Genomic DNA, 70,997 nt, shown 5'->3' on the forward strand with positions numbered 1-70,997 from the left:
TCTTCTTTGTCATAAGTTCGAGGTCTGCACATTAAAAATGACCACATATTTCACAAAATGTAACATGCTGGGTTAAACACATAGAAATAAAACTTTATGCAAGAATAAACAGAAACAGCATTTCAAATAAAAGCTCTCTGCCGGAAACGTATTGTACTTCAAAATAAAGTGTGTTATTTTACAAACTTGTCAGAACCAGAGACCAGAGACCACTGGTCTAATGTATATACCAGTTGTAATTTCTGTATACGTTTTATATTTTAGCAGTCTATTTGTAGTGTAGTACATTCTTTATATTTTGTAGAATGTGGTAAAAGAAGTATTCATACCTTTTGTTTTAGAAGTATTCATAGCTTCCTTTTTTCAACATTTTAACCATACCTTTTTTATTTTATTTTATTTAACTAAAAACAGCAACATAATTCTTTTGACTTATTCAGAAGTATGAGCATCAGATGAACTTAACATATCCAGTGTGATATTCATAATGCAGCAAAATTGGCCTCTTTCAGTGTTATTATATTTATGCATTCACTTAATAGTTTAGCATGCTAATGCTGATGCAGGTTGAAGGACAGCTCACTTTAACTGTATTAGTTAATGCTGTAAAAAATGTATTTTAAATTATAAGCTCATCATAGTTTTTTTTATGCAGTCTTAACCTGCAAAGCATGAAATCTCTTGTATGTCTTTTTTTATGTTTTATTGCATCTTTTTTGAAGTATATTACATCTGTTTCTGCTATAAAAATTATTTTCATTACTAGAATTGTCCAATAAATACATTGTGATTATACATATATATATTTGATCTCTGTCTGATTTTGTGTGTTTTTAAAAGAAAAAAGGCCAATATGCTAACTGTGAATCTTTGTTCTCCGAATAACAATTAATTATTAAAAGTACAATATTTGACTTTTTGTCCTTATATGTATCCTGGTGAATGACATGCAGAGAAACTTTCCTCACAGCTTTTAGTTTAATAAAAGGTTGTATTTGAAGAACAGAAACAGTCTCTGCCTAGCACTCAGCCTCCATCTCACTGAAATATTTAATATGAGAGTCTCGGAGGGAGTCACAGGCCCATTATGTAAATCCGGGCATCACTTGTGGGCCGTCCACACTTTGGCACAACAGGAACACAGAGTCTGCCCTAATGGCCCATACTCAGTAAACACAAGCCCTCTCCCATGTGGATTTGAGACAACAAAAGATTAGCACTATTTGCAAATATACAACTGAGTTCAAAGGCACGGCTCAGTGCGCTCCTTCCCTTCTTTTGTTTGAGCGCGCGGCTTTGAATGTGACGCGCATCAGCTGCAACGGACTGTAATAGATTTTAGTTACAAAGTTATAATACCCCAAAGTTCACTCCAACAGAATTTTCCACAGCCAAGTCATTGTTTGAGCTTCTAAAAAAGCTGGGAAATTAATTTTTTTTGAATGAGGTTTGGTTGCGGGAAGCAAACTTCAATTTTAAAGATAAAAATTGATCTCACAATTTAAAAAAAATCTCTTAAAACTGTGGCTAAAGGTTCAAGCTGGCGTGTGGGCGGCGTCTGGAGACGTAGAACTCGGTCAGAGAGGCAAAATGTGAGCGCACAGACCACGCCCCGCATCCCCATGAGGTCCCGGGGGGCCCTTAAATGACGAGGCCTCGGGATTTAGAAGGCAGTTATCAGCCGGGCCTTACCTCTGTCAGCGTCTGAACCAGAATCAGTGAGCCCGTGCATTCTTGGAATTTAGCTTCATCAACACTGCTTGGAAATATGACTTCTTCTAACACTGACCAGCGCCTGGAGCATCTCCTGAGCGCCGTGGAGAGCGAGTTCCAGAAGGGCAGCGAGAAGGGAGATGCGTCCGAGCGGGATATTAAACTGACTCTGGATGATGCAGACTTATGGAACAAGTTCAAAGAGTTAACCAATGAGATGATTGTCACCAAAACTGGAAGGTAGGTCAAAAGAAGCAGCAACAGCGGCCTGTGGGGAGGCCGCAGTGGTGGCTTTTGCGCATAGGACGAGGGCATTTTTACGCACGGGGTTTTCCGAGAGAACAATTTAGTTCGCGGATTTAGGGCTAGTACCAAACAGGGTCACACATACACAAGTGCTCTGTCACATGCGTCCTTAGGCCACAGAGGCCTTTAGGTTTTAAAAAAACGTTGATGAAAATTGGTTGTGTGATTGAGCTCAAATAAAACGCTATGTTTCCTAAAATGCACTCACAAACGCCTTCTTGTTGTTTTCCAGGAGGATGTTCCCGGTGCTCCGGGCCAGCGTCAGCGGCCTCGACCCCAACGCCATGTACTCGGTGCTGCTGGATTTCGTGGCCGCGGACAATAACAGATGGAAATACGTGAACGGGGAATGGGTCCCCGGTGGCAAACCGGAGCCTCAGAGCCCCAGCTGCGTCTACATCCACCCGGACTCCCCAAACTTCGGAGCGCACTGGATGAAAGCGCCCGTCTCCTTCAGCAAAGTCAAACTCTCCAATAAACTCAACGGGGGCGGACAGGTGAGGCAGGAGTCACGCGCAAAGAATATCATTAGTAATGGTCATATGATGAACCTTTCAGACAATTTCATACTATTTCCCACAAAGTATTTGATCTTTAAATATTTTTTTGACTTACCACTGACTTATACTCTCAATGTAAAAAAAGGAGTCGCTCACTTTAGGAACTGTTGCATTCCTGCAGCATTTTGATACTTTTTTGATACAAATTAATATGAATTATTAGTATCTAGAGAAAGACACTCAATTAAGGAAACACTGGATTTGTATCATTTTTAAGTTTACCCTTGTTTATCTGAGAGCAGTAATAAAACAGCAGTCCTTGCTTTTATTTTTATAGATAATAGATGATAATAGATTTTTTTTTTTGGGGAATTTCTCCACAGATCATGCTGAATTCTCTGCACAAATACGAGCCGAGGATACACATTGTGAAGGTTGGAGGCATCCAGAAGATGATCAGCAGCCAGTCTTTCCCCGAAACACAGTTCATCGCCGTCACTGCTTACCAGAATGAAGAGGTCAGTTGAGCATGGAGCATGAAATCTAATAAACACTCTAAAATATTGTTTCAAGTCCTAACAGCTGTCATGTCCTCACAGATCACTGCTCTGAAGATAAAGCACAATCCTTTTGCCAAAGCCTTCTTGGATGCCAAAGAAAGGTATATTTCAAAATGTCACATTATTCCTTAAATTGTTCAGCAAATGTACTGACAGTTTGATATCTAATCTTATTGTTTTTGTTTGCAGGAGTGACCATAAAGACGTCCCTGATCACAGTGGAGACAGCCAACAGTCTGGCTACTCTCAGCGTGAGTTTCATTTATTTCTGCATATTTTTGAAACGGTATAATGGCGTGTTAAATAATGGCAAAATTATAAGCTTCATGTATTTTCATGTGTTGTGTTTCACTGAAAACATAAAATGATTGTTTTAATGTGAAAAGTTACTTTCTAGGTTTACTTACAATTTGAAGTTGGTTGAATTGGAATTTGTCACTCAAGTTCACTCAAAATTTGAAGGCAACCCAGACATTATATTCAAGTTACATCATTTTGTTTCTTTATTTTTTTTAATGAATATGACTTAACCTTATTCTTTAACTCCTCAGTTGGAGGTTGGTTCCTTCCAGGCCAGAGTCCCATCTGCCCCAGCAGCAGCCCTCCTCAGTTCAGCAGCACAGCAGGCCACTCCTCTGGCTCCTATTGCGAGCGTTACTCCAGCCTGAGGAGCCACAGAGCGGCCCCGTACCCCAGCCACTACCCTCACCGCACGTCCAGCACCAGTAAGACCCCACTCAGACAAATCATATATCAAATTCATCATGCTAGGAACCCAAGTAACTTAGAGAACTGACATTAATTTGTGCTCTATAACTCTTTCTTTTTTTTTAGATAACTACATGGATAACGCTTCAGGAACTCTGCCCACTCACGACAGCTGGTCTGCTCTTCAGATCCCAAACTCCACCGGCATGGGGACCCTGTCCCATTCCACCAACTCCACATCTAATTCCAGGTAAGCCTCTTACACAAGAAGAAGATGGCTGGCTGCAAAAATTCTTGCTCGTTAACTTTGATTTTTGTGGTTTCACTAGAAAAAGAAACCATTTTAACTTTAAAAAGTTAGTATCCAGGCTGCCTTAAATTTTTAGGTAGATTGAATTTAAAAATATAAGCTGAAATAGTAGAAAATTACCTCAACTTGTCTTCTCAAATTCAGTCCCCTTGAAATATTAAGGTAGCCCGGTCAACTACATTTTTTAATGTTAAAACAAATTGTTGCACAGACAGAATTGATTAGTGTGTTCTTTAGTTAACCCCTTAAAACCTGGACAAATTGGCTTGATTATTTTCAAAAATATTGGAAAAAGGTAATGAACATTTTGAGAAGAAATGAACCAGAAAGTAGGGGAAAAAAAGAAAGAAAAGAAAGAAGAAGAAGAAAATCACCTAAAAATGAAAAAACCTGAACAAACAGGAAAGTAAAAAAATAAATAAATAAAAGCAAGTGAATGATCCAATTAAAAACAAAACTATCTTACAAGTTCTAATAATTCAGTAAAATAATTTTAAATATATACTAGAATTTTAATATATAGTTCTCTGGACATTTTCCCCCAGCTTTTTAAAAACTAATTAGTGCAATTTGTAGAACATTTCTTGCCAAGTTTTTCATTGCTGATTTTCCCATGTTTTTTTCCTTAAAGAAATCAAACCAATTCATTCAGGATTCAAAGATTTAAATACTTGTAAAAGGGGTCCGAATGCAGCACAAGCAAAGTGATGTCGATCCAGTTTTTAAAGGGTCAAACTGATATGGTGTCAATGATGGTGACGTACGAGGTTTTCTGTACCCAGATGACCTCTCTGGCAGTGTCGACAGGGTTTACGTCATCGTCATGGAACCCTCAGTTTTTGAGTGTATATTGCCAAATACAACCACCATAACAACTTTTGTCGTTCCTGTCGCCCACAGTCAGTACCCCAGCCTATGGTCAGTAGCCGGCACCACCCTCACCCCTTCCGGCTCGGCCTCGGGCTCCATACCTGGAGGTTTGACCTCCCAGTTCCTGAGGGGCTCCTCCTACACGGGCCTGACCTCCTCGCTGCCCGTCTCCTCACCATCCTCCATGTACGACCCCAGCCTGAGCGAGGTCGGGGTTGGAGAAGCCCAGTTCGAGAGCTCCATCGCCAGGCTGACCGCATCCTGGGCGCCCGTGGCTCAGAGCTACTGAGCATCATCTTAAACTTGTCTCTGGACGCACGACTGAAGACAAAAATACAAAGTCAGAAGAAGATAAAGTGTGCAAAGACCTGCAAGAATCTGTTTTGGCTTCTGGTTGTAAAAATCTTTGATTTTTCATTCCAGAGTTACTTATTTAAGAAAGGTGTAAAGTTAGACGGGAATGAACAAAGTTGATGTGTAAAGACAGAACTTGAAAGACAATCGTCTCCTTCCATATCAGACAATATCACACCAGAATAATGAACCTTATATTAGCTGCATATTCAGAAGTCCTTCTCTGCTCTTAGTCAGTCCCAAATTATACATTTATAACATGTTGATTACACGTTTATAACCCCCCTCAGCTCCACACAATGAACAATCCTTGATCATTTTGATTTTATTCCTAAATATATAAAATGAAAGAAAGTGATTTTGCTAACATTAATGTGTATATGTGTGTAAATAGAATAAATTAACGTCCAGTGTTTTCCATATAAATGTGCCTTTTGTGATTGCAATAAATGTTCCGAGTTCAGACTGAGAGACACAAGTGCCTTCTCCCCCACCCCCTCCCGCACAAACCAGTGTACATATCTATCTATTTGTATTTGAACTCACTGTGAGTTTTATTTATGTCATTTAATAATAAATTAAAGATGTTTGTTTTCTCAATCTGGAGTTTTTATTGTATTTGGTGCACACTCGTAAAATGATTTTAATTCCAGCTGTGTGTACTGATTCTGTGCTTTAAACACTATAATAAACTGTTTTTTTTTCCGTGACACAAAGTTTTTAATACACAGCAGGAAAAATAAAGCACAGAAAAACCTCTACAATGACACTTAAGTCCCATAATCTGCAAGGTTAAAGGTCAAACAAAGGCCACTGTGGTTTAATCAATTAGCAAAACACCAGGGGTCACGCAGAAGACAACTTTATATATATTCTCATTTTGAGTCCATGGGTTTCGAGTCGAGGTGCAACTCTCACGTCTGCCTCGTGCATCAAACCTCAATGATCAAACTTTTGGCCCCCGCAGTATGAGCTTTCTTTAAATAACAGCGTCCGCACGGCTACGCTAAGTGAACGCGGTGTTTCAGACGTGTAATTGAAATGACGAGGTGATGGAGAAGTGTCCAGTTTAAGAAATCCATCGGAGTACTTTTCCATCACTGGCACCCTTTTGTTACAATCTGCGTTATGGTGCGACGTACGGCCGACACATTTAGATCTGCATGTGAGGAGAGTCAAAGGTACGGAATACAGACCCAAAATGCTAACACCCACGACTGAATTTAATAAACTCAGATGTCCACGTTACCATGGCTATAATGCCAAAATCAGCTTTGCATTATTATAAGGAAAATAAGAGAACGCAAACCAAATTCATTTCATTCTCCCAACCTTTTCATTTGCACTTAATGTCATAATTTAGTCGATATATTACCATTAATAGAGTAAAAAAATGTCAAGAAGTAGAGGATATTAAAGGGAAAAAAATTACATGAGAATTGATACATTTTTCTTAAAATGGCAAGTGATTACTTACTTTTTTTTCATGACTCAGGGTGTTAGTGTAAACAGCTTTGTGTATAACAATTTTCCTAATTTTTTGTTTTTTAATTTGTATTTTATTTTTCACTTCTATTTAATTCATAACATGTAAAATACATACATATTAAGGAAAAAGTGCAAGTGCACATTTAAAATCTAAGAAACATCAGAATTATTTTGAGGCTTTTTTTTAGAGCAATATACACGCAAGAAAAAACCCACAAAAGTGTCCAAAAAAAGTGAAAACACATAAGATTAAATAAAAATCATAATTTAAACAACAGAGCTCAACTGAAAAAGGGAAGAAAAAAGTCAAAAACAAAACAAACAGTTTTTGGTTGGTTGTTTTAAATAAATTTATTTTACATTACAAGGGTATACAGAAAAAAAAAAAACATGGAATAAAATAAAATAAAAAAATCCTAATCTGAAGTACCAATCTCAATTGACAAGGGGAAGAAAAACAAGTGAAAAACAGTAAACGTTTTTTGCTGGTTGATTCAGCTCCAGGCTGGGCTCATACCTGCGGCCGGTGACTTGGCCGTGCACTCATGATGTCAGTGGTGTGATGTGTGTGTCAGGCCCACAGAGGCTCGGCCCCTGAGCAGTGATGGAGTGGTCCTCACCGAGGTGCAAATGAAGGCTGGAGGGTTACGGGGCCACGGGCAAACAGTAATGAAGCAGCAATGTGACCTGCAGCTGGTGGGGCCGATCACAGCAGAGCAAAGGTCCCCTCATGAAACGCTGATGTCTCTGAAAAACTCTACTTTACTGCCTTCCAAAAAGAAGGAATTTATCTCCGTTAGCTTGAACAAAATACAGTAGTTGTCTTTGTTTTAAGTGTCAAATGAGATGTGGACTTCTGTAATACACTGCTTTCACTCACATTACTTAAACATAAAAGTAACATTAAAGTAAAAGTAACATTACTTAACATAAAAGTTTCATATGTTCTCATAAAGTTATATTGTTTTTATAGTTTTCGTATAGTTTTATTAATTTTTATGGCATTTTAATGTTGTAGTCAGTCACTCTAGCTACTTGGGTAGTTTCATAAAATAGTATTATATTTATTTATAGTATATATTATAAGTCGAGCACATGTTCCACATGTAAACCTTAATTAATAAGTATTAATTAGTATGAAGTAATTTTCTCTGAGTTGAAATAGTACTTTAAAGTAGCATGAAATTTTAATATGTAAAATACAAGTGCCTAAAAAATATTAAGGCCAATATTTGTTCTCCTTTTAGCTCTGTTTTTGGTCTCCACCAACTCCTGAGAAAAATATCTGGCTCTAGCTGCTAAATGCTCCACTTTGGTTACTGGTTCATCCTCGACTTTGTCTTTTTGTTGGTGTCGGCAGGTTGCGTGCAATTTTTGATAAAAAAAAACCCAACTGCCTGCTGCCGATGAAAATAAGACTGTTCGGAGTTGTTAACTCATTGGAGTGCTCTTATGAATGGCACTTTTGGTTATTTTCTGTAGCTGATGCTTTTAATGTGAGCGTCATCTTTTGAGGTCTTCAACAATTCAAGCAACCTGTTGTATGGAGTACAAAGGTCATATTACCTCGTTTGTGTGATCGTGCAATGATTAACAAAATCACGTGAGGACAATAAAAACAGAAAAAAGTTTATTTTTTTTGAAATTTGCCCATTTACATAGTATAAACAGATGCAGTACTGTGCATACTGTACATCCGCATTTTGAGCTTCTGCATGCTAATCCAACTGAGTTTGTTTTTAACAATCTAATGGCTGCAACATGTACACTTTTTACATATGATATATCGACTATTCTCATATGATTCACTGGACCAATGAACAGTGGACATTATTTTGACATTAGTCGGCATTTGTGAATCACTCTGAGCCATCACTAGTATGTAACACTGCTGTGTCTACAATCTCTACCAGATATAGTACAGTGAGTATAGCCTTTTCATTATGGCTATTATTTATAGAAATAGAGTTGGAAAGTGGAATGACTTTAACATGTTAAAAGCCAGAAATAAAAGATTACTAAGTCCTTCATCTCCAGTGTGTTTGAGTACTTGTTTATGAGCAGTTGTCCAGACTTAGTAGGGAGGATGTTTGCTGTTGTTCTTTGCTCAGTCTGGAGTGATAAACAGGTCCTGCTGGGCCCGCAGCTATCTCCACCCTCTCACTTACAGTGTGTGTGTGTGTGTGTGTGTGTGTGTGTGTGTGTGTGTGTGTTGATCCGATGACCCTAAGCTCACTGAAGCTTTTGTTCTCCAAGATGGCTGATCTGCTCTGTACACTGCAGCCTGCAGCCTGTGTTGGCCTTCGCTAATTGACAATTGCAGTTTGACTTTGCACACCGGCCTCCTCTCCACCCCTGGAAGTGTGTGTTCCAAATACGCTTTACAGAGTGTGCCCAGCACCCAGGTGTGGAGGACGGAGGAGTTTAAACAACAGATGCAGATGTTGGGTCGGGTCACTGTTGCTTTATTGTGACTGTTGTTATTAGTTTGTGTTGTAGCAGAGCTGTGGTTCAGTGTAAAACACACCTAAACTACTTTCCAGCTCTTTTAGAGACGCAATTGGAGTTAATTAATCACAGAAGCTCAGTTGTCGAAGGATAGACCGAAAGGGATTAGTTTAGTTTTCATCCAATGTAGCAAATCTAAACTTGACAGATGAGGAAGATGCCAGTCTCCTGTCTCATCTCTGTCCTGGTGTCCCCTCACGTATCCCTCCTCCACTTCCAGGAAAGAGCCACCGAGCAGGCTTATGGAACAAGACAGAAGGACGAAAGCGGCCTCCGCAAACACCGCGCTTATGATGGTGAGTCACATTGTGCGAGGCCTTGCGGTTGATTTATGAGGGGCCGCTGCCAAAAAACAAGTTGTCAAGTCTGGAACAGCGAGTCAGCGCAGCGGCAGGGAGGTGTGTTTGCAGACCGCCCCCTCATCCGCCCCAAAACCTCAGCCCCGTCCCTCTGATGTCTGTGTGTCTTCGTTAATGAAGAAATTCTGGTACCTCGGTGAGACATTGCTCTCAGCTGAGCAGACTCTGTCTCCTCCGTGCCCTCAACCCCTGTGCAGTCACTCTGCCACCCCACCCATCTGCAATCCCATCAGGCCTCTGGTTTCACCTCCCCAACAGTTAATAGAGCTACTGGAAATTGGGCTGCTACAGTCATCCCCAATCTAAATGCATATATTTTGGATCTTTTGCAGCTACGACTTCAGTTTTCCTTTTTCATTTTTCTAGTTTTTACATTTCTAGAAACAAACAGTGTCAGTGTGATTATTAGATATCAGTGCCATGAAGTTTAGAGGCAACTCTGGTGTTGAACAGTTCCTGTATTTTTTATTTCAGATACATTTCTGGCAAATTCCAACGAATTCCCTTGTTGTGAATGCTGTGTGTGTGTATGCTACAAGACAGTTTTAGCCCAACTTATAACAGAGTTCTGCTGTAGCCTAAAACATAGACCTAGCCTGACTACTTATGCATTCAAGACCCAAAACTTACCCAGATCCATATATTTTCTTTACTTTGTCTGATTTTTGTCCATTACCTTGCCACGCTAACACAACACATTAGCCCGAAAATGGCTCCAAACTGACCTGAAACAGGTTTGTTTGGACCTGATGAGTTCAGAGCAGGTTGGAATCGTTAGGTGGCAGAGCTCTTACAGATTGCCGGTTACAGAAAATGAAATACTATGGCATTTTTAGATTAATGATTTGAAAGTACTCAAAGAAATGGAAAAATACAGTCAAACTCCTTATATTTTTACACATATTTGGCCATTAAATTTGATTCTAACAACTGTTCCAAGTCCTGTAAATCAACAGTCTCCAACCTGAAGATAAGGACACCGCAAGGGCACCCATGGTTAATGTCTGGGGTCACAAGATGGTTAAAAGAATACGTAAGAAAAAATACATATTGGCTACCCTTTTCACCCTTTTCTAGTGTGTCACGTTCAGTGAAACAAAAGCACCTGAAAACAGGCTAATGAACAGCAGAAAGCAGCATGGAGGCCAGTGACAAAATGTTACAATGATTACTTCTTTTCTATATCTGTTACTTATTTGGTCTCTATTTAAAACTGGGTGTCAACTAACTGACTTTGAAATGATGTTCGAGTAAGCTGCACAGAGACAGACAGTATTTTGTTGTGTCACTGCACTACAAAAAAAATCTAAGTGTCCACCTGGATTCGTATTTCCATTGTTGAAGCCGAGCAGAGCTGGAGCCAATAAATTCCGCTGGCTGTTGCAGAGTTATTTGTCCCATGAATGAATGTCACTTATAATCTTTCCCACAAAAGACAAAAAACAGATTTTAGTGGGATTTTGTTTTTGTTCAGGGGAAAAGAGGACATACAATGGTTATCTGGAATTATTAATTTTTGTGACTTTTGTTTGACTTGATTTTTATTTTCTTTTGGAAAATGAAAAACTGGATTCTTTTACCTTTGCAGTTTAAAAAATGTAACCATTTAATTGAATTGCTAACAATTAATGTGAATGTGTGCGGCCACGTATAACCTGTGATGTGGTGTCACAAACCAAAAAGGATGGGAACAGCAGCTTTAAATGTTAAGTCTGATGCTCTCCTTTTCTGACTCTTGAGTATATTTGAAATCGAGCTCATTCCATTTGCTCCTGTAACATCTGCCCTGTTATAAAAATCACCTCATGACCTAAAAACCGTAGTTCAATGGTGACCTGCGGGTCAGCCTTTTTCAAAAACACTACTGTCCCAATGAGACAGATGTCCGAGGAGTGTTTTTGAACTACATGAGCAATTTCACACATTAGGAGGACTTGCTAGGCAGCATAAGCTAATGTATGTTTCCTCCGGTCACCACAGTGATGGTGACAGCCTCTCACCATCCTGACAGGCCAGTCCAGTTAGCTGTGGACAGTCACACCAGCAGAAAAGACTTGTAAGCAAACTGGTCCTCACTGAAGTAACATTTAGCAGAGATGCATGATATCCAGTGTGGTCTGAGTGAGAAACCGTGTCTTTGGCTCATTGGTAGCAGCGTGCTGATTATCCCCATTGTTCAGACGGCATGTCAATCACTGCATTCACTCACAGTGCAGTTTGAAAGAGTAAATTAGCCCGCTGTGTATAAACGCCTGGATGATGATTACAGTGAACTTTACATTATGTCTTTCTGGGCAGCTTTTCAGTTTTGAGTCAAGGTATAGTAAAAATGCTTACATTTTACTGAAAGTCATAATTTCCGCCTCAACCTGAAGTGGCATAGGCATTGTGTGCATGGTCCCTACACCATGCTTTGACCCTGAAGTTAAACAGCACACATTTTTCCAACAAGTTAGAGCATCCACACTGCCTGCGTGAGCAGCGCTGCTCAGGTGCAGCTCAGCTGCGCATCAGCCGTGGTACATCTTGAGAAATTGTGGCTTGCTGTTTTTTCCGTGTGCCACTCGTGGTTGTCAGCAGAAATAAACAGCAGGAATGGCATTTTGATAATTCTATCAACTCTGTATCACCTTTTATTACAGTTTTCAGTCTTTATTTGTCACAGATGCGAAAATATAAACATATCTGTTTTACTCAAACGTTCCTGTTTCTCTTTCAAAATACAAGTCCTCTGACAACATCTCTGTTGATAGAATCCCTTCAGTTGATGACATAAGGCATTTTATTGTGGAACATTTGCAGGACAGTGTTGTTGACTATGCAGGAGCTTGCATGAATTCATAAATGAGTGGAATCTGTGCTTATAAAATGTGGAAATACAGCAGCAGGCAGCCCTGCAGAAGCATCACAGCATCAACGCTGCCAGCGTGAGCACCACAAGCATTGCAAAGTTGCTGTCATGCACTGCTCACACAGCCAGTGTGTTTCTGGCGTAAGGTAACAGCATTTACAGCATCTGCCACTCTACTGCCTTTTTGACATTTGTAACGTCAGTGCCGTGTTGACCAAATAACATTCCCCTACATGTGTCAACCTACCCAACAAGAAATTCTTTACATTGTATACAATTTATTTTCTTGCCCTTCCTATCAGTGTCTCTCTAGTGTTTGCCTTCAGGCAGGTAGTATGACTGAATATAATTTAAGGGTGTTCCACTGATCATTTATAGTCTCCTGTGGGTGGGACAAGACACGCTCAGGTGCGCCAAATTTCAAGTTGATTGGGATTTATAAAGAGAAACAGGTGTGGGATGTGTATGCACTCTCTGTCATAAATCAGGATATTTTTGTGCCTATGTGCACTTTCTGTATTTTGGTTGTACGTCACCTACAGTCGCCTGTCTTGTGCACAGTTTTATAATTGAGGCCTCAGGTTACTAAATGCACTAAACACTTTAGACATTGCACCACCTGCACTGCATGTTTCAGATCTGTTTGGGTTTGGGAAACGCTCACCTAAGTAAAAGTCACTTAATGAATATGTGCTGTAGCATTATCATATTTAATATCATGTTTAAGAAACTGGTACATAAACAATTTCTTCAATTTCCTACCCAGCAGGTGTATAGAATTCATGTGGGTACTCATTGTGTATGAAATATACAGGACTCAACCTTTCAAAATCACCTTTCATTCTTTAAGGGAAACACTGCTCCCTTGTGGTTCAAAATGAAACTTTTTAACCTGAGAATGTTGCATTTTAACCCTTTAAAACCTGCATTGACATCAGTTTTCACGTAGTGTTCAGGGGCCTTTCACAAGATATTTAACCCTTATAAAAATTGGGGGAAAAAAAGTTTTCTTTTGAAAGTATGCAGAAAAAGTTTCAATAAATTAGTAAAAGGGTTTTTTTTAATGGTGGGAAGATAATTAGAACATTTTCTAAAAGTGAGGGGGGTGGGATCCAGAAAACTATAATTAAAATCATAATTAAATATTGAGTATTGTTACAAAAACATATTTCTTTAATTTTCATTACTTTTTTGAATTGTTTTCTTGCTTCTTTTTTGTGTATGATTTTCTTTTCTTTTACCTATTTTCAGGGAATGTTCTTGTAGAGTTTTACAAATCTGGCTCATTTTGGGGCTATCATTTCCTTCTCCTTGTATTTTTTTAAAGAATTCAAAGCAATTTGCTCAGGTTTCAAAGGGTTAATCTTTCCCATTTGTGCACACACAATATACATTAGCTGCAAATAGTTCTAAAATATTTGACAATTTCAAAGGTATGTGACATGTTTAACATATAAACTTCAAAAAGTTTTTAAAAAATCTGTGTCATCCAAGTTGGCTCCACATCAGGACTTTTATTATGCAATTAACCTGCATGTTGCAAAACAGGTTCTTATTGTAGGCCAGTAGTTTTTGGATGTGATCCAAATATAACACACGGCTGAGTTCAGTGACTCTGTGGGCTGGTAAATCCTCTATTCTTGGCCTTGAACTTTTCAAGGTTGTTAACTTCTACATTTATAGCCAGTAAAAATACAAAAGTGAGCAGTTAAAAGCTTGAGAATTTTAATTTTACACTCAACCCTGCCGGGCGGTGCTGACAGCACAATAAACATAACCTCTCATGCATCACTTTGATTTTATATTCATTTATTTAAAAAATCCAGTCACATCTTTAAATATTGACACAACATGCAAAGGGGGAACATGGAGAACATCTCAGTCATCAAGCCGGAACTCATGACAACAAAAAACATGATCCAACGCACTAAAACATGTTAGTTAACAAAACTGCGTCGGTGTGAGCAAATGAACGGGGAAGCTGGGCTGGTGCCTCTTGATAGGATGCATGTGATTATGTATGTTTCACGGTGGGTCTCAGCTGAATTTGGCTTTAGAGAAATCCATCTCTGGGTGCTGAGCCATGAACCTGCAGAGACAGAGGATGTCAGAGTCAGAAACAAAACAAAATGCAGTCTGTCGTTCATTTCAAATCACCTTTCCGACTGCTTTTTAATGATCTCATTGCCTTTAGACGTATGTTTTCTTTATCTTTTTACATTATTTATTCTATTTTAATCATCTTTTATTGCATTCATTCTTATATTTTTGTAAAACTTTATTCATTTCGTACTTATACTGCTTTTCCAGATCTGCCTGTTGTATCACCTATATTCCTCTTACTTGCTTTATTATTGTTGTCCTTTTGTATAAGCATTTTGCACTTGCTTGTTTTTTGGACTCTGTGTTTGGCGTGTTTGTTCATGTTTATTATTCCTTGAGCTCCTGCCTTTGATTTGTCTGTCAAAGCACTTTGTAAACAATGTTTTTAAAGGTGCTATATGAATAAAGTTATTATTATCATTTTTATTTTTTCCAAATGACAGATCACATTTTGTTACATCATTTGTTGATTCTTTTTTACATGTTGTCTTTCTGGATTGATAACATTTCCTTGCTGGACCTTTAGCACTTCCATCTGGCCGGGGAGTGATTTTTCTTTTTTAAACATAAACATATTCCATCGAGATCACACCATCAGACAACACATTTGATTGGAAAGACCCAAAGTGAACTTTGTGTCAATAAAAACACTCTGCAGCTCGGTCACCTCGGCAGTATTGTTTAAGCCTTGTAAAACTATACAAGATGGTTAGAGGCCGCTTTAACAAGCTGAAAGAGGAAGTGCAGATCAACACAACAGCAGACACGTCTCCTCTGGTCTGAGAGCAGCCGAGGAGGAAGAGGGGTCATTTACTGCCAACAGTGATAGGAGAGCGTCCTTCACATCAAGTCTCACAGCTCTGGCTCTGGTCAACATCCAGGTCTTTTCTCCCTGAACCACCGCTGTGTGTAATATTTGGCATGATACGTCATGGAGGAAGGTGGCTACTTTTCCTAAACTACTAACATCACAGTCAGTGTCATGTTCTGAACCATTTGACACAGTGTTTTGCATACATTGACTATTTGAAGTAGTCAGCCAGGTAGAGCAACTGTAAAATACAAGCCACTTTCAAGTGGAGTAACAAAACAGTTACTCTTTGTTACAGTAACAAACCTCAAATCTAGCAGTCCAAAAAACCTCTTACAGTAAAATGAGTGCAATATGAATAACATTATGACTTTTCTCAAACATAAATAATTATAACTAGTACATTCTTTCTGCAACAAAATAGTCCAGCCTGCATACCACTGCCTGCTGATATGAGTGCTGTATTGTCATATTTATAAGCACATATTCCACTCATTTATGAAGTTATACAAACACCTGCACAGCTGACAACCCCATCCTGTAAATGTCAGTCTATTCCTGCTGACGAATGCGAGCGCCACGCCTAAAAAAATGGCGAGCACCCTTTCTCTAGATGTGCTGCAGCTGACACGCAGCTCAGATGCGCCTGACAAGCGCTGCTCAGGTGTGCAGTGTGCACGCTCTAACTCGATAACATGAGCACCGAAACAAAAACAACACAATCGGCGCTGCTCACGCTCTCATGGCGCGCGCTATGTGAAACAGTGCGACGCGTCGATGCATGTTACGTGAATAGATGAATTTACGCAATCAATTACGTTGACGTGTTGCCCCAACCCTAGAGGGGCTTGACAGAAAAAAGTTTGAGAAACACTGCTCTAAGCTGAAATTGCAAAAACAATCCAGCTGGTAACATTGAGACAGCGCCTGGACGCAAGAGATATGTGACCTTATTATCATTGTTTTAAAAAAGCAGTGTGGTGACGGAGACATTTCATAAACCAGACATATATATATATACATATATATATATATATACACACACACATTGACCTGCTGATGCACACTCAACCCACGCTGTTCATGAGTCAGCAGTCCCTTCATTCTGTTTGTAGAGACTCCAGTCTGCAGTGTTATTTACACACGTCACCGCTAAGCATGCAAATACTTTTAAAGTGCACAAAACCCAACGTGATCATCCAAAGATGCTGCAGTCCAAGTATGGGCTTTATATTGGTATTGTACACCACCGTCATGAAGAGGAATTTTGAAAGAAAACTACTTAAAATATATTATGGCAGGTGAAGTCACTGGTCGTGCAGTGAGACAGTAACACAAATGGTGACAGATTACAACTCATCTGTGTTGAGATCAACGCGTCTCCATGAACCAGGTCACGTCTGTGCGTGGCGGAGGCTGGTACTAACACCACACTACCTTTTATTTCCTGCACTTACAGCAGTTGAGTCTGGCCTTGAGCAGAAATATGTAACTCTGAGGGCAAAACTAGAAAGGCAGCTTTCAAATTTCTTATCTTATTTTATTTCTTATAAAATCTTTATACATCATAAAGCTGCTGTTGACCTCAACCTGAACACAGTATCTGCTTCGGAGAGTTAACCATTAAAAACAACGAAAAGAAAAGATCTTTATGATGACAAAACCTGAAAATCTCAACAGGTGGATTATTTGATGCACTGGCAAACTTACTTTTTAAGAATGTCCTGTTTCTTCTGCTCTTCAGATGTAGGCAAGCCCATTGATTTCTGCCTTTGGTCATACATCATCTTCTCTACCATACCGCGTGTCTCCCCGTCCAGATCTGACAGCTGCTCAGCGGGAGAAAACACACAGTTAGGATGGAGCAGGAAGTCAGTACTGCAGATATATAGCAGCTAGAATCCATCTTACCTTTGAGTTCTCTGGACAGACTTTCTTCGTGTTAATTTCTGGATCTGTGGTAACAATCTTACTCCACCACTCCATTTTATTAATCTGAAATTACAGAATATGATTAGGCTCAACAAGCCAGTAGTTCTTTCATTCACACCGTCACTGATGAAGAGACACAGACCATCAGTTATAACTTCAAGTGACCCAAACAAACAGTTCTTACCTTTTCCAAGTGGACTGTAACGACCTTGCCATCGTCGATGAGCCAGGAGCTTTCTTCTACCTTCACCTCGTTGTAAAGCTGGCCTTCTAAAACGGGAGGGTGTCCCTTCAGGCCCACCTTGATGGTGCGCCGCTGGAGGTCCACGACCACATCTCTCCCCTTAATGCGGAAATTCACGTTGAAAGGCACCACAAGCTGTAGAAGGAAATTAAGAATGTATATTTCTTGTTAGACTGTGTTTTCAGCTATCAAAAAGAAAACTGCAACAGAAATTTTTAATCCAAAAGACACTTACATCAACTTCAGACAGGGATTGTGTCCACTTGTAGTTTGGCAGGTCGGCTCCATTTCCGGCATTAGGCTTCAGTTTATCTTTGTCCTTCTCATCCTCTTCTCCCTCTGACTCAGACTGGACAAATGGAAATTAAGATGAGTAGCAGAACATTTTGTTGCTCATCAACAAAAACTCTTTGACCTACATTTGACTGAAGAACTGTCCAAACCTCCACTCACCCCCTTCTCTTTTTCTACTTTTTCTGCATCTTTTTCTGCTTCCTCCTTTTTCTCCTCTTCTTTCTTTTTCTAAAATATACAACACATATTAATTCATATTTATAACAGAACAATGGTAGCGATTCACACGTGGCAGAACACCGAGGCTCCCTGATTTCACCTTGTCAAGCTCTGCCTGAAGTTTCTCTGCATCTTCATCAGTCAGTTCCTGAATTCTGGGACCGTCGTCAAGTTTCTTCTTTCTCTCTTCCTCCGCTAGCTTGGCGGCTCTTTCGGCTTTCTCTTTCCTTTCCTTCTCCTGTTTCTTCTGCTTCTCCTTTTGAGACTTTTGGGCTAGCTGACTGTGGTGGGCGAGGGCATCTTTGACTAGCTGAAAGGAAGATGGACATAAATAAGTCATAAGTGGAGGTATGTCTTTCTTCACAATATAGTGCAGGAAATAGTCCAAAATGTTACAGAAGCTGTGATAACACTGCTCACCTTCTCTGCAGCTCCTGATTCACCACCAGTGAAAAAATCAGTTTTGCGGCGCAGAAAACTGAAAAATGTGTTTACTAACTGTAGAGAGAAAAACAGGCTGTCACAAATTTAATCTCACAGATTCATTTTTACATTAAATTCTCAATTTCTTCCTCACATCCTCTATAACCTCCTGTTATTAGCCTCTTTGATCTCATCAAACAACTATGTAATCTTAATCTTCGATTTACTCAATGCCCACTAATCATCAAAATCGTCTGTTATTAATAATAAACTGTGTGGAAAGACAATTCAGATTCTTCTAGAAATGTCATTTGACACTACCCATCCACACGGGACCCCGCATCAGTGCCACATAAAAATATAAAATTGTGCAATGAACATTTTTAACATCTTTCAGTTAAATAGACCATCAAAAAATGAGTTTAACAAGTAAAAACAGAGATTTTAGTGAAATTTTGTGCTTCTTTATTTGCCAAATGTATGCCAAATTCTACAGTACACCGCTTTGATTACAGAAGCAAGGGTTTGGCCTATGCAACACGACAGCCTACTGAAAAACATAACATTTTTTATAAAATTACCGAACACATTTGCTTTTTCTGTATGCGAATGCTAACAGCCGAGGTTTTCCCTGCTAGCTTACAGGCTAACTCTATTAGCTTCATCAATAGCTTCAGCTATTACACGTTAGCGACGCACTAACTTACGTCTTGTACTCCTCCTTCGTGTTGCTGTGCCATAACAAGCAACATGCCGTCATACTTTTCTTCATCATCACCCATTTTAGTGGACTAAAAAACGGTTTAATAAAATCTTTAGCTTTGAGAATGACAAGCAAAAAGTTAGCGACAATGTGAGGCCCGTAGTCACACCACTCACTTCCTGGAAACAAACCCCGCCCATGCTAGTTTTGACCAATTGGAAGAATAGATTTTAAATGACAGCCAAAATGTCCAATAAAGTGAGGAAATCGATTCACGGAGCAGCTGAGGGCGCCCAGGAAGAATATTCTAGAGAAGAAACGGAAAAAGATGATTTTATGTTCAGTATTATTTTAACCCTTTGAAACCCGAGCAAATCGGCTTGATTTATTTCAAAAGCTTGGGAGGAAATTAATAGAAAGTCAGATTCAGATATTGTGTAACACAGTAACAGCTAATTTTAAGGCATTTTTCTTGTTTTATTATTATTATTATTATTATTATTATTATTATTATTATTATTATGGAGACTTATAGAGTTGTGGTTTAGCACAAGTGTCTTTAAAAAAAATCCAACATTTATGAGGATTTGCTCTTTTTCTCTATCTGATATAACTTTTAAATTAAAACCTTTGAGTTTTGGACTGTTGGTCGGACAAAAAACATTTGAAGATGCAATCTTGGATTTTTAGAAAATGTATTGAGCATTTTTCACCCCATTGGAGACGGTACTAGCTGAAGTAATATGACCATAATACTTTTACTCATAGAAAGTATTTTCACAAACGATTAATTCAGTGCTACTATAGGTCAGTGATAAGAGAGAAAGTGATAGTCAGGTGCTACTTGCCAAGAGTTTACAGCCTTGTCTGTGGCTCAGATAACTGTAATCTGGGCCACAGACAGAGTGAGGGGAGTTTTTATGATCTAATTCCAACATAAAGAACAGTTCTTCCTCAAATTCAAATCTACACATTTTCCCTTTTAGCTGTAGTGCTATTTATCAATCTAGATTGTTTATGTGTGAGTTGCTGACTGCTGGAGATATTGGCCGTAGAGAATTCTGCCCTCTGTTCAAAATAATGCATCAGGAAGGCATTCAGCTTGTGGTGCTCAATGTGTCGAAAAAATACATAAAAATTCAACAGCAATGTCTCTTTCCAGAGACCACGACCCCAGCTACTCAAAATTATCCACAGACCTTGTTGTGAGTATCATTCTGGACCTATTTTCTTTCTACTGAACTGCACCTGCCAACTGTATCACTGCGCAGAAGGAAGGTTGCATCTACTGCGAACCCACCTAGCACTGAGCTAGCTAAAGTTACAGCCCAGCCAAGGAGACTGCCATAAATGTTTTCATCTGGTGTTGTCACAGGCATCTCATATGAGGTTACAAATTGTAGGCATCTTCCTTAATTGATTATTGGTAAAATTAACGATTGATTAATAAACTGTCATTTGAAAAACAACAACAACAAACAAACAAGAAAACTTTACTAATTTCAAACAATACCATGTGTTCACAGCAACATATTGCATATGCTTTGACAGAAATGCAGTCTATCGATTAATCATTTAAATTTTCCAAGTTAAGACTAATTAATTTTCGTCGATTAATCGTTATCATCCTAATCTCACTCATGACTAGATGCATGTTTCCTTCTGCGTGGTGCTACAGCTGGTGGGTGTAGTTTAGTTGAATAAAAAGTTCACTCATGAAACTTCTCACAACAACGTCTGTGAATTATCTTGTGTAACCAGGTCATGATTTCTGGAAAGAGACATTATTGTTGAGTTTTACAAATGCATTTTTTGGCGCTTAGAGCAATACAAACCAAGTGCCAGTTAGTTCCATTATATCGGTGAGAAGGCAGACATTTTAACAGCCAATATCTCCAACATTCTGCACCTTACGCCAAAACAATCTTCATAGATAAATACAGGTAAGAAGATTTGAGGGTGAACAGTATGTTTAATTAAAAATACAATTTTTGAAGGAGTTGAAAAGTTTGTTGCCTTTGTCTGCAGCACGCTTGTAATCCTCAAGACCTATTAAAACCTCCTTTGATTCAGTTCCAAGGTGTAACTGGGGCACAGGTCAGATGGCAGCCTGTGCATGGACCCTGTCAGTCCTTGATAGGTTGGTACAGGCTGAGTTAATGGCTGAGGTAAACATGATAAATGTCATTCACCCCACCAGCTTTCTATTTCCCTCTCCTGTGCAGTTGCTGTGTTTAACTAGCCTTATCGCCGCCACGTGGAGGGAACCAAGATCCACCGAGGAAGTCCAGGGTCACTTTTTTACTCCTCATATGCAGAGTCTTAAAAAGGCGGGCCAACTTTACAACTTTACTTTACTTACTGAGCAGGTAACATCTTGGATGAATACAGTAGGACCTGAGCTTAAGGTGGAGTTACACAGTTTACGCTTTCTGGAGCCTTTACTCTTTGCAGAAGTAATTTGCGGACACTTTTCATTCATGATGTTTCCTCTAAAAGACGCTTGCTTTGGTTACCGGGTTCAGCATCCTCACAATATCCTTTATAACATCTTGAGCGGAAGAGAGACTGGCCACAAACTGGACAGCACAACTCACAACTGTCCATGTAAGCAGAGGACAGTTTGTCTGAAGGACCCAAAGACCACCTGCCAAGTTGCCTGCAGCGTTTTGATAAAGACCGTCCACTTTGTCAGAAGTTTGCCGTCCTTTGCTCAGCTTCCATCGGGAGACAGGTCATCATTGCTAAGACACTGCTGGGTTCCTTTATTTGTTCTGGGGCTCGCCCAGGAAAAGATGGTGTTTGAAGTGACTGATGTACCAAATTCAAGCATCCTCAGACAGATTCTGCTCGGACCAGGACTCACTGAAAAGGAGGCTGATCATCCGACTATTGCTGATGTCCACAAACTGAAAGCGTGTTTGCATCAGCTGTGGAATCTGGATCTTAGTCCAAAGGAATATGCTTACCTGAAGGGTGCTTTCTTGTTTGAACCAGGTAAAAGTCATCTTTATTTGCTGAGTTTCAACAGCCAATCAGCATGCTGGATATGAGCTTAAACAGAAACTTCTCTTGATCTGTTGCAGCTGTAGAGGGATTGAGCGTCTCATCGTTCATTGAAGGCCTCCAACAGGAAGCTCAGAGAGCTCTCCGGGAAGTCGTCCACCTCTTGCACCCGCAGGACACTGCTCGCCTCAGCCACGTCTTCCTAGCAGCCTCCGGCGCACGGACTGTCAGCCACAGCCTGGTCACAGAGCTCTTCTTCAAGCCAGTTATTAGCGACACAAATATGTTACGTTTGTTAACAGAGATGTTGTTTCTGTAATGAGATCCCAGAAAAAAAAGCTGTACATGAGCTGAGTGTTGTAATATGGAATTTTATACAGTGAACCTTGGTTGGAAAGCACATTAAATAAACCTTTTGATATCTTCCTCAGCTTGATGAAGTGATTATCTTATTATTCTGAGTGTCCTAATGGAAGGGAAATTTAAAAATAGTGTGGCTTGACCTTAATCAGAGCCAGCTTTCATCAGCAAGTGCACTCACTTTTTATTTTGCATAGCTCTCAGAGTGCATAGCCAACATAAAATAGACATTCAGCCATGGCCGTAGCTGTGAAGTCAACATTGGGGAGGACCACATCTAATGAGGGGGTCCCCCTACCCCCCAAAATCAAGCCACTTGACTTAGCTTTTAAAGACAAACAAAAAAAAAGGGAAAATGACCTCAAGAAAGTGCTAAAAATGAAACTTTCTTTTTCCCGTTTCCATAACATAATTCTAAATATGTAATTAAGAGAAACATGAATATTCTTTTCTGGACATTTTATCCTTTTGACAGTATCTAATAATCTACCCCCAGCTAATTTTCCTATTCCTTCCTTTTACTTGTTTTTTTTTCAGTTTGTGTGACATTTCTTGCCAAGCTGGTAGTTATGTTTTTTCTCCAGAGATGTAAATCTATTAAAAGGCATCTGAATGCAGCACAAGAAAGCAAGAAAGTGTTAAAGGGTTGAACAACCTTTTTTTTTGTTTGTTTTTTAGCTTTTTTTAAATCCCAGAACCAGAAAATGTCAGGGTTAGATGAGCCTTTTAATCTAACTTTAACATCAAGTGTTCCATTAAATGGCTATAGCTGTGTGTTAGTGGTAAAACGGGTGCTTGGTGTTATGACGGTGTTTAGTGTTCATCATAGTGATGCTCTGAAGTAAGAAAACTGTGAGAAAAAAGCACACTTTGACTCCCCCATGTGGCCTAATGTGGCCAAACAACAAGCAAACACTTTGTATCACTTCATTGATTTTATTGTTTTTACAGTGAGACATTGGCTAAAAGATGGATTACTGTTAACAAAAGAACCTGCCTGCATGTCTTTGCTGAAAACACAAAGTACCATACTCCGGCGAGAGGCCAGAATTTGGAATTTAGGAAACCTTCAAAGAAAATCTAATGTACAAAAGAAAACAAAAGCTTTAGCAGACATTTCAACCAGTTTAGTGAAATAAGCAGCGTGTTATGACACTTACGGTTAATATGACACAGACGCAGTAATCACCATACAATGTCGTTCCAGTTTCCTCTTCTTGGTTGAAACCAGAGCAACCAGTTTCACACCATTTCATTAAAACAACCTGATGCTGCAGCCAGATTCCTGACACACTAAAAAAAAGACATAAAAAGGACAGATTCTGGGAGACAAGAGTGAACTCTAGATAGTTAACCCTTTGAAACCATTGCTTTCAGACGCCTTTAACCAGTACTTAAACCTTAAACCTTTGAACCTTTGAAATAATAACGAAAAATTTGATTTTGGGATTGCGGGTGTATGGATATATGTTTAGTTTATTAGAGTATAGGTTTAAATGAATAAAGACACTGGTTAATTGAAATTCGGTGACTTATGAAGAAGGGGTGCGATTAAAAAAAGCACTTCTTCTCAGTCCTTTTCAAATATGTAAACCAAGTACTTGTGTTTGTGTACTTTTGCTGTGTTTGTTATGTTTTTCATTGTCTGTATATAGTACTTTTTTGTCCATGTGCTTGTTTGTGTAATAATTTCTCTATTTTCTTTTTTTTACATGTTCAAAATAAATCAAATGATATCAAGAATATTTTTTTAAAAAAAGGGTAAAATGTCAAGGAAAAAAAATGAAAAAAGCTAGGGAAAACTATATTTAAAGCTAATTGTCATAATTATGTTTTTAAAACTATTTGACAGAATTATTACACTTTTCAAAGCACTTTTCTAGGTCATTCCCACTTTTGAAATTTGTATTTATTTAAACTAATTTTCCTGTACTTTTCTACTAATTCCTTGCTCATTTTTAGGTCATTTCTTCCCATGTTTTTTCAAAACAAATCAAGCCAAATTCAGGTTTCAAAGAGTTTCACCATTTAGAGGATGTGAATCAGCTGCCCATGTGTGTTCCCTGATGGTACAACAACAGGTCACATGACCAACTGTAACCATAAAGCTACTGCTGATAAGACAGAGCTGAATGAATTTCACTGTACCAGCTGGCCAAATTCCCATCAACATCTGGGAGCAAACGCAGCAAGCATGATGGTGCAAGAAAACAGACGTTCCCTTCAAAAATCAGCTTGGGATAATGTTGCTATAGCAAGTTAATAGTCATATTGCATGATACAACCTAAAGTACAGCCTCAACCCGGCTTTCATAATGCCTGTCAATTCGAGATGTGAGTGACAGGAGGGACGGACAAAAACAGCTTCCAGACGACCACTTAACTTAAAAAAAAAAGAAATCACACTCCAACATTAAACATCTCAACAGAAAAAAAAATGAATCTTGACATGGGCAAATTTGAACTCAAAGTCCACTCCCTTTTTCTGTAGCTTAAAACTTGTCTTTCTTCTGTCTGAGAAAAATTGATATTCTTTACCTACTTTCTTGCCAAAAGAATAGCACTCCCATATCTGTCTGCTATATTTGAGGCTTCCGCAGCATAAAGACTGAAACAGTTAGCATGCCTCTTTCCTAAGCTAACTAAACACTCCTTTCAGCAGCTTGAAAGCTTGTTATATAGAATAAGCAGAAGTGGGACCAAGCCATTGTTTTTCAAGTTGCAAGTAAGTATATATATATATATATATATATATATATATATCTATATATAACCTGTTCATTAATGAGCTGTTTCCACAGTCTTTATGCTGCGCTATAACGTGTAACTCTGCAAGAAAGCAAAAAAAAGCGAATTTCCCAAAATGTCAGACTGTTCCTTTGACATTCTTAGTTCTAGTGTACTACCAGGCACACATAAAAAACTCCACCTAATACCATAATAACGGTATTTGAGCAGTGGTATAACTAACTTTTCCTCCGGCCAAATATTGTCACTTCATCCTATCACACTGTTGTGACTTACATTCACAACAAATCAAAAAAATCACTGTAATATTGGTTTAAAATAAAATCTATCATGACGACAAGATGATGAAATGTGCCATAAAAATAAACAACGTACAGAACTAAATCTACATGTCCTTTGCAAAACAACAGCAGAATATTGTGCCCAGCCAAACTGAGTCAAGTTTCATGAACATAACTCCGTCAAGGACGTGGGGGCAGTTAATCGAGATACAATAAGAGCCATTAAAAAACTGCTGGTGATATCTGCCCGCAGGGCGAGCTCTCAGTCCTTCAAATATACACGTCACACTTATCGAGCATAAATATCTACACGCAGAGCCCTGAGTTCACTGAAGTCCTTCAGACAATGTGAATTTTCACATTTTCTTGTGCCGCAGCGGAGCCGCGGTCTCTGCGAAGAGCTCGGCTCAGCCACAGGCTCCTGTGCAAGTAGTGTCGCCTTTCAACGTCCCGTACGTGACCTTGTGGACGCAACGTGACAAATAATCCAAGCATAATAATCGCTGGCGCAGAGCGGGAATCATGTTCTCACAGAGGTGCGAATCAGTGGGACACCTGAAGAATTAGTCTCCGTGTGAGAGGGCAAGTAGGCTGTCGGAGAAGTGGAAGTATGACCTAAAAAATGACAGAAAAAAAGATGATTCCTCAGCATTCATCTGAAGAGGAAACTGAGCATTAATTCTGCTCACTGCTTTCCCTAACTGCAGTGATAGACAACTAAAAATCATTTCCACATCTGGTGTATTTGAATTTCTAAAGAGGCTGTAGTATGTTGGAGAGATTAGTTTATTTGTACAATATTAAAAACTGCATGAAATCCAATTTTTTAAAAAAAAAAGTATAAAGTGAGGTCAAGATGCCACAGGCTTACACAAATGGACCCACCCTCAACTTGAAAAGAGCTAACAAAAACAAAAATGAGAAAAAAACAAACAAAAAAACTCTAAATTAACATTTTACCAAAAAATACAACAAAAGATAAATGACAACAAAGGGCAGAAAAAAGTAACCAGTCAGTTAACATTAATCCAATAAAAACCAAGATACATAGAACACAATACAAAGTGTTAAGGAAAAAGGATATATATATATATATATATATATATATATATATATATATATATATATATATATATATATATATATATATATATATATATATATATATATATATATATATATATATATATATATATATATATATATATATATATATATATATTCGCTCACTAATGACTGAAAACAATTTTTTAAAACTGGATTTTATATCATTTAAAATAATCTTTATTTTTGCACTTCTTCTTCTCGCTATTTCCGATTATTTTATTTATTTTTAAACTTTTAAATCATTTTGTCATTTATTTTTCATTTTCTCTCTCTCTTCACTCTTTTATTGTAAATCTGTATACTTTATTAAGTTTTGTATTTTATTGCTCTGTAAAGCACTATGAATTGCACTGTTGTATTAAATATGCTGTACAAATTCAGTGAATACTTTGTTGTAATCACACAAAAGTTAAGTGTAAAATAACATCAGTAGTCCAACATCTGCAGAGGGCCACCATAAAGGACAGGAGGGTCATGTCCTGTGTATTTATTCAGGAGAGTAATGGTGTTTTAGAGACCCGGTTCACTTTCTTCTACGAAATACTTACATATGAAGTGTACTTTATAGACTCCAGTATTTGTTGCTTTTTAAGTTAACAAAATAATGTGCCACCTTTGTAAAAGCCTCAAGGGTTCTCAAACTGGGAAGAAGGCCGCTGAAACATGAAAAAAAAAGAAAAAAATCTGATTCCTGAGGCAAAAATAACAGTGTGGGTGTGCTCTGATGACAGGCAATCGTAAATCAGGTGTGCGTTTCTGCACAGCGACAGATTTTTGACAGGGAAGACAAACAGATGACGTCCAGCAAACATGTTAGTCACACCTGAAATGTGACAAAGGCAACCATGCTCTCAAGTTCTCCATCAGTATACTGAGAGACATTTCTGTCTTCTGTGTCTAAAAACTGAACGCTTTGGCCACTCTAATATGATGCATGTGCAGGGGGTACGGCTGGGATTTCTTTTTCTTTGGCTTTACAGAAAAATACCTTCATTGAGCTTTTGAAAAATGTAATCTCAAATACTGAATAAATTAAACATGAATAAATTTAGAGATCAGGGTGCACTTGGGGGACTCATTACTTATTCATTAATAGAAATCTAGGTTACACTTCTGCACCTGTATACAAAAAAAACACAACTGCATTTAATAAAAACAAAAAAAATCTAATATGTTTATTATACTGCAACATATGTCAAAAATGATCAATATTTACTTAAGATTTAGGGTCTTTGTCTCTTCAGATGTAAAAATGGATGTTAAAAGCTAGAAGAGAATTTATGAGGAAGTCAAACTCTGCTCGATCAGTACTGTGTGGGCAGCCACTGCTGGCACACACGTACATGATGGACTTCCCCAGTTATATGAGCCAAGTTATGGAAAACAAAACGTGCACTTTATTCAAAGGCACTGACCAAAATACTGAGAGTAAATGACACAATATTCAAGCTACAACTGCACATCTCATTCTTTCAGAAACAAGAGTATGACATATAAATATATATATACACATATATACATATATATACATACATACATATATATATATATATATATATATATATATATATATATATATATATGAATGTTGCAGTAAATAAAGAGATTTCTTACCTCCATTGGTCCTCCACATCTCTCTGGCGCACTTGTCAGACGAGGTCAGTTCTGATATTTGGATGTTTGGATTTGATTTGTAGTCATCTTGGAGAGACAGAGCAAAAGAGTAATGGTTACCTGACAGCCAAAACAGCAATTTGGTGGCTTTTTTTGAGGCTTATTCAAGTCAAAATGTGAAATTGATATTTTTAAAAGCAAACTCAAAACCTACATTTTTAGTTTGAACTTTTTTTTTTAATCTATTGACTATTTATCTATTGTCTATTTTATTATTTTTATATTTATATTTTAGTATTTATTTATTATTTTACTTTATGTTATTATTCTTTCATTTAACTCTTATTTACAGTTTGAGTATTTTACTTATTTATTTTGTATTATTACTATTGTCAATTTATTTATTTATTTATATTTTTTAACTTAATTTTTTTATCCTGCCTCTGGTGTGTCCTCACTTATGGTAGCATTTCCTTAGTTCCTGGTTTTAATGAGCACTGTTTTTGATTTTGTTTTTTGTGTTTTTATCCGCATGCTCGTGTGTATGTGTGTGTGTGTGTGTGTGTGTGTGTGTTTTGGTTTTATTGTATGAAGTACTTTGCGCTACAGTTTGTTTGAATAAAAAGTGCCATAAAAATATAGTCTGACTGACTGATTGATTGAAATAAGTTACTGTTGTTGCTGAATGAATAGGACTCGCTCTCCCTCATTGTCTCATTCCCGCTGTCCGACAGCGTCCTGTCCATCCTGGAGACGTGCGGCCTCTTCTTCGTGCTCTTGCGGGTGCTGATGCGGATGATGCCGCGCACCAGCCGACACTCGGCCTCCTGCTCGTCCATCTTGTGCTCCTCCGCCAGTGAGTTGATGAGCTGGTTGATGGCCTTGCTCTTCCTCAGAAACACAGAGTCCGAGGTGCACCTGGCCAACTCTTCGATCTGATATTCCGAGTAGAGCTCCAGCAGCTTCTTAGTAATCAGAGAGTCTACGTCCTCCTCGCCATCCTCCCAGTCATCAAACCTCATAGACTCCTGCAGGGACGGATGGCTGGGTTGTGTTTGAGCACTGAGCGGCGGCACATATGATGGAGATTTGGTTTCGACGACTAAATACTCCCTCGGGCTGTCAACTTTGACTCCAGCGATGCGCACGTCCCCTAGCCAGTCTGTGCCGTCCTCTTCTTTGTTGTCTCCTGGCTTCACAGATTGGAGGCTCACCTTCTCTGGTTCGTCTGGGGAGCTCTCGTTTGGTGCCAGGCACGGAGCCAGGATGGAGCGCTGGCAGACTCGGTACAGGCCGCAGGTGAGCACGCTGCACATGAAGGTCCTGCAGCTGCTCGGAGGAGCGCAGGGATTGCAGGTTTGTGTCGTGGAGTTAGGATCAGCAGAGCCAGGAATGAAGCCAATGGTCTCAGACTCCTTTCCATTAGCATCTTTAGGGTTTGCTTTATGGACTGTCTTTGGCTTCGGGGTGGGGAGCCTGTCCTCCACTGGGTCCACACAGCGCTCCTCGTAGGACGACCTCTGGCTGCTGCGCTGGCTGGGTCCATGCCTGTAGCTGCCGTGCCCCGAGCTTTGTCTCAGACTGCCAGTGCTGCCTGCGGACATGACTCACTGCCTCCAGGGTCTGAACAAGCACGAGAAAAAAATAAGGTCAACTGAGGTGGAACTGAATGGAAAGATAATGTTAATATAGCATCACTAAACAACTGCTATCAAACACTTGGACAAGCTCAAATAACTTGACGCCACCTGAGGGCATCTCTCTTCAAAACAAATGTGAAACTGCTATCCCCAGGTGTCAGGTGAAGTCGCCTGACTGGTTCTCTGGAGGCAGAGGCAGACGATTAACTACTGAAAGTATGATGTCATGGGAATTTTTTTTTTTAAATTGAACAAAAATGTCTCATTGCAATTATTAACCCTTTAAAGCATGAGCAAATTAGATTTCTTTCAAAGATATGGGAAGAAAGCTATGAGCAACAAAAGAAGAAATGACCCAAAAATGATCAAGAAATTAGTAAAAAGAACAAGAAAATGACCTTAAATTAGTAAAAAAAAAAAATGTATGTATGAATGAATGAACAAATAAATGAATAAATGTTAAAAAAAGGCAAACATGACTTGGGAAAGGGCTTATAAACAAATAAATAAATAAAAGACAAACAAGACTTTGGAAAGAGCTTAAAAATGACAGTAATTCCATAACATGATTTTAAATTTGTAATTTTGATAATAATAAATACGTATTTCCCTAGCTATTTTCCCTTTTCCCTAGAATTTTTTTTCATATAAAAAAAGTCTGGTAATATTTTGCAGTTAATGGAATATTTCTTACAAAGTTGTTCATTGCCTATTTTGCCAGGTTCTGAAAGCAGCACAAAGTGATCTGGGGTTCAAAGGGTTAAGAGAAAACAAAATTATTATTTGAAAAGGACAAAGAAATACAAATAAAAAAGCAAACTGCCGCATGCAAATCTTCTGTGTTTACACAGTAAAGTTGAATCAACGAACACCATATTCATAATGAATCTGTAACAGCATCACTGTGTAGAAAAATAACCTTTATTTTGAGCAGGTATGCACCTGTTTGTAGGTTGCACGAATGCCGAGCTCGAGAAAAAAAACGTATTGAATCTAAATTTGACTTTGATTACAGTTTAATTGGCTATAAAATTACTAAAAATACATAAAAAAATCTTTAAATTGTCATTTTCTCTGATAGACTCTGGCGTTCCGAGATATGACGCCGTGTGTTAAATATTTACAGTGACTATATCATGTAGTTACTAGCTATAGCTAATGAACAAACGAGCGAGATGAACATAATATTTTAGTTATTTTCCCCACATGTATTTAAAATATCATTAATTCGGCGTAGCAGTCGGGCTACCGTCTGACACACGTTAAAGCTCTAAGCTCTTTCGTGTATAAAACATATTTTCACTTTCATGGCGACTTGTCATTGCGGCTCTCTCCTCCATTAAGGACTTAGTAAACATTACTCACAGAAAACACGGTGCGTCCACCAGCTGACCTGCCTGTTAAGGTTGTCTTCGCCGCTTTACATTAAACATAACAGTTTTAAATCCATTTTCGACGTCGCATATAATAGTTCCGTTCAAAAATGTCTGTTTCAGGAAAGTTTTCGACTAAATCCGTACCTGAGCGTCAAGGTGGAGGAAAAGCACCAGGTAGCGACAACAAGAGGTTGGACTTCCGGTTGTGACTTTAAAAAATAAAACGCAGTTAAATTGCCGCTGTGATTTTAAATGAGAATGATGTATATTAACATTTGTAGTAATATACCGTAAAGATGTTTAAATAACGTAGCAGTTAACCGAGAAGGTCACCATCATATACACGTTTTCGCAACATAATAAACGCCCACCTCCTAAAAACAAGTCAAAATGCATACACTTTTATTTTGGCATTATTTCCGGTTTTCTGACTGAAACTAAGCGAGCTAATGTTTACGCTGCAATTATTTTTAAAGCAAAGTATTGTATTAAAATGACAGGCTATATATGATGCTACCTTATTAAATGTCCAGTGTGTAGGATTTAGAGGCATGTATTGGCAAAAATGGAATTTCATATTGATAGCTGTATTTTTATCAGAGTATAATCGATCATCTGAAAATAAAACCGTTTTTTTTCTAATACAGAATAAGCCATTTATATCTGCAAACAGAGTGGGTCCTCTTCTGCGATGTGTGCTAAGCTCTTCCTACAGTAGCCCAGAATGGACAAACCGGACACTGACTCCTAATAGGGCCATTCCTTTTCCGTAGTTTTCCTACACACGGAAGATGGAAGACGTTACAGTTGGTTGCAATCCCCAACCTCACCGTTAGATGACACTAAGGGGCTATTCACATTTCAACTGTTTTTGCATGAAATGTTAAACTTTTTTGCAGTTTGGCGTTTCGTTCACATGACGACGGCATTTTGGGGGCCTGAAAACACAAACTTTTGAAACCGGAGTCCAGAGTGTAATTTGTTTGAAAACGCCACCCCTTCTGTCACTGTGTAAACTGGAAATGTGCTGATCATCTGAGAACAGTGGTGTTCCGGCTGCACTGTGTGCGTTACGTTTCAGACAAATAGCAACTACCACAACAATTGTGGGCTACTGAGCTGTGTTTGTGCTGCTAACTCTACCGAGGTTTTTAACTTTTAACTATACTCACCGCTCTGTAAAAGAACACCTTTGTGTACATGCATGTGGTGTTCTTCTATGGTGGGTCATCACTACGTTACAATGCTTAACACTGGCCTGGCATGCATACTGCCACATTTTCTGTTGTTTTTGTGGATCAGTGTGCACAAGGGTTTGTTTTAACTATGTTATCATATGAATACAGAATTTTTAGTTTTTTTTAAATGCAAAGGAAAGACCTTTTCCTTTTTATTGGGGCTGTTCTTGTCTAAAGGTGGCTTTAGCTCTCTCCCTGCCAACACAGCTGATTCAAATAATGAACTTGTTATAAACTCCAGACGCTGCTCAATAACGAATCATTTAATTCAACTGTGTTGCAGCATTTAGAAATCAAAAACATGTAGAACAAGTGGTATTTGAGGAGATGTTTCGAAAATGCTGGACCAAATCCTGCACACTTGACCTTTATGACAAACAGTGTTGATTTAGCCAATACTACAGGATGCAATTGCAAAAAGCAGCAAAAGTGTATAGCAGTCGCTTTCTACTAGCCAAAAGCAAAGCAAGGCAGGGGTGTCTAACTAGTTTCCAGGTAGGTTTGCCTATTAGCTACACGGGGGCGTGACAGAGTGTCAGTATGACGACCTGAGAAAGATGGCTTGTTGCTGGTGGGGTTGAGCAAGCAGCTGCTGTCCCCGCTTCTCTGAACTGCATACCAGCAATGAATTTAGTGGTACAGAGTACTGGAACATACTGGTCTACTTTCACCTCTGTTACACACACACTAATATTAGGCTATTATTGCAATATGATATTATCTGAGTTTCAGGACCATTCTTTGTATAGGCCTAGGCACTGTGCCTGGGTCACACACCTGGGAAGTACCCCAGGCCAGACACTTTTTAATGTAATTGTGAAGAACCATGCTCCACACAGCAGTGTCGAGCATTTAAGTCAATTTGACCAAGTGGCCAAACCATGAAATTACATGATGCCACTGGGCCCAAAAAGACTTTTCTTCATAGTCTAACACTGTGCAAGAGACTTCTATAAATCCGTGACTGGTCAGTTGCACTGGAACGCATTAAGGTAGGAAGTCGGTAATACTTAAAAACAAAAAAAGAAACAACAATAACAAAAAAACCTTTTTATTAACAGTTTTGAAAACAGTGCTTTCAGTGGACAACACATTCAGTTCAGTATGTACAAAAAGTAGCAAGTAATGACCAAAATTTACAAATAAAAGTAATGAGACAAACCAGACAAAACTAACTAACCAACTAACTAAATAAATAAATAATAAAATACAATAAAATAGAGGCAAGTATGAACACACGTACCTTAATAATTCCAGACCTGGAATTGTTGACTTCCGATTGCAGCTCCGCAGATTCCTCGCATGATGAACGTCAAGTCACCCACAGTGACCGCTGATTTACCGGATATGGAAGGTAACGTTTGGCAACATTTCATAATCTGTAGACATTTGACATTTATACGGAAAGACGTATAAAGGAAAATGCTATAAATAGGTTATTGAAAATCATTACGTGTCCATTAATTTTGTATGATTGTCATCATTATAATTAAAATGGAATTAAAATATTGTTGCTTTATTTTGAAATGAAATGAACCGGAAACGCAGCTTTTCTTTGTGTTGAGTTTGACAACAGCTAGTTTGACGGGACGACTCGTTTTGTGACAGCGTAGCTAACCAGCACTAGTCACGAATGTGTCGGCGCTCCTGGTAGGAGAGTAATATATATATAAATGGAAAAATATTAAGTTTTATTGCTCCTCTTGATTTATCCATTCGGGATATTTTGGATATTCGCAAAAAGGGGTTGGTAATGTGTGCAAGACGAGCAAGCTAACATGCTAGCAGGGGTAACGGTATTTTGGGTTTGCTGATGTTAAATAGTCCGCAGCTGGCTGAGTTGGCTAGTCTTAATGGCACAGCTAACAAGCTAACGATGACCAGTTGGTCAAAACCTGAATTTGTGCGAAGACTTTCTGGAGATAAAGTCAAGGAGGGATAAGTGAAGAGGCATGGATAGCACCAGAGATGTAATTTCGAGCACGGGCTGTTTGGGTTATTTACAGCTGGATACCCATGGTGTAGGATTAGCTTGTTTTCTCCGCGGAGTGACGACGTTTGCTCCTCTCAGCTGCATCAAACACGGGCGTCGGTGATGCTGTCGACCGCTCGCCAAAAGACCCGGTTCTCCGAATTGGGACAGAGCACCCAAACTTCATCATAAATCATGAAAAACTGTGAGTATCAACAAATCGACCCCCGGGCACTTACGACGCCCACCCCGACCCCTCCACCTCATCATGGACACGACGGGGATAAGAGAGAAAAGCCCAAGAGACCGAGGAGAAAGTGGGAAATTTTCCCCGGGAAGAACCGCTTCTACTGCGATGGACGGATCATCGTGGCCCGGCAGAGTGGAGTATTACCCCTCACCCTGGGCCTTATTCTCATCACATGTGGATTATTCTTTATATTTGAGTGAGTTTATGTGTCATATTAGGTCCACAATTCAGTCATATCACCTGCGAGCTCAGCTCATATGACGTATAAAGGACGAAATATCAATACGTATCATATCCCACATCATACAGTAATATGAAGAAAACGAGCTTTATAAACTGCAATTTTATTGAATTGATTTCTGTCTGGTTTATCAAATCCACGCCGAATATTAGAGCAGGTTCTACTTATTCCTAATGATGTCCTTATTTGTGTTTTACCAGAGCAATCCATGTACTAATACGCAATTCACATAAAAAATGTCAGATTTCATAATGTAGTCTGGTAAAGTTTTACATTTAGATTTAGTCTTACAATGATTGAATGTCATCTATTTTGGGGAGAGGGCAACGGGCAACAAAAGTATAAGTGAGCCAATAATTAGAGAGAAATCAGTAATAAGTATAAGAATCATATCTTAAAAAAATTAAGGACAAATATGCACACAAAGAAAAACACTCAAAACAAATAAAAAGTTAATTAAAAAACTATAAATAATAAATTTGTAACATAATTTTATATATGTAATTTTATTAATTAAAAATATAGTTTTCATTTAGCCTTTTTTCTTTTTTCCCTAGATATTTTTCCCTAGAAATAATGTGTTTTGTAATGTATTTTAAAAAATACTAATTTTCGACATCTACTTTCTTGTAATTTGTGGAACATTTTTAACAAGTTGCTCATTGCCTTTTTCCCCAGTGTTTATGAAAGAAATCACACCAATTTGATCAGGTTTCAAAGGTTTAAACACTTTTAAAAATATTTGAAAGCAGCACAAGAAAAATGATGTTGCTCCATGTTTCAGTGGGCTGATAAGGCATGATATATACTATGATAAAGAGTAGTGCTTGAATATGAAAATTATTCTCTGTAACATTGCAGTGAAAAGTGTGTCCTATCTCCATGGATTTTACATGGTGATTAAAGCCACTGAATGTTAATTATAAGTAGATCCCCTGGTGGGTGAAAAAAATTAGGTCCAGGTGTATGAGACTGGGCTTTTATCTCCATCCTTTTTCAGCCTTTTATTCTCTCAGCCTGTCTTAGTAACCCATCTTCTCTCTGTGGCTGCCCCTTATCACAGCTGTCCCTTCCTGGTCAAACACCTGACCAGCTGCATACCTGTAATTGGAGGAGGCCTCTTTGTGTTTGTGCTCATCACCCTGCTCCAGACCAGCCTCACTGACCCCGGCATCCTGCCCAGAGCAACGCCAGATGAGGCGGCAGACATTGAGAAACAGATCGGTAAGGACCAACTGGGTTAAAAGCAAGGTCCTAATGATATGGTTGTCTCAAGGTTGTTTAAATGTGATATCCAATATCATAAAATTTTACAGTTTTTAATGTATACTGTGCAGATTTTTTTCTTTAAAAAAAAAAAGGCTCACTTTAAAGACTCAAACAAAGTAATTTCTCTAAGCCAGTGGTCCCCAGCTGGTGCAGCCACAGGGTCTAGATTTCTCCTAAGTCATTAGTTCAAGGTCCACACATTATAAATTACCATGTATTTAATTTTTTAAATTAATTTTGCAAAATGCAAACAACAAGTGGGCTTAGAACACATAGACATAAAACATAATGCAAAAATGAACAGAGACGACACTTCAGCAGAAAAGCTTGGTGTCTGGAATTCACTTTACTTCAAAATAAATCATTTTTTTTACAAACTTGACACATTCACAAGTCACTTGTGGTCCATTCAGAGTGGACACCTGACCCATCAAGTTGGGAACCACTGCTCTAAGTCATTATTTAGAACCCACTAGCATTGGGTGGCAGTGTATTATGTGAAGAGATCGTGCCCACAGCCTGTATTGTCCTATTATTTCGCTGTGGTCGGGATGTTCTTTGGACTTAATACAAAGTCTTTTTTTTTTTTTTTTATAAGGGCTGCTATGAATTTCCTTCTTGATGCGGCATCATGTCACTCCAGTGTGTGTTTTAGACAGCATGCCGGCATTGCAGAATCAAAGGTGTGACGTTTAACACAACAGCGTTGGCCTCTAACGTGACATCACACACATGTCAGCAGGCCTTTATAAACAATAACAATGGCATAGCATGTCAATAAAAATCATCAACTAGGTTCCAGATCATAAGCAGCACACATCTAAGAGGTAACTACAAAATTCCAGAAACAAACAAACAAAAAAAAACCACTGAAAAACGTTAATATATAGTCAGGGGAAATACCAAGCCAACAAAGGGAAAGAGAGGGTGCATCTGGGTTTGGCTATCGCTTCCCCCTTAGCTGGCAATATTGTTTACAAACCATAATCATCAATGCCTGCATAGCAGAGCATTAAGTAATGGCATTCTTCATCCAGAGTGGTATTCCTGCCAATTTATGGCTCTGAATTTAGGCCACCACCAGCACTAGAACTCTCCAAATGTCATTTATATTCCCAAATAGAAAAGCAAACTGAAACTGAGTAGCTCTGCTCATTTCTTCATAAGTCTGCTTAGTGGCATTCATTTGTGTCAAACCTTAAAGAAATTCTATTTTTGTCACTGTCACCAGAGCGTTCACACGGTTTATTTTGCTTCAGAGCACAATTCACATTTCAAACTGAAGGCATTGTTCTGCTGAGGTCGGCTGTTTCACCCTGAAATGGAAACATAAGGCACGTTCTAATGAACAGTGATTCTGTTGCCAGTTTATTTTAATGATGATGAATCTTTTGGCATGTTAAAGGTCCTAAGTAGATTTCTTGAAAAGACTCATTTACCATGACTCTGTGGAACGAATGTCAACTTGGCAGCAATTAGTGTATTTATTTGTACAAGAAATGCGTCCTTTTGACTTCTAAAGTTTGGACTGGAAGATTTGCTTTCCCTCAATCTGTCTGTTTTTGCACCTCAGGTCTGTTCAAAGCATCCCATCAGTTTTATTCACTGTCAGTTTCATGTCTTGCCAACAGTATCTTTGCTCTTCATATGGCAAGCCTCGATGTAATGACCTTCGTGTCTAAAGTTGGCTCGTGCGCACCTTGTTAACTCCTACTCATGACCAAAGTTTAGGCAGTGATGATGTAACATGTTCATATTACCCAACCGTTCTGCCGTTGTTGTAGTTATATTTGAAAGAGAGATTCTGACATAAGTATTGAACATTTACCTACCGCTCTGTCTTTAAGGAAACGCTTTGGACATTTCGTTTGCAGTATTCTCCTGTTATTAGGCTGAATGTAATTACTGATCCCATTAATAGTTAATCAGTCAGTTAGTTAGTCCGTGGAGTTAATTCAAGATTTGTCTTAATTTCATACTAATTCTAAGCAGATTTTTAGCTCGTAGTGAGTTGACAGTGGAAAAGTGGTAAGATAAAGCGTGTAAATAAATACTTAAAAACACTACAAATATGCTTAGACTGTGCTGTTGATTTAGTATTGCCCCACTATGTGGACATTTCAAAGTAGCTGCTTAATTTCCATGCATCAGTGTAATTCTTATGTCTTCTCCTGTAAATTTTAATGGGACATTCACCCCAAAATCAAAAATACACATTTTACCCTTCTGTAATGCTATTTATCAGTCTAGATTGTTTTGGTGTGAGTTGCAGAGTGTTGGAGATATTCTCTCCAATATAATGGATCCAGATGACACTCAGCTTGTGGTGCTGAAAGCACCAAAAAATTACCTGAAAACATGCAACAGCAATGTCTCTTTCCAGAAATCATGACCCAGTTATCCAAAATAATCCACAGACCTTGTTATGAACAGTTTCGCGCAGGAACTATTTTCTTTCTACTCAACTACATGTGCATCTGCTCATGGATGAGAGACACCTGACAGTGTGAGATGTAAACATTAATAGAGCCCTCAATGGCTGGCTAGCTCAGTGCTGCTATCTTTTTTTAATGAACATTAAATAAGGAGTCAAAAAAGCACATCACATCTTTGCATGAAATGAACTGAATGAGAGCAGCAACCAATAAAATCAAAATATGTAGACACAATCAACCAAACAACCAAAGAGTAAATCATAAGACACAAAAAATAGGGAGAAAAGAAAGAAGAAAAAAACAAAAACAACAAACAAACAAACAAAAAAAGTGGTCACTCAGAAACTAGGGTACATAGAAATTCATTCACTTAGTGCTGTTAGCTGAGCTAGTAGATGCACACTTCCTTCTGCGTAGTGATACAGTTGGTGGGTTTACTTCTCTAGCAAGAACATAGTTCCTACACGAAACTGCTCACAACAAGGTCTGTGGATTATCTTGAGTAACTAGGTCAGGATTTCTGGAAAGAGACATTACCGTTAAATTTTTCAAATGAATTTTTTTTGGCGCTTTGAACACCATATGCCATCTAATTCCGTTATATTGGAGCAAAGACAGACATCTCTATGGCTGATATCTCCAACACACAACAAAACAATCAGTACTGACAGAAAGCACTACAGGTGAGAAGAAAAATATATAGTTCTAATTTTTGGGTGAACTGTCCCTTTAAGATGGAAAAATGCGTTGATTTATTGTATCTTGAGTGGACAAAAATAGAATACTATGGCTATGCGTAAATAGAACATACTTTTCACGATTAGTATGTAATGGAGACAGCTAAACATTTTTAACAGCAGGAAAAGTTGTCAGTATGCTATAATTAAAGGCCAGATCATTATCATTTAAGATCTATTGATCAGTGAATAGGAGTAATTATGTGTCTTCTCCTATGCAGACAACACGGGCAACACCAGCTACCGGCCGCCACCGCGCACCAAGGAAGTCCTCATCAACCAGCAGGTGGTGAAGCTCAAGTACTGCTTCACCTGCAAGATGTTCCGACCTCCGCGCACCTCCCACTGCAGCCTGTGTGACAACTGTGTGGGTGAGCTGCGGACACACACCGGCACTCTGACATTTACACATGATAAATAATTGATGGAGACCTCATAGGGCCACAGCGAACATGATCCCATTACTCTCGCTCAGGCCCCACTCATGGAATGACTCATCAGCGGCTTCTCAAAACTGTCGACGTTTTCCTGAAATAAAATTTCAATCCAAATGTCAGCGGTTCCACTCTGGGTTCATTTTCTGTGTTTCTCTTTTCAGAGCGATTTGACCATCACTGCCCCTGGGTGGGGAACTGTGTGGGGAAACGCAACTACCGTTTCTTCTACACCTTCATCGTGTCCCTCTCCTTCCTGACGGCGTTCATCTTCGGCTGCGTGACCACACATCTAGCGCTAAGTACGTGTTTTTGCTCCGGATCACAGGTGTTTTATGTTTGATCTTACTGATAATAGCTGCCAACACACCTGACTCAAACAGCTGTCAGTAGGTGTAAGTGTTTGTTTTGTCTCGCTTGGATTGCCAGCCGGGCGGGGTTTACAACATTAGAGCAGGTTCACATAGCAGCCACTACACACTTTTACTCTTAATGGCCTTGTGTCAACATTATTTTTTCCTCTTACTCCTCTTTCAGGGGCTCAGGGTGGAAAGGGCCTGGTGTTTGCTCTGCAGGAGAGTCCAGGCAGATATCCTTTAATCACAAACGTGTAAAATTTACGTCAGTAAGTATTTTTATTTTTGTCTCCCTTGGCGCATATACCAATGCTCTCCTTGACTCGACCTTTCACTGCAGTGGAGCTGGTGATATGTTTCTTCTCAGTCTGGTCCATTTTGGGCCTCTCAGGCTTCCATACATACCTGGTTGCTTCCAACCTGACCACTAATGAAGATGTGAGTAATGCCTTGAGTTGACTTTACCGCAATAAAATCGTAGAGTAGATGTGAAATAGACTTTTTTGGTGTCTTGTGGTACAGTATTAAGACAATTTGGAATATTTGTAAAGTAAAATAGTATTTTAATTACATTGCATTAAAGCTGTAGTTGGTAACTTTTATATAAAAAAAAAATAGGATATGAATGTGAATCAAGATTCTGTATTCTATATCTTGTTCGGCCCAGATTAAAGGCTCCTGGTCGGGGAAGAGTGGAGAAGATGTCACCAACCCGTACAGTCATAAAAACATCTTTATCAACTGCTGCTCTGTGCTCTGCGGACCCATGCCACCCAGGTTAGTCTGTTTGAGTTATTAAAGGACTCCATGCTTGATTAGTATGTTTGAATGCGCGCGTGTCAAAGACATCCAAACACACTGCATTTGGTTTCATTCACGTCTCAGAAATGCATGTATATAATGACTTATAACCCCAAACTAGGTTCGCAATCAGGAACACATTGCATTTATCAGCCAGGAAGTGTTTTGGATTTTGCACGTTAGACACTAGATCAATCATTAAAAGTGTTGTTAGTAACGTTTTTTGCAGGGCTCTAATCCTTGAATTAAAATTTCTGGAAATTAACAGCAAATACTAAATTCAGCATACTCATCTACCCTTGTATGCTGTTTTGATAATGATAATATTATAATAACAATACATTATATTTATAGAGCCCTTTAAGGAAGTCAAGAAAGATCATAAAATAGAATACATTAAAATGCAACATTACAATTCATATGACATTAGTTAATGAGGCCTATAACCGATGTTTGGAACCAATATGAATTTACAATAAAAATGAAAACCTTTCGATATTTAGATTTTTGGAATGTAACAAACTCTAACACAAAACTATGCTTAAACGTCTTTAGCAAATACTTCATCAAAATGGAAACTTTCAACATCAAAAACAGCAACTTTTTTTTTTAATAAAATCAAGTGATTTTTTTGAACTTCATAATTAATTAATTTTATGGATGATCGTCAGAATAAAATACCAATACAGATAATTAGCAAAATTTAAAATATCTGTTCCAGTAATTGGCCAGGTCGATCATTTGTTGACCCCATACTGCACATGTACAGTGTTGCTCAAAATGCCTTTTTTCTATCATTTTTGCAATCTGTAAGCATGATGTTTACTGTGCATTCATCACTAAGGATACATGAGCCTAAAGAGGCACACCTAATGACTTGAACCTTTCTGTCTTTTTCAGCTTGATCGACAGACGAGGTTTCCTACCCGCGGATGAATCCGCCCAGACAGCCGGCTCAGACATCGAGCTGCCCATTCTGGCCCCTAAAAACGAGATAAATGTGGTAGGAGGATCTTCCCAGCTGGCTTTTGGCTTGCAGGAATCCCCCTCTCCTGTGCCTGCACCCCCCTACTCCCACCAAAACTCTTCCTCTGCCTGACAGAAGCCTTGTTGCCTGCTGTAGCCTCTGTCTGCTGCCTGTGGTTGGTTGTTGTGTAAAGGTTAACCCCTTTATGTACACTGCAATCAGAGATAAAGTTGCAACAGTCTAAGATTTCCGTGGTAAAAATGTCAGAAAATATCAGGGTATATCGAATTGCAGTTATTGTAATCAGTTACAATGAGCCCTAATAGAATGAAAAAATAAGTTTTTTGGGTTCAATGAACTCTATTATAATTGAAACAATTTTCAGGAAAAATGTTTCATACCACGGTGTACTGGTTTCATGTTTCACTGCTGTGACTCTGGTCAGAAGTTTAGTGTTTATCACTTTTCTCAGTGCAAACTAGACATGAAGGTCCAGCGTGTAGGATTTAAAGTCATCTGTCAGCAGAATTGGTATATAATATTCATAAGTATGTTTTCATTAGTTGCTAATTACCTGAAAATAAGGATTGTTCTTTAACAGAGCAGGTCCTCTTTCAAGTAGTTCGCCATGGTCTTCAACAGAGAAGCCCAGAACGGAGAAATCAGAGACTGGTTCTAGAAAGGGCTATTTGCATTTTTTGCTGTAGTTTTATACACTTGGCACATGGGAGAAGTCTCAGCCCTGCAGACTCACTGCTAGATGCTTTGAAGGAATTTCAAAACGAAGTTGACAACTTGGTGTTTGCTTTACATCAGTTGAAGTACTTTGAATCAAATTTTAAAGCAGTTAAAAGGTCTGTCTCAATTTTTGGCAAATGGACGAACTTCCATAGAATGAGATGAGAGGATCAATATCAATGGGTGTGTTTCCATTGCGGGAACATTTACAGGAACGGCCTCGTTGTCTGTGCTCTCAGCCTCTGTGTCTCCATCGCAGGGTACGTCTCTGGTGGGACCCACTGGACGCTTGAGTTGATGTAATCATTCTTCTTCTTCTGCTGGGTTATATGCTGCGTTCGTGTGATGTCGGAAGGGCAGACATTATTCAAAAATTAGCAAGAAATTAGAAGAAGGTTACAAGAAAATTACCTGAAAATAAGAAAAAAAAGGTTACCATGAATTATATAATTACAATAATAGTTTTCTGGACACCCCCCATGCCCTTTTTAAAAAATCCCCTTTTTAAAAGTAATTTTCAGGTTATTTTCTTGTTCCTTTTACTGATTTCTTGCAATTGGTTGGACATTTTTTTCCCAAGTTGCTCACCCCCACTCAGTAATGTCAGTTAGGCAGCAATATCCCTTCAGGTTTTACTAACATTAGCCACCACAGGTTATTTCAAGACGTAGTCAGGCTCAATTGATTAGGAGTGCATTTTATTGCTTATAGTTTGTCTCCCTCTGTTTCAATCATTGTGCCAAGCTAAGCTAAGCAGCTGCTGGCAGTAGTTTTATATTTGGAGTACAGATGAGAGAAGTATCAATCCTTTTATCTCACTCTCGGGAGGAAATGAGCTGCTTTTACAAAAAGCTCAACTATAGTTTTAAACAGTGTTTTAGTAATGTGCAGTTGGCTGTTGAAAATGAACATATCAGGTTTGCAGACATTTTTTCTTTTGAAATAAGCGACAGTGATACTATTTACTATATAATTTATATATATATATATATTTGTAGTTTTTTATCAGAATTTACACCTCCAGTATTTTCTCATGTGCAGTATGTCGACTCAGGGTGTTTTTTGAGGGACGAGGAGAGCACGAGTTGTAAGTGAACATGCTAGTTTCTTGTTTGTTGTTCTCTCTGACAGCAAGCGATATAAAAGGACGTTTGGAAAGTCGTACAGCAACTTTTGTTTACAAGACGTTAACTGCGGTTCAGAAGAGAGTGGCAGCCTGAGCTGCAGCGCTCTCATATCAAGCAGTAGAGTAGCTGCAGTTTGGATTTTTTTGGAAGACAAACAGCTCATTTTTGTTTACACCAAAATAACAGGACAGCCATAAAAGCTTTTTTTTTTTTTTTTTAATTTTTGTGTGTGGAACAAACTGAAAGCCAGTTGACGCTGTTAGTGTTTTCTTGTCTGAAATTTTGTTGTTGGCTTCGGTGAATGTGTAAAAATAGTCTTTTGAATTCAGTTGATGCACCGGTGGAGCTGTGAGGAAGCTTTTTCTGCACCAACATTTCTTTGTTTTTATTTTGTGGTGGTTCACCTTCTCATGTTACCAGTCATATGTTTGCATATGAAACGTCAAAATGCCAAATTATTTGTGACACATCATGTTTGTCTTCATGCCTCTGTTACCTGTTTTATACATTTATTTTGTCAGTAAATGCAATGTAAACATAATAAAACATGCATTTTCGTCCATGCAAATCATCATCTGTGTGTGCTCATTTTTCATTGTACTGTTTGTGCACCCTCCAAATTCAAATATTGGGAGTATTTAAGTATTTTCCAAGCTCCTAAAAAACTGTCCCGGTGTCAGTACCCTCCCAGTGTGTCTCTTCATCCAGTCCTAACTTGCTGTTCTGTATGTGATTTGTCTCTGTGCCTGTGTCGCGCCACCAACACAAGGAGGAGAAATGTCTGGACTTTGCTCTGACCTGCACTGGCTGATTGTCTACTGTTAGTGCAGAGAAAAGTTTGAGCTTGGTAAGCCTGTTTAGAGAAGGCGGAAGCGAGCGCAGAATCTCTGTGGCCACTGCTGTGTCTGCATGTTCTCTCTGGCTTGCTGCTGTGCCCATGCCTTATTTTTTTTTTGCTGTCATGTTAAATGCATTTTAGAGTGGATAATTTAACACAAGACAGTGTGTTCTACATGTAAAATTCTATATGTAAAATGTATTCATATTTATTCTTATACTACACAAGTATCTTTAAATTTGACCTCTTTCATGCCACAGAATTGACTGTCTGTGACAAAAAGTTGTTCTTGTCAAGGTAAAACCATTTGTAGCATTTTGTACATGATGGGAGGGGAAAACTAAGCATACCAAAAGAACTCTTAAGGTGCATGATATAGTCACTATAGCCATGAAATCACATAAAATCAAAAGGGACAGTTCACTTATTGAACTACACCTGCCAAATGTGTCATCGTGCAGGAGGAAATGTGCATGTACTCATGGATGAGAGGTTTGTGCCCATGACAGTGTGACTGACTTAGCTCACTGAGTGGTGCTAGGTGACCTAGCACCATTGAATATCGAACTTATAGTTAGTATAAATAGTAGATGCACACTTCCTTCTGCATAGTGAAGTGGCAAATGTAGTTCTTCAAAGTCATTTAAAGGTTTAGGTGATAAAACTGTATAGTCTGGGTCTTCAGCAAGGGGTCTGGGAAACCCTAGAATAATTAAGACCCAATCACTCAAGATAATCCACAGACCTTGATGCGAGTAGTTTCATGTATGAGCTATTTTCTTTCAAATGAACAACCGAATCAGCATGCAGAAGGAAGAGTGCATCTACTCATGGAAAAGAGCATGTGATAGCAAAAGATGTAAACACTGATTACAGCTCCTCGGTTCAGCTGTACGTTTAGCTAACTCAGTGGTGCTAGGTGAGCCAGCAGTAAATGCACATTTCATTGGTGGCTGTAGTTTGGTAGAGAGAAAATAGTTCCTACATGAAACTGCTCATGACAAGGTCTATGGATAATCTTGTGTTACTTGGTCATGATTTCTAGAAAGAGACATTGCTGTTGAGTTTTAAATATATTTTCTTTTGGCACTTTGAGCACCACAAGCTGAGTGCCATCTTTTCCATTTATATTGGGGAGAAGGCAGACAGCTCTACGGCCGATATCTCCAAAACTCAGCAACTCAAACCAAAAAAAATCTACACAATTTGCCCTACAGGTAAGAAAGAAAATATGTATTTCTTTTTATTTTGGGGTGAACTGTCTCTTTGAGATAATTAACTTGACTGTGTAAACCCATTCTTAATACTATTTGGATATATGGATGGATGTGGATATGAATATATATTATCTTTTTAAGCAGCTCCATACAGGAAAACAAATCAAAAAGTGTTGATATGTGTCAGTATCTTTGGGGACACACTGACAGCCTGGCTGGACTGACCTGATATCAAAGCTCCTTTGTCTCCCTGAAACTGAGATGAAATAGAGCTTTTTACACAGGGAACTGTGAACCTTCCTTAACAGTTAATGTTTTCAATTTGAATAAGAAATGCCCCCCATGGCTTTATGCTCTTGAAGTTCATCTATTATTCACACTCTGAGTGTATTGTAGCTTCAGGGCTGAGGACATTTTAAACTTAGGTCTAAATTCTCCAGGTGAAGAGCAGTGTTTAAAAGGCCACTAATCATTATTTTTATCTTAACAATCATTTCAACATATTCTTCCTTTAAAATTAACTGTTTCATTTGGTTCAGTGCTTTACAAAATATTGCTGTAAATTGAACACTGTTTCATTTTTGTTTTTTCTATTTACATTATTTTCCTTTATGATGTCAGGATTTTACAGCACCTGGCTGTTAATTTTATGGACATTTTTCACAGTGCACAAAGTACACCGCTGTAGTACTCTTTTGTACTATTTTTTACTGAGTTCTAACTAACTTGACAATGCTATTTGATGCTCTTTGAAACAAACACCTATCAAATATAATTCCCTAGGTCTATTGTTTATCTGCATGCAGATCTAAGGCACAAAACATTTGCAAACTCCTGCTTTGAGCCACACATGGCCTGCTTGCACTTCCAGCTTGCCTTGTGATTCATCTTGCACAGCTGCTGCTGCGTTCACTGAAGTGATGTAACATCCTGCTGTTCACCCTGCTAACTCCGCTGACTCGTCTCATCACTTTGTCTTTTGTTCTTTCTCCCCAGTGCACACAAGGAACTAAAGGTCTGCTGGAGTCGGCCACCCTCCCTCCGCTGCTGTCCACCTCGTGTCCTCAGGGGAAACCTCAGACAGCTCATACCTGCCCAGACAGCAGCCCCGCGGTGCACCCTGACCCCTCACCGGAGCTCTCCACCAGCTGCGGGGCCCGCCACACTGCTAGCTCGCAAGGCGATACCTCTCCACCACATCACACCAAGACTCGATCAAAGAAAAGCAAACGAGCGGCTTTGCATATTACCAACCCTTCCTTTGACGACGCCCCAGTTTCCCCTACCTCTCTGGACGCTGGCCCCAGCTCCAAAGCCAGGGGCCACAAAAGTGCCAGCTTCGACCCTTTGCGCTGACTGAAATGACGGCTTTCTCAAGTGAAAACACACCTTGTTTGAAACTTGCATGCTGTAACACAGTCAGATACAAGTGGTATGAATTCAAATATCTTATTACGTGTTGGTTGTCTGAAAGCTCGGGGTGAAGTCATGTGTATGAGGATGACAATCACAAAGATATGTGTGTATGTGTTCAATTTGTAGTGGAAATAGGAACACTAGAGCAGATTGGATGCATGGCTGTGGAGGATGCAGCCTTTGTTGTGGAATGAAAAGCGCAGGAAAAGATTAATGTTATCAGATGGTGGAACTGGTGTAGTGACAGAGCCATATGCCTTTCTGATGAATCTCATGTAAAACATGATTTAACCAGCATGTCGGATCCATCGAATATTGTGAAATAGTGGCTTTGATGTTTCAGGTGGAAAAAAACTCTGGGGGCTTAAAAAGCTTGGTGCGGTCTTACAGGGAAAGTCTCTCCCAAATATAGAATTCACATATGTTATTTCTATAACATTGGGCAGCTCTGATTATTGTGTGACTTTGCACCAATTTCCCCTTAAACTGAACAGCAGGGAGACAGTTTGTACTGGTGATGTCATCTTGAGAAATTAAGGCAGTCACGGGACTCTGACCACAACCATGGAGCATTTAAGAATATGAGGAAATTTTGCCATTTATAGCTTAAAGCTCTGCATTTAAATCAAACTGCTTTGGATGTACAGATGGACAACAAATTAAAACTTACATGGCTCATTTTGCCTCAGTCCCCATCAGCAAGTTTATCTAGCCCCTCTCCAAAATCACCAATGCTTGCTCATTTGGGATGATTTTTAGTGACTGAAGTGATAAACATCCTCAGTGTTCTTTGAACATTTCTCTAAAACGTTTTTTTTCAACTTGTAGGTAACATTAGCCAATGCAAGCATTTTCCCCACAGGCTGTAAAATGTCTGAAAAACTGTTGACAGGACACCTTATATTGCAAATTATGTCAATTATGACTATTATTATGAATACAAAAAAGCAATCTAAAAATTCATGATGTCATGTGCCGAGCAGTAACTTGCGTGTGAAGCCAAAAGATATTTGCATATTAAATGGGCCGCATACAATTGAAGTAAACCCATAAACTTTTTTTTGCACATGCACCAGGTGAGCAATGCCCTTGGAATGAATAGGTGCTATACCGGGGTCCGGTGTGTAGTTATACATCCACGATTGCAATCTGCCAGTTTACCACTAGATGCTGCTAAATCCTACACACTGGACCTTTAACATATTATCAGAAATTGCAATCTCAGTTTGTGACTCTAGTGGAATTCATGTGATTTGGTGTGGAAAAGACATTGATGAACCTTATATTTACATGTATTGAATTGTGGATTCATTTTTTTTACAGTTTTAAATGTAGGCCTACATATAGTTTTAACAGAAAATGATGAGATTCCTGGTCAGCATATAGACATTTATGTTTTTGCAAACAAGATTTTCTTTGTCACCAATCTGAAATATCTCAAAAGTATATGGGTCCACTGAGTTCAGTAAGTAATACACTTTCACTGGACCTACCCCCAAAAATGGTCATGTGATGCCATTATCCAACTTTCTTTGTTAAAAGCTTTAACAACCAACATACTGAAATCGCACATGTGAGTTCTGTTTTGTGTGGATTTTCCCTTTAACATTGCACAAACAGCACAGTGTGTTCAGTTGTATCGGTGTGTACAGATTTCCGTGCTGTGTAAATGGCAGTGAATGCAACTGCATGATAATGACTAAAGACCTTTTTTTTGTTTATTTACATCCATTCAGACATCACTTTATAGTCCCCGAGGGGTCTTGTACCACTTTTTGTAGGACTCCTGAACATTGTGCACCTGAGCTGAAGCAGTGCCATCAGTGTTTGTGCTGCACCACCTCCTGCTTGTGCTGTCATAACCATCACACAATGATTTTTAAGCTTCTACTTCCTGCTCACACTGCAGAAGCAATACCTGTGCTTCCTCCTTCAAATGGTTTTACTTTTGTGCGCTTTGACAAATCTAATGTGAACGCTGGAGTGTGTTGATTCGTTCTCAGGTGGGGTTCGGTATTCAATATGCAAGTTCCATGTTTGTTTATCCATATTGTAACCTGATGGCAATAGCTGCACAAAAATGCAATGATCACAACCATCATCTGTGCACTAAAACATAGGCACGCACACACACACACACACACACACACGCACACACACGCACACACACACTCACACTGTCTGTAGCTCAGTTAAAGCGTGTTAACACGGTGTAGAGCAGCCTCACTTCATGTGCAGTATTCACCTTGTCATCCCTACACCCTCTGGATGTCACTGAGAGTGACTGAAAGTAATGCATTTCTGAAGAGAGAAAAAATGTACTGTATTTGTACAAACTGTGAGGTTATTCCAGATGATGCTCCTGTCAAAGTAAAAGGAAAAGAAAATAAAGTTCAGTGAAATAAAGAGGCTCCACTTGTTTTTATGGTGCTGAAATGCTGCAGTCGGCCACTAGATGACAGTGAAGAACCGCCGTATAAACGTGGAGCTGCAGCCAGATAACCCACCCAGTCAACCACGATATACTGTGAACATACAGGCATTTCTACCCTCATGATTCTCCTCTAATTCTTTTGCTTTTTTGTCTTCCTCCCTTAAATTACATTAAATTATATAAGTAAATGGAGCAGATAATTCAGTAATTATGAAGGGAAGTTTCTACTTTTAAGGCATTTGGAAAAAAAAAGTTTGAGACTATTCATACAGTCATGAATAAATAAAATTTTAAGGAATACTGTTGGGTTTAATCAAATTTGACAGACTGTGGCATCTCCCTTGCAACATAAGGAAACCCAACAACTGTCATCAGTTAGCCTATTTATATATAATAATACAATTATATAATAAAGATACTAATTACAAAACAAACACATCAACTTACTGTCACTATATTCTGAAAGACACACATGAGACAGATAATGTCCCTTTATCTATTCCTACTCCTTATAATGGCATTGGCTATTACTTGCATGGTGCATGGGAACTAATCAATCGGAGCCCAGCAGTTTCTTAAGCAGCTGTCAATCACTATGTCAAACTAGGCAGCGCCAGTCAAATATGAATCGATATTCTGTAACTGAATCCCTTGCCTCAAATGTTGTCAGAAACATTTTAGTGTACTCTTCAGCTGTGTAATTGTGCATGTTGGTAACACTTGACACACACATTCCAAGCATCCATTTATCCACCTCTGCAGGATTCAGTCCAATTAGTACTCACTGGGCTGAAGGCAAAAACAAATTGCCAGTCTATCAAAGTTTCTTTGAAAAAATGCAAAGGGCTGTCACCACTGAATGTTGGACAGTTATGAACGTATTTAATCTGTGGTGATCTGTTTGAATCCAGAATTCATGTATAACAGGCAGTGCCTTGCACTTCAGTGCTCTCCCGTTGTCATATTGTACACATTAGGGTTCCTGAGCTTATAGACTTAACATTGGAATGACATCATTGACTTTAAAATCCCTTGTCTAGGCTCTTGGAAAGTTTTACAAATACAGAACTTATAGTCTCATGGATTTAAAATTCATACTACACAGAATGAGTAACAACTGACCTTGTGGCAGCGCTGAATCCTGCTCTATGAGCCTTTTTTACACCTGTTGTTACCATGCGTTTCAGTAGATCTGATCACAAGTGGACACATTTTTAAGTCTGTCTGCTCCAGTCTGTTCTCATCCCAAAGTCGTCATATAATGGTGTTTTGTCAGAGATAGTGGCGTAAGATACCGATGCTAAAAGCCACTTTTTGTGGCAGCATGATATGCCACTGGGTGGGTTAGTTTATAATGCTGCTGGAAGGAATCTTTTGCTGTGTTACGATTGGGTGGACGGCACCAGGTGCGGGTGGATACGTGGACAGATGGAACCTGTCATGGCTGTAAGATATGCTGCTGGATGGCATCAGGTTGAGATGCTGCAAGTACCGATGCAATATAAAGAGTATGAGGCTCCTTTTAGGGCAGGCAGGAGGGGTGGTGGATGGATCCAACTAACCATGGACTTTCACATGGGAGTCTGGTGTTTGCTTCCTAAATGAGCCAAACAATATTTTTTTCTTACCCAAACCACCCATGCCTTTGAAGTGTTATCCTAACTATGTGCTTTTGGGGACGTCATGGCATTGGTTGCCATGCACGTTTGTTGCCTAAACAAAACCACCTTCTTTTTTTTGCCTAATCCTAACCATGTGTTTCTGCTGATGTCTTCACATTGGTGGCAGCTTCCCATAACATCACCAGCAGATGCAGTTGGATACCTAGAGCATAATATGTAGACATGGAAGTCCACTGACAAATTAGTAATATGTGATGACTTGGGATGAGAAGGTGTAATCAGAGCCTATTATTACATCCATGGTTGCCCTCAGTAAACAGGACTACTTAAAAAAACCAAAAAAAACTAGCAAGTCGTGCTGAGTGGATAATAATAACCATCTGAAGCTTTGGGCACCACAGATAGTAAACTAATGTCAGCTAAGTTCTTAAATATAGTCCTACAGTGATGCTGGCTCGTAACTTTCACTATAACAGAAGAGGCAACAGGGACTATGCAGTTCTTAATCAAAGTTAAGTCCAAGTTCATAAGTTCATTCAAACAAACAACATAGTTTAATTTTTTCGAACACATTTTTTTTTTTAAAAAATTGCAACATAGGCAATAAAGTAAATTCAGGAGCGTTTGCGTTTGTAGCCTGATGGTTTTAAAAATACTGCTCCAGATTAGAGATTATGTTGTATGAACCATTTACATTTTAATATTGTTAACTTGTTAATATCCTAACTAAGTGTGCCATATGAACATAAGAAGCTTAAACTTATGTCCCTGCCAAGCTCTGGATGTTCTAAGCATGTGTGGTTTTCTGTGTTTGATTTTCTATTATTCTTTGGCGCACACCCTGTAATCACTCTATGCATATTGTATGGGCTTTTGTCATTAAAGTCAGTTACTGCCTGGTTGCGTGTAGAGAGCCTGCTCATGTATGTCATTGCATTTTCCCCTGATTTGCATTCTAACTCTGCAGAAAGAATGAGGAATGGCAAGATTAAATAACCTTCCAGTCCTTCAGGTTGCCTGCTCAGCTTACTGTTAAAAACCCCCCCCCAAAAAACGGCCTCTATTCATAACATGAAAAGAAAATTCTTCGGCTTCAGTGGTGTACACACTTTATTCCCATCATTGCCTTTATTAATTCCATTTGCCTCTTTAATATCACAAACTATGACCAGGAGCTCCATCAACTACATTAGTCTCTCTTGAGAAAAGTGTCTTGAATGTGCTCAGTGATCTGGAATAATATTGTGTAAGAAAACTCTGGGGGCATTACTTTAAAGCTACACATAATAAAATAGGTTGGCTGAGGAGTTTTACATGTATACGTATCAAAAACAGGTGCTCTTTGGATCCAAGGACATGACTAAAACAGGAGAGGGTAGTTAAGACTTGTAGTTAACTTTCTCAAAAATAAGTAATAACCAAAAAATTCCAAGGCACACAGTTTTGTAAAAGTTATAAGCCTATGTGTTTCAACTCAGTTCATCAGGGCATGTGTAAACAAGCGGCAGCTCAGATTCACAGAGGCTGATGTCAGTTCTAGGCAATCAGAGCAGCACTAGATATTTGTCACAGGTGCTGTCAATGAAGTAGTTTACAGCAGAGTTTAAGACCACAAACATAGGTGATTTTTAGCAACCCATGATAGTTTTTCCAGTGGCATTTTATCCTGAAAATGTGTTACACGGAGCCCTGTTTTGGTGACCTGAGGCCATTTTTCCAGCAGCTTTTAGCCCTGAAATGGCTGTTTTTTTAGCAGTCCGTGGCTGTCATTTCACTTGCTTTTTAGCCCCTAAACATGGGCATTTATTGGTGAATTGTGGCTGTTTTCCTGATGGCTTTTTAGCCCCAAACCTGAAGTTTTCTTCAGCAACATGACTTTTTTCCCAGAGGCTTTTTAGCCACCAAATGTAGGTGTTTGGAGGCTAGCGACCCACGATTGTTTTTCCAGTGACATTTTAACCCCAAATGTGTGTTACACACAGCGATGTTTTAGCAACCTGTGGTCAGTTCTAACCCCGAATCTGAGGTTCTCTTTAGCAACCCATGGTTGTTTTCCCAGTGCCATTTTAACCCTCAAATGTGTTTTACACACAGCCATATTTTTCTAGTGACCCACAGCTGTTTTTCCAGCGGCTTTTTAGACCCCAAACATGGGTGTTTTTTGTAAGCAATCTGTAGCTGTTTTTTAGCCCTCAAACTTAAGCAGGTTCCCTTTAGCAACCCATGTTTTTTTCAGCAGCTTTTTAGCCCCAAAAGTGGGTGTTTTTTAACAACCTGTTGTTTTTCCAGTGGCATTCAGTCCTCAAATGCATATGTCACGCGCAGCCATGTTTTTTATTAATCTGTGGCTGTTTTTCCAGCAGCTTTTTAGCCCCCAAACGTAGGTGTTTATTAACATCCCATGGTTGTTTTTCCAGTGGCATTCAGCCCCTAAATGTGTGTGTCACACAAAGCCATGTTTTTATCAATCTGTGGCTGATTTTTCAGCAGTTTTTAAGCCCCCAAACATTGAGTTTTTAATCGATCTGTGGTTGCTTCATGTTTGCAAGGTATTTAAAATAATGTAAACTAACATTTTGGCATATTTTTGAGGCAACAGTGCATCAGATATTATGCTCTCAACAAAACACAAAAAATATGCAGCTTTAAATGGCCACTGTATTTCTTAAGATAATAATAATAACTATAACAACAACAACAATAATAATAATAATAATAATAATAATAATAATAATAATAATAATAATAATAATAATAATAATACATTTTATTGATAGAGCACTTTTCACAAGGCTCAAAGACGCATTACAGAGACAAAAACAAAGTCAATTAAAACTGAATAAATAAAAACAAGATCAGTAAAAGCAAGACAGATAAGCATGATGTGGATAAATCAAACAAATGCAGATTTAAAAGGTGGTTCCCCCTAATTGCTATTTTAACACCTGGCCAAAGGATGACAATTGAAAACTAGCCTCTTATACAGTGTTGCTGATAAATGCACTTTTTTCCTGATAACACATGACTTTTGACCTCTGCTAAATTTTGTGTCAGAATCTGACTGCAAGTTTAAATGTAGTCATTAATATGGAATGCAGCATGTGACACTGGAATGAACATATGTTTTAGTCATTACAGAGGCCCCACTGTATTTGTAATCATCCTCATATTGGTCAGCGGCTTAAAATCCCTCATTGAAAACAGTTTAGGCGCACATGATTTATTCCCATGTATCCCTATGTTTACAGCTTAAAACATTGACCTCATATGATGTCATGTATCATGCTTTGTTGGTCTAAACAGCCCGTGACTTAAACATCTAGAAACTCTTGCCCAAACTGTGTGAAACACCACACATCAGCAGTATAATATCTTAACAAGTTTTTGTTTTCCAGCTGTCTAACTGGTGCTCTACCTGTCTGTCTTACATGTGTGCAGCTTACAAGGGAAGCGGGGCTCCCCTCTCGCCATGTGCTCTCAGGAATGTCAAGACAAATTAGGTTGCTCCGGGCCAAAAGAGTCTGCCATGTTTAATGAGTTCCTCGGAAGAACAAATAAATGTTTATGGACAGCCGCCGCTCAACATCGCTGATCTCCCCTTCCTTGTCTCGGGTGTATGGCTGTGTCATGAAAACACAGCACCGTTGCCAAGGAGATCCCCCCTCTCTGCTTAATGAGAGGGGTCTTTGTATGCGCCGTAGGCTTCAGGTTAAAACATTTTCATCACTCTTTACTATTCATTCACTTCTTGGCATGGATAACATGTCATCAGACGGCGGGACCAAACCTCATTTAGAAGTATAGGCCTTCTGAAACAGTCAAAGTTAAGATCAAGGGGCAGGAATGGGAACTTTTCCAGAATTTTATCATGTCTTCATTATGGCTTCAGCTGAAGTTCGACTCACATGTTTTTTTTGTTGTTTTTTTTAAAAGGCTGACTGTTGTAAGTCTTTAATCAGTGTTTTACTTTAGGCTTAAGTCTTACATATATTTGATGCTTTCACCAGAATGGATTCTTTCAGGGAAGAAAAGTTGCTTAAAGAGCAAGTTAAGACCATCCAAAATTCCTGTTTTTCTGACATCGAATGGATTTCTTCTCTTGGCTGTGGTTAAACATTCGCATTCCAGGTCATCACATATCGCCACTTTGCAGTGGACTTTTGTGTTGACATATTAAGCTCTAGGCATCCTACGTTTGCTGCGTATGTTTTGGGATGCCACTACATAGGCAACACTATCACATGGTGAAATGACGCTACACGTTTTTATGTTTAGGCATCAAAAGCACATGGCAACCAACACCGGGACGTCAAATGCACATACTGGCATAGATTGTTGGGATTAGGCAAATGAGGTACATGATAAAGTGTAGAAAAAAACCCCCCATCACATTTACACAGAAAGTGAACACCAGACTCCTGTAGGAAAGTCTTGGGTTTGTTGGACCCATGCTCACACTTCTTACATTACATCGCTGAGAGCAGCGTTTCAACCTGACGTCAGTCTACCATGTTTCATGTGGATGCAAAAAGTTCTGTTCGGCCACGTTCTCAAGTGAATCAGCAGGTGCAGTTAGGCCATCCGCCAGCATCGCGACCGCTTCTGTGTGGCTGCATTCTCGCCTGACACCGTCCAGCGGCATTTCATGTGGACCTAAAAAGTGGCTTTTGGCACTGCGATCTTTGGCTAAAAGCACTGTCAAAGCAACACTATTTTACGAGTCAGGAACAAGAGTGGGCTGTGGTCATACACTGTGAAATCACTGTTAGATGCAGTTACAGTGAGCAGCAACCCTCAAAGCTGAAAAAAAAGAAGGCAAATAAATGCAGTTGCTCAAAAGACCACTTGAGGCTGGCTCCAAAAGCAAATCAGTCCCAAGACCCCCATGGCAAAAAACCCCAACTTTACTTTAGAGATAAACATTAAATGATTTTGTTAGCTGTCGCTATTTAAAGAGCAGGATGTTCAGTTTTTCAGTTTCTCAAACAGCAAAAGAAAGCAGTCAATAGGGCCTAGAGATCAGAGTTTCTGGGTGAAATGTGTGCAAACGAGCTCTGCATTCAACTGAGGAACGATCAGAGTGTCAAGGGTGTGCATTTTCTCACCTCTCTTCAAGAGAGAGAGCATCGTCACACTCTGATTAGCCCAGAGGGGAAATGCACCAAGCTGCTCTCGATTCCTAATGAGGAGTTAGTCCCCACACCCTGCAACAGGTGATCTGATTCACTCACTAATCAACTCAGGGAAACTGACATCCAGCTATAATGAATTTAAAACAGAAAAATGACAGCAAGAACTAAATAATGAGGGACTTTTTAAAGATGATTTATTCATAAGCACACTATAAACCACTTTCACCGATTGTGTAATCATTTTAGGAGCAAAATCAATGCGTTTCGGGTCATTAACAGCTATACTTTAATGGTGTCAAGCACTATCTGTCTCAAATCCGATCACTGGTCAGTGGAGGTCTTTGAGGAATAGTTTTTGGTCTCAGGAGGCCATTTCCTGTCTGTGTTAGCCAGCCAGTAGCCAGACACTACATGTGTGCTCTGTGTTAGAAACCAGTCGCACCTCCTGTTTGCTCAGGTGTTTAAACTATGATCATTTCATTCGAGCGTGAAAGCCCTGATTAGTGCGTCTTTCAGTCAACACCTCTAACAGATGCTTCCACAACTTCTGCTTTTTATATTTCATCGTACGTGTTTATTAGTGTGTGTGTGTGTGTGTGATTCAGACAGGTTTAGTCCAATTCTAAAATTCCTCCAGTCAGTGCTGTCTTCCTCAGAAGGAAATAGTTGATTTGTCACATGTCCAAAGCATCAACACAGATGCCAGAGAGCTTCAAGAACAACCGTGTATATTTGCACTTTCGCTTCACAAACCCACTGCGGACGCAATTCCACGACATGGTGACTTTTGTCTCTTTAATCTGTAAATCCATAAACAGATAAGTGTTTGGTTTCACTGTCAATTTTTTCTGCACTGGTTGATATTCAGAGGCCGGCTGTCTGACAGCTGGCAGATGGAAATTATGATGGAGCACCTGGAGGCCACGTGTCGACTGGATCGGAGCTGGAGAGAGTACGCTGAAGAAGAACCTGCGACTGCTGAAGGGACAGATGAAAAGGAAATAAACTGCTTTCTCAATTTGGATTTTGGGTCAAATTGCTACTGGATAACCTACTTTTCTTTGTCTTTAAGTTTCACATCCCCTGTCTCCTCCCAACCACTGCGATGGAATCACCATGTCAGGTTTTTTGTGGTACAATTAGTATAAACTGCGGGCAGTTTTACAGTGTGGGCTGGCATTGCCTCACCCTCCTCGCCACAGACTGTTGAGCCTCTGACGCTGTGTGGGGTCCACCAGCGTGAAACATTGCTGAGTGAATGGGAAGGCTGCAGGTGAAAAGGCACTCGACTTGTGCAGCAAATTAATTGATTTTTGTTTTACAGGCGAGATGTGAGAGATTGTTTGTGTGGTATCCCAGAAAAAAAAACAAAAACATAAATAAATTCAGCACATCACAAGCTACCTTTGTTGAGCGTAAGCAGTTGAGCGTCTTAAGCTTAGATTTATAGTAAAACATTACTATTCCTACTTATATCACCACTATTTATATTTCGAAGTGAGATCCCAGCTAGCATTTTTGGTTCTAAAGACGTTCTGAGAATGATACAACGTAAGCACTGAATGTTTTAGTATGATTTTCAGCAGCAAGTTTCCTAATGTTCCCAGAATGTTCTTAACGTTCTAGCAACATCACATTACGTTACATTTTCATCCTCCCAAAAAAGGTCTGTAATCTCAGTCCTCAATAACATTTTCTGAATGTCGCTTTGAAAATGTTCTCTCGTTGTTCTCATGTAACATTGTGGGAACATTTTATTAAAGAACATCCTATGATCTGTCGCCTTTTAGACTCACCGAAACATTCTCAGAATATTGCAGTTCAAATGTTATGTCTTAGTCAGCATTTAACCTCAAAGGAACATTATTTGAGATGATGAATATCCTTAAAATGTTCTCTGAACATTAGATTAAAATGTTTTCTGTAAATCATTGTTGCAACTTGTAGGTAACGTTAGCCAATGTTTTGGGAACGTTTCCTGCTAGCTGGGATAATCATAATTCTTGGGCCTCAAAAGAACATGATGTTTTAATACCTATGTTACCGATTTAACAGCGATGCTGCTCCTCTAACTGCCGACACACTGCGAAAAAAGGGCAACTTCCAATCCCTGGTCACCACATGAAGTGAGGAATGTTTTGCTCAGATAATGTTCGTATGCAGCTATCATGCGGGAGTGTGATTTATGTACACACATTTACACGCAGTGACAAGGCAGAAGGTAGAAGGTAGATGTTCATGCAGGTTAAGTCACAGGGGGTGCACGTGGGCTTGCGTCTCATCTCGCGCCAAGTCCAGCTCTCTAAAATAACAGCATGTGCGTATTTCATACTAATAATTCATGTGGCATATATCTCATGTGATATCCATGGGAAAATGCACTCGTGTGCAGCCATCTGTGCGCTAAGCAACAACAGTGTTAGTGGCATGCATTCTATACATTTTTTTCCCTCATTCGAGCAGTGTGTGAGAGAGAGAAGATCAGGGAGGATTATATTTATTTATGGAGAATGGCTAGGAAGCAAGAACACACTGGAGATTTAGACTGTATAAAATAAGGGATGAACTTACCGTGACATTCACCATTGTTTTGTGTACTCCCATTTTAAAGCCTTTTCACTGGCAAAAAAAAAAGAAGAAAAAAAAAACAGGCTTAAAACCATTAAAACAAAATGTATTTACAAAAAAACATCAATTGAACATCTGTCTGGATCTATTAGTACAACCAAAGGCTGAACAAGAGTTTTTTAGGCAACAAAAATGTTTCAGTTAACTGAACTGAACTGAACTGAAACAATGTATCATTATACAGTGGCTCATATGATATCCTACAAATTAGTGCAAAAAATGACATTACTTCACCCTTTAAAACCTGACCAAACTGGCTTGATTTCTTCAAAAAGAAGGGAAAGAAGGCAGTGAACAATATAACAAGCCCCAAAATGAGCTAGAGATTGATTAAAAAGTTACAAGAAAATTACCTGAAAATAAGTACAAAAGAAGAAGAAAACAACAAAAAGACATGAGAAAATTTAAATATGTAAAGCAAGTCATTATGTGGTTGGTCATTTCTTTTGCCTTGTGTTTTTCATATTCTGTAATAATTCCATTGCTTTTGGTCTGTCTGTCTGTTTTTGTATGATATATTTTTATTTCCCTTTTTACATGTTCGAAATAAATAAAAAAACAAATAAAATCAAATACAATAAGTTTCTTACTATGTGCAAAAAAACCCCCAAACACTTCTGACACATATTTGCCCTTTAAGTTTGACATATGTTTGGAAAATTAATAATGGAATGTAAAAAATATACATATGTCACCTTTTATGAGAAACTTCAAACATTTTTGCTGCAAGTTGACACATATAAGCTGAACCAGCAACAAGTCGACCCCAGCACAAGTCCTGTAAACTTTAATTAATGAATTTTAATTAATGATTTTCATTTTTTTGCTGAATATGCAAGTTGAAATCACGAAGAAGCCATTCCATGCTTTAAAAAACAGTATTGAGGGCCTTAAAACCATAAACGTTATATTTGAATTTGGGTTGTTTTAGAGGAAAAGTTGGTTCCTAGTTGGGGGTGTGGTGATACCGCAGTAAATTAGCATATTGGCTTTTTCGGCCAATTAGCTGCACGCTAAAGAGGAACCACGTGGCTACTTAAGCAGCCGCTCCTGCATTCAAAGTAGGCCAGTAACTGTTACTGCAACTTCTGGAAGCTGTGTGTGTTTTCATCACTGAATGAAGATAGAGCAGGAAAAACGCATTGCAGAAGACCTAAATCGGGGCTGTTACAGCACAAATCTTTGGCAGTATTTCTTCAAGAAGTCAGATGCTTCTGGTTATGCCGATGCTGATCTCACTTCTGATTCTAAACCCGAACTAGAAGATGAAACTGAAGAAACTGACGAGAGCAAAATGCTACGGAAGAAGAAAGGAGAATTCTCTCCTTTGGACACAGTCGTGTAGCCGCAAACTTTACATACGGATGGATTCTTTAGTGGCCAAGAAAAAGAGTGGCAGGACATGAGAATAATTGGACACCTTGAGGAGAACAGGCGTACAGTAGTAACTTCTGAGATGCCTACATCCACAAAGATGCCTGCAACGAAAAGAAGCACCCCCGAACTTATTATCTGATCAGAGGCAATGAAATCTGCAAGAATACTTTTCATGCCTTTAATAATCCACTGTGAGTTTCATTAATGTCCAAGTTATCTAGCTAGCTAGCTCAGCATTGTCATTTTAAAATGCAATGATACGCACACTGAAACTGTAAGCATCTGCTATTAATTTGAATAACACACCAGCCTGATAATGCGCTTGAATAATGTGTGAATAACACACCCCTGGGTGAATAACACCTTCGGGTGCAACAATAACACATCCATGGGTACATGAATAAAGTATTGACTGTCCTGTGGGCTAACAGATGTCACTGATAGCTGGACCGGTAGGTGGCTGGATTTATGTAAATGTAATGCAAATGAGCAGCCACTGTTACCTGGCTCCCCAGGGAGGTGAGAATCTTTCAGAAACTTTGAGGCTGGATTTCTCACAAAACTAGTTTTAGGAGTGTCTACATTCAAATGGCCACATCTTCTTCAAATATTTTCAGATCTGTGATTGATGTGTTAGACATTGTTGAAAAGCTTAGAAACTACACTTTCAGAATCTGTAAATAACTCAAAATGCCCCTCTGGCGACTTGTTCCTGTTTTTTCCATGGCTGGACACAAATATGTGAAAAAATGGCCATATATTAGATTATTTGGTACTTGCTGTCATTTTTTACCCTATTTTTGTCAGTTCATTGCAGCTGGATGTCACAATACCCCTGAGTTGATTAGAGGGTGATTCAGATCACCTGTTGCAGGGTGTGGGGACTGACTCCTAATTAAGAATTGAGAGCGGCTTGGTGCGTTTCTCCTCGGGGCCAATCAGAGTGTGACGACACCCTTTCTGAGGCTTAAGAGCGGTGAGGAAATGCACACCCAGGGCACTCTGACTCTTCCTCAACAGAATGCAGATCTAATCTTAGCAAACACTGTTGGCCAGTAACTCTGATCTCTAAGCCCTTTGAGACTTTCATGCCTTCTTTTGCAATTTGAGGGTGATTTTCTGCACTCTTATACCTAAGTTTTGGGGATAATAAAGAAGCCATTAACACAAAGTCACCTGCATCTGTGCTGTTCTTGGTGTTTTAGTGCAAGAGTTTTGCTTGCCTGATAAACACCTGACAACCTCAGGCTTTATATAGAGATTTTGTTAGTTGGTGTGTTTCATTGAGAGCCAGTATAACCCCAAACCCCATGTAAAGACACATTTGGCTCATAACACATTTGTATTAATAAAATATTCCTTTATGTGCCTTTGATCAAATGAAATTCCTCTTTTGGACAATAAAGTCTACTAACCCAAGTTTTCTTCTGTATTCTGTAACCTTTTCCTGATTTGGAGTGCATTTTCACACATTTATATACACTTTATATGAAGCCCAATTGTTTACTGAATCACCAAAAAGTGTCAAGGCAGTCACAATTTATAAGAATACACCAATGAACACAATGTTGGTTGAAAATATGACACATTTTGAATGTGCTATGAATAAAAAAGGACATCCTGCTGAGCTCATTTTTGACCCTGGGAGGTTGTTGGGAAAGTTGCCGGCCATGAAGGCTACAAATGGACCTGAGCTTTGGTTGGGCCTGCCGTGCAAGCCCAACCAAGGAGCAGAAAATAAGAGGCCTAAAATAGAGCAAAGGACTGCAATTCTGTCAATGAGCCGTGTTGTTCGAGTAAAAATAATCCAGTGGGAAAATATAATCAAAGGTCTCTCCACTCTTTATCCGCATTTGACTTCATTCAAGTCAAAATAAAGCAACTGGGAGAGGAAAGCGTTGGATTTCCCACAGCGTTCACAAAAACTGTTAGAATTGTTGGAATATAGTGGAAGTTGGAATTGCTTTTATGCTGAGAGCTGAAAAAAGCTTGTAGAACTAAAAATATGTAAAAATAAAAATAATCTATGTACAAACAAAAAAAAATTTAAAATAATTTACAAACACCAATAAACAAAAACTTCAGAAATTACCCAAAGATTTATTTAAAAAAATATCAATGAAAATTCATTCCCACAAAAAAAAAAAAAAAAGAAAATCTCTCTGTAGAGGGACAATGTGTAGGAGTTGGGTCAAAACACAGGAAGCAGTCCAGAACTAAAATAACAGGACAGAAAGTACAGTATGTGTGTTGTGGCTGAGGTGGTGAATGGGCAGATACACTGGCCTTTAATTCATGACTTTTGCCGAGGACACACTGAGTGTTTTAAGTTTTAATTTCCACCTAAAAGGTTTTGTTGTTTCACCATAACCAAAGCCTCTCCCTAACCTTAGCCAGACTTGTCTCAGTTGCCTAAGCATAACCATAGCCTCGCCCGGGCCATAAATACAGTTGTTTTAGTTACCCAACCTGAACCCAAACCTTAGCCAGAGCTATTTCACTTGTCTCTTGACCTTTTATCTAACGTAAAAAGGCATTTTACTTGGGGCCCTAAGGTGTTCGGTATTGATCAAATACTTAAAATAAAATCATGACATAGGATTACATGAAAACATTATGTAAAAAGTTAATGGAACAAATCATTTGTGAAATAATTGTTAGTACTCAGTTGGGTATTATAGAATGTTATTTCATCATTTCTGTTTTCAGTCTGATAGGAGGTGGTTTTTATGCCATGGAAGAAATCTATATTTCAATTTTATGAATTTTCAATCATCTATTAACCCTATTCCACCAACTTTGCTCTGGTTCTTGAACTACTACTGTTCAGAACTCTTGGAACCTTGGTGCCTTCGAGTGAACCAGTTTTGATAAGATCCATTGTAATCTATGATGCATTATCAATGGAAGGTGTTGCAAAATGCACAATAAAAATAAACAGATGGCAGATGGATTTGGTTAACTGCAAACTTTTGTTCTGTTATAGCAAATATTTGTTTTTATCCAAAAACAATCATGGTCTGAGACCTTTGCGCTTTTTGGGATAATTTTCATAAATTTTCATTTATGAAACTTAATGTCTCTAATGCAGCCTTATCCTTGCTCTTTGTATTGTGTGATAGTTGTATTTGTTTGTCTGTGTTTATTGTTTTATCTTTGTTTTAAGCTGCCCTCTTGGCCAGGTTACTCTTGGAAAAGAGATTTGAAATGTCAATGAGTCTTTTACCTGGTTAAATAAAGCATATATATATATATATATATATATATATATATATATATATATATATATAATCTCTCTCCAACCTGAATATGATATGGCTATCAATGGTGTCACAGTTTGCACTTCAGACCAACTTTTCAGGTTCCATACCAAATTATCTTTTGGTAGAAATGCTCTAAATGGTTGAAAATTCATTAAACGAAAAGGAATGGAACCCGGTCCATGTTGGGTGGAAACGTGATATGAGTGTTTTCACATTGAAGGAGGCATCGAGGCAAACTTGCAGGAATGAAACACCCACTGCGATGCTGGATGCTTAGATCTTCTCTCTCTCCTTGTGCTGGACATTGTACAGGTGTTGGATAATTAACTGAATGACCTCTGTGCCCGCATTGGTTTTATGCAGGAGATCAGGAACTTAAGTCCTTTGTTTTACCAAAACTTAGACTGGACAGCACGTTCAACCGTCAATGGATGATGCACGTTGACGACATTTTGTTCACACATATTGACCTTGAGGGAAATGCATTGTGGCCTGCGATTTAGGAGGCGTTGTCATCCGAATGTTACAGTCTGCATACATAAACCTAGATGTGGTACCCAAGTTTATCAATCCATATGGCAGAGTTTTTAGCTGCATTAAAATTTCAAAATTGCCAAAATTTCAGTTTGCTAGGACACATAAAACATCATCACTCAAGACAAGCCATCATGAGGTTAAAGACACACCTTTAAGCAGGTAACCTTGTTGTAGTGGAAATACAAATCCCTGCCGCACTGGCATGCCAGACCAACTCAAGCCAAACCAGCCCATGTGTGGGGAAAGGGTTGTTGTTTACCTCTTAATACCTTGCACAACCAACCAATCTGTTATTACAACAACACATATTTGTGGCCACCACTGTGACGGTGAAAGCCACTAACACACCCATTGACAATACATGCTAATAGATTTGTCTTGTTTCCATGCTGGACCTGCAAGCACGAAATTACAGAAAATGGGCCACCACTCCCTATACTCTATTCATGAATCACAAATATAGGCCAAAACAAGGTGGATGGTGGATGTCATGCAAGGAAAATGTTTGCTCATTAATTAATAGTAATAGTGTGCCCTTGGGCTGAACTGGCCAGCACTGCATAAACAATAATATAAGATCATAACAACACTGAGGGCCCAAGGACAACTGAATAAATGTGATAACCTGAAAATATCAATTAATGAATTACCTAATTTCCCAGTTGCTTTGGGGTGACATAGGCTAGCCATTAATATAGAAAAAAAATAAGTTTTCGCGTAGCTAGATATTGTTTTCACTTGCTGGGTGGTGTTAGCAAATGTTATTCTGCTATATTGAGTTTTTATTCTTTCTGAAAAAAAAAAAAAAAAAATCAATGCACCCCATGGTCTTCCACGCCCTAAATTCTGCACTTTCAGGGAGACTTGGGCTTCATGTTCCAACTTGGTTTTCAGGTATCTTGGGACTTTTTGGGCCCATGTCCATTAGGAACATAAATGAATGATATGGGAAAAAAATATCTTTGAAATTGTATTTAAATTTAAAAAAAAGGAATACATTGTCATTTTATAGGGGTTGTGATGCTCAGAAGTGATAGGCAGTTTCAGTACTAATATTAGTAATTCGATTAAGCAAGTAGCAACCACCAAGGCTGAAGAAACTGGAGCCAAAAGCCCCAAAACGGCACTGTCTTGAATGGCCACTTGGGGATAACTTCAAACCAGAGTAAATGATCACAGACCCAACTTTACAACTAAAATATGCTTTTTATATTACAACAATTCTGGCAGCAGTCCAGCATTCCTGCTGAATGGAGGGTATTACACTGCAACATAAGGTTCCATGCGGCTGCAACTAATGGCAGCAGGTGCAGTTTGACTGACTGGTGGTGTATCAAACCGCCACAACAGATTCTGCCAGACCATGTTATAAACTGATACTGCCCAGCCACGCATCATACTGCTGTGAAAGATGGGTTTTGGTATTGCTGTCACAAACAATAAAACCACTGATGTATTTTAGTGGCTGGTCACAGGTACCAGCTTTTTTCTTTATTTTTTGAGGGAACAATTCATTCCTTGATTTCTGTTGGGAGGTAACGACAATTTTAACAATCTTAACAAAAAAATGCTTCTAAAATAAGTTGCCCACACCTGCCACACTGTAGGACAAACACCAAACTACAGCCACTTGGGGAAGCCGTTTTACACATTTTTCAGAGATTTTTCCATGTGCTCTCTATGCTACTGTGAACACAGTGTGGTGCCATGGCTCCTATCATCTGCCCACATTTTTGTGAGACTGTATTAAATCTGTATGGAGCTCTAATGAGGGAAGACCACCCTTGAAAGACCCTGCTACGCCATAAAGTCACTTTCTGTATGTAAAACTAAACAAAGATGTATTGTTGGCAGGGTATTACACAATAAACTGTATCATCACAATGATTAACCTAACACTTGCCCAGATTCTCTGATTAAACACATTGATGACATTGACTGTATTTACGTGGCTAAAGAGTTTTCCACAGTTGATTGCATTAATTGCATTAAGAAAAGGTCAGCTGTACCTGTAGAGTGTGAGATGCAACAACAACTTGTAGATTTAAAACAGGCCAAATTTCTTGAAATGTAAGGACATTTTTGTCTGCATGGACTTGTAGGAGATAAGATCTAGGTGTGGTAGCAGTGATTTCATCCAATACCTTTCAAAATACCTGAATTATAACAGCAAGACTTCAAAGACCTATACTTTGTCAATCCTGTGACGTATAGTGCGCTCTCCGAACATCAAACGAATGGACTCTGATGAATTTATGTGCCTGTAAAAGAGGGTTTTGGGCTGAGCGTAAACGGCCTCACATCTGTGCTCAATCTTCAGTGTGGCGTGTAATGAGGATCACAGGGCCTTTGTTCTCTCCTAGAGGAGAGAAGGCGGCAGGTAGGGGGCCTGAAGCTCAGGTAAGCCTGTGCATGTGCCGTATAGCTGATGGAAAACATTAGTGGAGGGCTGTGGAGAATCAGGCTCTGTTGCTGAACTGGGGGTCTTACTGGCGACCTTTAAACCATGTGGCTGGATCATCAGGACTTGGCTCTGACCAAAAGGTTTGGAGTCTCCCACGCATCAGTTCAGCTGAGTCTGACATGCTTTCATATTTACACTGCAACTTTGACCTGTTCATGGTTAAAAACTATAGCATGCTATAAGGTCAGGGTCAGTAGGCCAGCCTTGGGTCTTCCACCTATCACAAAGATGAACCACAGTCAGATCGTTCACAATATATCTGAGCTTTTGCTTTACCAGAGTACAAATGAGAAAAAGACATATATATAATTTAAATTTGCATTCTTCTGTACTTACACTTCCTATTTTAAATGGAGTCACTCTGAGGAATATGGCTAAATGCAGTGCACCATGAGGATTTGCAAAGTTAAGATAGTCAAAAAGTTGAGCGTAGAACACTGGACCATTCTCATCTTTAGTGGTCACCATCTCGGCTACGTAGCAGAAAGAGAAGGACGACCAAACTGGCAAACCTGTGGCGACTGAGGAAGCTGCAGTTGTTTCAATTGCTCCTAGTGAACCAACCCATTCTCACTCCCAGGTGGTCAAATACTTTGTCATGCTCTTCAGCTTTGGTGGTGACACATTGGGCAACCTCTAGTGTCTTTGTGACGCACAGCTCAAACACATAGTGACACAATACTTGCATAGCACCTTCTAATCATCTGACCCCTAACAGCACTTTTACATTACATGTAACATCCACACACTGCTGGGTGAACCTACCATACAAGGTGCCACTTGCTACTCAGTAACCATCCTCACGCACACACACATGCTGATGTGTGTGCCATCTTGAACAACTTGGGGTTCAGTATCTTGCCCAAGGATACTTCAGTAAGCAAACTGAAGAAGTCATGGATTGAACACCAGATGTTCTAATTAGTGGGCAATCCTCTTAGCCAGACAAAGACAAGAGTTGTCAACATTGTTTCTACTGCTAGAAGAGCAGGCAAAAGCTCTTTACACAGACTTTAATTGAGCGGCAGCAGCAACTCAAATTGAGCAGAGCACAAAGCCCATCACTGGAGACCTCATCCTGGACCACCCTGACTCCCCACTGGATCTCCAAACTTTCTGTTTCTGCCGTTACACAGGCTAAACCCAGCGCAGACGTACTGTAGGCCAGATGTCTGCTGTAATGAGGGACTGAGGTGGCTTCCACTTCTTTTTTGGCAACTGAGGTGCAGGATATTTGCCTAAACTGGTAAATATATTATATTTAGAAATGTTAGGGGTAATTCTTGCCCTTAAGTCAAGGCTTTCTGGGGCATTCTGAAATTTCTTGGAACATTTTTGTCCTTTGCATTCCCATGCTGCTAGCACTTGTAATAAGCAAATGTTTGCAAACGTGTCAGCCATAGCCATTTTTTAAGGTGATTATAGTGTTTTGTAAGCTTGCTCCACTTCAACCAAAAACTAAGACAGAAAATCTGACCAATTTGTTCATATCATGATATGGTTTTTTACTGGCATTAGTAGTTGTAGTATCAATATTGTTGCTGAGTAAGAAGCTTGCTGTCAAGCTGCAGGTAGTCATTACGTACATTAAAGGTTAACTCTACCCTCAGGCAATGCTGGAATGAAGCAGTCTTGAATCTGTTTTGACAGCTTGCTCCCTGCAATGCTGAAGGTTGACGCCAGCTCTCACAATTATACACCCAGAGAGGATGAAAGGAATCCTGTTCACCCAATGTGTCGATGACTTCCTACAGAATATTACGACAGTAACTCTTAAATTGACATTTTAATGATAATTAGAGGTGTGAATATTGTCATTTGTAGGCTATATCAGATATAGAAGCTAAGCTTTTACTGGCCTGGGTATATTGGGTGATGTTAAAATTAGATGGGGCAGATTTTAACAGCACTAGACATGCAGTCATACTCTGGCATAGATTACATTGCTCCACATGCTAATATAAAACTAATCCTATCTGAACAGGACTGTAATCTGACAGAAAGCCCATAAAGCCAGTGGCTGTGGAGCTGCAATAATCCAAACCCCACAGGTGGATACAATATCAAGCCCTAGGAGGTGTTTTTGTAACAGGGTGGAAATCCCAACACAAGCCACATTGTGGACCAGGAGCAGTGTTTCTGCTGCTTCAAAGGCCCAGGCAGGTGTGCACGGATCTGCCTCCAGCATCAGCTGCTCAACACTGGGGTAGAGTGGGAGCTGTGCTAGGTTTAACTACATGTTGGTTGTTTGATGCCACAGAGAAAATGGCTTTACCCCCAGTGGAGCATTCATTAGTTTTAACAGCCATTACACCTCATAAAACATGTTTTGATGTGTACTGATCATGAGGTGTCAATTCCAAGTAAAGCATACTATGTGTGTGTTGGTCCTTTTTCAATGAATTTATATTTTATACTAAACTTTGTGCATCTTAAAATGCAATAATGTTGCTTGATATTAAAGTTAACACAACCTGTAACATTTGTGAGATTTTTTAGGATACCAATCAACAGTGTACATCTAGTTGGTATATAATCTGAAATCAAATCACTTTTTTTGGGTCAAAATTATAGCTGCTAAATTTTGTTTCCTCTCTATAGCTTAATAGTTTTGGCAAGCGAACAAGGTATTACAGGACTTGAGGTTTGAGGAGGATAAAAAAGCATGCACATTTTCTATTACTGAAAGACAGAACTGATCCAATTTTGGAGTTAATCCCCAGTTGATAAGACAGATATTTTCTTTACATGTTGCTACAGACCACTACTATCCAAAATAAAGCCTTTATGTAGCTGACTTTATTTTGAGAACATGAAGGCCAAGGAGTGGCTATATTTGTTTTGAGATGTGTTCAGGGCCAATAATGAGACCTCCCATCTTTTTATGTCATATAATCAGCTATGTAATAAAGCCTATTGACTTGTGTCAGAAGATTTAAATGACATGTACAGCTGTGTGTCATTCGTGCAACTATGGAATGAGAAATTATGATGAAATAATAAAATAAAGCAAGCATAACACAATGTGTTTAAACACGTAAAAGGTGTGATATGGTTTGGATTTGAACCTAAGTGTCATTTACAAATGATTCTTAATCCCACCATCTCAGCTCTGATGGAAACAGCTGTCAATATCTTTGAATTGCTGAACACATCTAAAATGTGGCCAAAGATTCACAAGTCTGGAAACAGACTAAATGGGCCTACAATAGAACCTTGGGGAACTCCACTCACAATTAGTGTTTTAGGGAAACAGTGTTCAGTTGTGATAGAAGAGGTTTTATTGCTAAGGGTACCTGCTTTACTCATCTATTAATGTCTGGATTTACACCGATGAGAGGCTATTTCAGTACACCATACCTTACACAGGAAGCCGTTGTGCTGAGGAAGAATGCAACACATTTTAGTTTGAAGCCAGTTCCTCCATATAGCAAAAATACATGTGAAAATATGAATTCCAGTTGCCCTTCCCATGGAAAGGAGGACATTTCCATGGGAAAATTGAGAAATAGAAAATTGGACAATTGTCATTTCTATTTTTGTGTTGGGCTGCCTGAGAGAGTGGGCTCTATGCACCGGTTTACAACTTACGTCTGATTGGCTGGCCAGGGTGGCTTGTCCCGTCTATGTTCAAGGATTACATCTGCTCATTCTATCCAGAGGGCAGCAAATCCCATGTTGGTGGTACATGAGGTCTGGTTGGACAATGCTTGATGTAAACATAAACTGAATGAAATAAAATGAATGATGACTAAACCACATTTAAGACTTATTTTGGTGTTGACAAGTGAGACTGTCTTGGTTTTTCCATGAAGTGACAGAGAGGGAACAAGCTGGATTAAACAATGAAAGTAAAAAAATAAAAGTGCTGCCAGAGCTCAGAAATTGGCTCCAGAATTGGACTCTCTGTCTCTCATGCGTCAGTATTTTTATTAGGCCACCACTGCCAAGCAAGTTTACAACAAAAGGCACTAAGAAAACAAGGAACACATTTGAGCTTTTGAATAAAACCTGTGTGAAACTTTACGGAAATATTAGAGGCTGTCATCGTTCAAAGCAGTGACATGATGTCCTTTGAAAAAGGAAAACCCATGATGACAAAGGTGTTTAATGTGT

The 70,997-nt window shown here is 39.0% G+C and overlaps 5 protein-coding genes across 9 annotated transcripts; 3 read left to right on the plus strand and 2 right to left on the minus strand.

Annotated features, from left to right (window-relative positions):
* Window positions 1–1,768: 1,768 nt before the first annotated feature.
* tbxta (T-box transcription factor Ta) lies at window positions 1,769–5,256 on the plus strand. Its single transcript, XM_042507099.2, has 8 exons — window positions 1,769–1,953; window positions 2,252–2,516; window positions 2,903–3,037; window positions 3,119–3,180; window positions 3,269–3,330; window positions 3,631–3,804; window positions 3,914–4,037; window positions 4,998–5,256. The coding sequence occupies exons 1-8, from the start codon at window positions 1,769–1,771 to the stop codon at window positions 5,254–5,256; spliced, it is 1,266 nt and encodes a 421-aa protein (XP_042363033.1).
* Window positions 5,257–14,319: 9,063 nt separating this feature from the next.
* On the minus strand, window positions 14,320–22,279 carry nudc (nudC nuclear distribution protein). 2 transcript variants are annotated; one of them, XM_088090507.1, is made up of 9 exons: window positions 22,226–22,279; window positions 18,551–18,628; window positions 18,231–18,440; window positions 18,071–18,139; window positions 17,853–17,966; window positions 17,558–17,752; window positions 17,353–17,436; window positions 17,152–17,270; window positions 14,320–14,616 (listed from the first exon to the last, which is right to left on the minus strand). In XM_088090507.1, exons 1-9 carry the CDS (start codon window positions 22,262–22,264, stop codon window positions 14,565–14,567), a joined length of 960 nt encoding a protein of 319 aa, XP_087946633.1. In that variant the 5' UTR covers window positions 22,265–22,279; the 3' UTR covers window positions 14,320–14,564. The 2 variants fall into 2 exon arrangements, with proteins under 2 accessions (XP_087946633.1, XP_042362526.1); XM_042506592.2 differs by lacking the exon at window positions 22,226–22,279 and adding an exon at window positions 19,261–19,456.
* On the plus strand, window positions 21,282–22,692 carry LOC121958332 (nuclear receptor subfamily 0 group B member 2-like). Of its 2 annotated transcripts, XM_088090506.1 has the most exons (3): window positions 21,282–21,396; window positions 21,482–22,253; window positions 22,343–22,692. In XM_088090506.1, the coding sequence occupies exons 2-3, from the start codon at window positions 21,569–21,571 to the stop codon at window positions 22,579–22,581; spliced, it is 924 nt and encodes a 307-aa protein (XP_087946632.1). In that variant the 5' UTR covers window positions 21,282–21,396; window positions 21,482–21,568; the 3' UTR covers window positions 22,582–22,692. The 2 variants fall into 2 exon arrangements, with proteins under 2 accessions (XP_087946632.1, XP_042363177.2); XM_042507243.2 differs by having other exon boundaries at window positions 21,393–22,253.
* Window positions 22,693–23,538: 846 nt separating this feature from the next.
* On the minus strand, window positions 23,539–31,585 carry LOC121958051 (uncharacterized). 3 transcript variants are annotated; one of them, XR_015779504.1, is made up of 5 exons: window positions 31,378–31,570; window positions 29,046–29,995; window positions 28,373–28,459; window positions 27,307–27,414; window positions 23,539–26,266 (listed from the first exon to the last, which is right to left on the minus strand). XR_015779504.1 is itself a non-coding variant. In XM_042506906.2 (4 exons), exons 2-4 carry the CDS (start codon window positions 29,974–29,976, stop codon window positions 26,172–26,174), a joined length of 1,113 nt encoding a protein of 370 aa, XP_042362840.2. In that variant the 5' UTR covers window positions 29,977–29,995; window positions 31,533–31,585; the 3' UTR covers window positions 23,539–26,171. The 3 variants fall into 3 exon arrangements, 2 of the variants coding, with proteins under 2 accessions (XP_042362840.2, XP_042362839.2); XM_042506906.2 differs by lacking the exon at window positions 27,307–27,414 and having other exon boundaries at window positions 31,533–31,585; XM_042506905.2 differs by lacking the exon at window positions 27,307–27,414.
* Window positions 31,586–34,202: 2,617 nt separating this feature from the next.
* On the plus strand, window positions 34,203–49,824 carry zdhhc18b (zDHHC palmitoyltransferase 18b). Its single transcript, XM_042506356.2, has 9 exons — window positions 34,203–35,044; window positions 36,153–36,313; window positions 39,752–39,901; window positions 40,129–40,266; window positions 40,502–40,553; window positions 40,656–40,758; window positions 40,988–41,097; window positions 42,022–42,124; window positions 47,005–49,824. The coding sequence occupies exons 1-9, from the start codon at window positions 34,794–34,796 to the stop codon at window positions 47,362–47,364; spliced, it is 1,428 nt and encodes a 475-aa protein (XP_042362290.1). The 5' UTR covers window positions 34,203–34,793; the 3' UTR covers window positions 47,365–49,824.
* The last annotated feature ends 21,173 nt before the right edge of the window (window positions 49,825–70,997 follow it).

Source organism: Plectropomus leopardus, chromosome 17 (genome assembly GCF_026936395.1).
Source record: "Plectropomus leopardus strain MGB_pleo_1.0 chromosome 17, ASM2693639v1, whole genome shotgun sequence".
NCBI lineage: Eukaryota > Metazoa > Chordata > Actinopteri > Perciformes > Serranidae > Plectropomus > Plectropomus leopardus.

Bases quoted from the DNA above. Each gene is read 5' to 3' on its own strand.
- nudc (XM_042506592.2), bottom strand. From the start codon at position 19,335: ATGGGTGATGATGAAGAAAAGTATGACGGCATGTTGCTTGTTATGGCA. The intron at 17,437-17,557 runs GTAAGAACTGTT...CTGTAATTTCAG, and splicing joins TTACAGTCCACTTGGAAAAG to ATTAATAAAATGGAGTGGTG. The intron at 14,617-17,151 runs GTAAGTTTGCCA...CTGTCTCTGCAG, and splicing joins AAACAGGACATTCTTAAAAA to GTTCATGGCTCAGCACCCAG.
- LOC121958332 (XM_042507243.2), top strand. From the start codon at position 21,416: ATGGCTGAGGTAAACATGATAAATGTCATTCACCCCACCAGCTTTCTA. The intron at 22,254-22,342 runs GTAAAAGTCATC...GATCTGTTGCAG, and splicing joins TGCTTTCTTGTTTGAACCAG to CTGTAGAGGGATTGAGCGTC.
- zdhhc18b (XM_042506356.2), top strand. From the start codon at position 34,794: ATGAAAAACTGTGAGTATCAACAAATCGACCCCCGGGCACTTACGACG. The intron at 40,554-40,655 runs ATATCCTTTAAT...TCGACCTTTCAC, and splicing joins CTGCAGGAGAGTCCAGGCAG to TGCAGTGGAGCTGGTGATAT. The intron at 40,759-40,987 runs GTGAGTAATGCC...TGTTCGGCCCAG, and splicing joins ACCTGACCACTAATGAAGAT to ATTAAAGGCTCCTGGTCGGG.
- tbxta (XM_042507099.2), top strand. From the start codon at position 1,769: ATGACTTCTTCTAACACTGACCAGCGCCTGGAGCATCTCCTGAGCGCC. The intron at 3,181-3,268 runs GTATATTTCAAA...TTTTGTTTGCAG, and splicing joins TTCTTGGATGCCAAAGAAAG to GAGTGACCATAAAGACGTCC. The intron at 4,038-4,997 runs GTAAGCCTCTTA...TGTCGCCCACAG, and splicing joins AACTCCACATCTAATTCCAG to TCAGTACCCCAGCCTATGGT.
- LOC121958051 (XM_042506906.2), bottom strand. From the start codon at position 29,976: ATGTCCGCAGGCAGCACTGGCAGTCTGAGACAAAGCTCGGGGCACGGC. The intron at 28,460-29,045 runs GTAACTTATTTC...TGTCTCTCCAAG, and splicing joins CTATTCATTCAGCAACAACA to ATGACTACAAATCAAATCCA. The intron at 26,267-28,372 runs GTAAGAAATCTC...GTCATTTTTTAG, and splicing joins GATGTGGAGGACCAATGGAG to GTCATACTTCCACTTCTCCG.